Below are 72,089 nucleotides of genomic sequence, written 5' to 3'. Positions count from 1 at the left end.
TGAACAGCACCCTTAGGTAAAGTGTTGGTAAAAATTTAACCCTAAGAAATGTATTACAAAAAGCAATACATACACAGTATATTAGAAATTCCACCAACTGTGTATTTTGGAATGGGCAATTTAAAAGAAATCTATGTGTATTGTGTATTCAATACATGGGAAAGGTTGCCAGTTCTTATCATTTTATCAATACATAGCTGACATTCCCTCAAGGCATTTATTAATTGAGCTGCATTATCCATTGTAGTTCAAAACAAACAAATTTTAAAAAATCTCATTTTTAAAGCAACTTAAGACTTAAAAACAATCCTCCAAAGTCATCCTCCAGAGACGTCTGTAAAAATATAAATCCATAAATCTGTAAAAATCCTAACACGTTCCCTTACAAAATCATTTCATTCTTGCACTCACACTCCTGCTGTAAGGTTAGAAGCAGATATGAGACAAACAAAAGCAGTTTCTTCTACTGCTTCATCCTGATTGCTAAGTTTTGTATTTGAGATGCAAAACAAGATACCCGGAGTGATTTGTTTATTATTTTGTCTTATCCTGTTCAGGGACGCAGTGGATTCAGAGTCTATCTCAGGAACACTGTGGATAAAAAAAAAAAAAAAAAAAAACAGCACCATGTACATACTAGGACAATTCTCTCAATTTGTTTTGCGGAGGTGGGATGAAATCGAAAATCTTTGAAGAAAACCCACACAGACATGAAGAGAACAGGTTCAGGATGGAAGTTGAGACCTTGTCGGAGGAGTGAGGTGACAGCGCTACATGCCGCGATGATGTCACTGTGCTTCCTGATATCAGGAGTGATGATTTACTGCTTTCACTTTATAGATTTAGTCTAGTTTACGGAAAAGGATTGCTGGATGACCCACAGCCCACACCTTTCAACTCACAAAGCTTGCTGCTGAGTGATTTATTTTGCTTGCTGTTACTGTCATATTTATTGCTAGCATTTACTTCCGAGAAACTAAAGCAGCAAGAAAGTGACAACTTCTGTATGAAACTTCTCCTGTACTGACCAGGCTGACCCAGCAGACCTGCGAGATGTGAAAGACCCAGAGATGCAGCACATACTGCCCTTTAACTGCAGAAGCAGCCTCATAGTGGGTGACTGGTTGTTTTGTTTGGAGTTTTTTTTGCATCATTAGGCATCCCTAATGTGATTAATAATGTACAGCACGAGTGCAAACACAAAGATTGATGCGCTATTATGTGCAAATCAGAAAAAAAAAAATCTGCAAAGCCCCTAAAGCATACATTTGCTCTCTCTCTCTCTCTCTCTCTCTCTCACTCGTTCTCAGGCTTCCTCTTTCTGTCTCACTCTCTATTTGACAGTGATGGAGAGTCAGATATTAATTCACTAACTCTCCCCTCCACTGGCTCTTTTAAGGCCAGTCACTAAACTTGACTGATTGATAATAAATTGGTATGCTGTTGAATGCGCTACTGAATCCTACCCAGCCCTTTCTCTGAGATTACATCTCTGATTGTGCTTCAATTTTTTAACAGAAGCCTCCAAAATAACAGAAGAACTCCGCCGGGTCGATGTGCCATGTTTCATGCCATTAGCTGTGTTCAGGAAGACAAATTGGATGCATTGCCAACAGCCTAATGTTCATATATTATTCCTGTAATGAAACGGTTTGCAATCTGTGTGTCCCACAATTGATTAGGATCCAGGGATTGTTGGGTTTTTTTTGTTTTTTTCAGAGCCTCTTATTTTATTTCATACCACTTTTATGAAGTGTGGTTGAAACAAATGCAACTGTCATCTTCTATTACATCCCATTCATGTGCTTAACAGCTTTGGATGTCTTTGTCTGCTCACTTGAGGTTATTTTCCAGTTCTATTTCCACCAGGCTACTGAGTGCATCGGCAGACTTCATTGTCAGCTGTTAGCATTTTTGTTACTTCATTTATGTAGGCTATATGAGACGAGAAGACATTTTAGTGCATTTTCAGAGCAGTGGTGCCTAGGATCTAGGAAATGAAACCATGTCTAATTTTGGGCTCTAACGTGCCAAAAAGCATTCGTCATGGCCCGACAATACTGACAACACCTTCACACTGCTTGCCACCCGGTGCAAATGTGAGGAACGTACCAATGCACAGTTCATTTGCTCCATGACATGCAAATGCTTTACCGCTGATGAGTCTCTCAGCTTAGGTCGCTGAGAAATTACCACAGATTTCCAAGTCAAACAGCAGCTTTAGCCTCGGTGGCACACCACTAGTTTGTCAAAATGAAAAATCAGCTTTTTTTTTTATAAATCTCATGGGCTGTTAATTATTCAGCATGAAGAACTGTAGCCCTTGAAAATATACATGTGAAAGGCCTCACTTCCAGACAGTGTAGCAGCCTAGTGCTAAGAATAGAACTTGTCAAGGTGTGCCAGGACTAAAGTCTGGTCCATCACCCAGATCCCATGACTTATTCACGCTCCATCTTCTCATCTGGCTGAGGAATGTTCTATATACATATAGATAGTCCAGTGTCAGTGTAATGAAGAGGTACAAGAGAAGTGAGCATCACTGCTAATTCAAAACAGAATGCTGGTTAGAGAGCTTAAAGCTCATAATTATTCAGAGCACAGCGACATCAGGATTATAGCTTGTAAAGTGGCGACAAATCTGTCATGCTATTTAAAGTGCTTTGAACATATCCAGTATTCATCATCTCTGTGCTCGGAAAAACTGCATACACAAACAATACAGAAAGGAAAAGATAGTTGGCGTTGCCGATAATCCAGGAAAAAAATACTTACAAAATTACAGTACATAAGAACCGATTATTACATGGAATGCTGAGACAACATGTTTAATATATTTTAACCCACAGTGCGGCTGAATTCTCAAATCAGATGTTGATTAATTTTCAGTAAAAGTATTTCTGTGATCATATTAATATGCTCTTTATTACATCACTTTTTTAAGTAAGAACCCATTCTTAAGGAACATATGGCAGACTCTCTACATCATGGAAGCCTCAAAATAAACTTTTTTCCCATAAATGTGAGTTTAGATAAAGAAGAACCAACAGAATTTCTTATATGCTGAAAGCTTTTGTTAGGAGACATTAATATAACATTTATAGGAGTATCTGGTGTCAGAGTTTTGTAACAGTTTTCTAACATAGGAATGTTTTTAGCACAGAGGAGTTTGTAACCTCTGGAAAAATGACAAGCTCAGTTCCTTAATTCGTCTTATTAACCTTTAAGAGAGAAAATAAAATAAAACCTGAAGAGGGAATGACTGTTTACTGTTTACTGGGAATGACAACTTCTGTAATGTAAATGATAACAGGAACTAACTTGTAGAGTTCCATAATTGTATATTATCTTAAAACAGTCAAAAATTGTGATGCTTCATTCATTAATACATTTTTAGAAATTTATTTGTATGAATAACACACTTATGCAAATATATTCAACATTCTGCTTGACATTGGGATTATTCTGGAAAATATTTGTATACCAGTGCAGCCTGTCATGTGCTATTCCTCAGGCATTTGTCAACAATCAATAATGTCTGCTTTTAAATTTCTACAGTCGTTAATTCCGCTTCCAAAAGTGCTGACCACACTGATCTCCCCAAACCACACTGTCATCACTTGCTAAGTATGATGGAGACCCAGTCGAGCGGCAAATTTTTACTTCTGCAACGCTTATCATATTTCTTCACGTACCATCCGATATCAGCCAATACACAGTTCAGAGACATTAGCTTGGGCGACTGCCTTAAGATCTAATGGTGGTGAGATACAAGCTTATGATCATTTAATAATGGTCATCTGTAGTGTGTACAATCACCTTCCCAAGGGCAAAGGAGCTGGTGAGTGCTTATTAATCCTTAAACAGTGGTGCAAAGACTGCAGCATAGTGTGTGCCAGGATTCATAAGATTGGCAGTAAGCAGTGGATGGAAAGTACGAGCCCTGACTGAGTCTTTTTACCAGATCTGCTCATAGATTGGGCCCCAGGGACAGCTATTACTCATTGGATTTTCTCATTGACTCAGGAATTTACTTACCGTATACAAACTGCTGATGGAGAGACAGCAACCTGCCCTTGCTCAGTTCACTTTGATTCAATTATTCCATGCAAATCAACACCCCAGATTAACCAAGTAGCACGGCAGAAATCCTAGCAGAAAGTATGTTTCTTTAATCTCATTGATTAATCTTATTGCTCACTTGTCTACATGCCCCAGTGCTCAAGAAGCCCACTAAGATGGAAAGCTATGCTTATGCATTAAGTGTCGTACATTCTTTTTGATAACTAGTAATTTAGCATAATTTAGACACAAAGTCTAGTGTTGTGACACTCATTAACATTGGAGCAGCTGGGAGCTTCTTAGACTGTGACCTGGTCCTTCAGCTTAAGACTCAAGCACTGGAGTCACTCATGCATAGGCTGGTCCTTGATCCATAGGAGATGGAACTATTCCCCTTGACAGTGTGCTTATATACCTGAATTCCACCGCCCACCACAGTGATACCGTCTTTCCGTTTGTCACATAATCATCCAATTACCACAATGTCCTGAGACTCCCCTGGCTTCAGACATACAAATCCCCAAATCTCCTGGATCAAGCAAATCCTCACATTGCTATAGACTGTATATCTCTCCTACATCTCTGTAATTACCATAGCATGCTCTCACAATGAAAGTCCTGGGGATGGAACAGCTACCAGAAATCCTCAGATTATTGTACAATTTTTTGTTTAGTAGAGTCAAAGCTTATATACCTCCATAGCATAAACCCTACAACCTTGTGATTGACTATCAGATGCTACTCCATCTGAGGTTATGCCTTACTACCTGCAGAATACATGATTGCGGCAGAGTACATACCAGTAGCCCTTAAATTGAGCCATATCAGACCCTCCATGTCACCAGCAGCCACCCAAAAGACTTCAATGTATTGACTGTAAATGGCTGATTCAAATCCCAGTTAAATATTGTCCTGGGTACCATCAACTCTGGAACATTTGAAACTGGCTCATATATTCACAAAATTCGTCCTAAGAAGAGCCTATAATTTTATCTGAAAGTCAACGAATGGAAGATTGCATTTATTACCACGTTGAGACACTATGAATATTTGGTCATGCCATATGGCTTGGTCAACACCCTCTCTCTATTCCAAGCCTTTCCAAGTTAATTACACTCTCAAGGACATGATTGGAAATGTCCCCCTTTTGCTGCCAAAACTGCCCTGACTCATCTTGACATGGACTCCACTAGATCCCTCAAGGTGTGCTGTGATATCTGGCATCAAAATGTTAGCAGCAGATCCTTTAAATCCAGTAAGATGCGAGGTGGGGTCTCCATGGATCGGACTTGTTTGTCCAGCACATCCCACAGATGCTCGATTGGATTGAGATCTGGGGAATTTGGAGGCTGAGTCAACACCTCAAACTCATTGTTGTGCTCATCAAACCATTCTTGAACCATTTTTGGTTTGTGGCATGGCACATTATCTTGCTGAAAGAGGCCACAGCCATCAGGGAATACAATTTCCATGAAAGGGTGTGGTTTGCAACAATGCTTAGGTAGGTGGTACATGTAAAAATAAAATCCACATGGATGGCAGGACCCAGGGTTTCCCAGCAGAATTTTGCCCAAAGCATGACACTGCCTCCACCGGCTTGCCATAGTGCATCGGGGCGCCACATGTTCCCCGGGTAAGAGTTGCACATGCACCCGATTATCCACATGATATGAAAGAAAATGTGATTCCTCAGACCAGGCCACCTTCGTCCATTGCTCCATTAACTTCTTCAGCAATTTGAGCAACAGTAGCTCGTCCATTAGATCAGATCAAACGGGCCAGCCTTCACTCCCCATGTGGATCACCGAGCCTTGGCCACCCATGACCCTGTAGCCGGGTCACCATTGTTCCTTCCTTGGACCATTTGTGACAGATACTGACCACTGCAGACCAGGAACACCCCACAAGAGCTGCAGTTTTAGAGATGCTCTGATCCAGTCGTCTAGCCATCACAATTTGGCCCTTGTCAAACTCAGTCAAATCCTTACTTTTGCCCATTTTTCCTGATTCTAACACATCAACTTTCAGGAGAAAATGTTCACTTGCTGCCTAATACATCCCACCCACTAACAGGTGCCATGATGAGGAGATCATCAGTGTTATTCACTTCACCTGTCAGTGCTGATCGGTGTATGTCCTTGGAATGATGTCCATATAGCATATCTCAGTGTTGTCAAGGATGAATCCAAAGTGTGTACCATCTGAAAAATTTTTGCAAACATCTTTAAAGTAGATAGGGTGAGAGCCATGCTTTTCCATCATAAAGACTTTTATACTTTAAACCAATGAAACCAAGTATAATTTAGGCAATTAGAGATGTTAGATGTTAAAACAAAAGCTTTTTTGGCTTGAGGAAGCTGAACACCCAATTTTCTAAATTTATTGTTCACAGAAACCTAGAATTTTGAGTTCTATTTCACTCTGTAGTCATTATACCAGTACATCACAATAACAAGATTTCTCACCATTCTCTCAAGTGCAACATACTTATGTATATACAAGAGTGCACAGTGCAAGCATACTGCACTTTGGAGACAGGAGGGTGCAGTTGCAAATGCAAAGCAAGACAGTAACAAACAGTGCAAGACAATACAATACACACTGCAATATCGGATAAAAGTAGTACACACACACACACACACACACACACACACATACATATGTGTATATAGTTTCATATAATTTGTTAACCTAAAAATATTGTCAGATGATTTTTCAAAAATAAAGTTTACCAGCCTGTCTCAGTTTATCCCATTCTCACACTAAACTATGTTGTTACCGCAAAAACACAACACAGACTCTTCCAAAACTCTGACTTTATGACATTCATCAAGAGTGAAGATGACACCCAGCTAACAGAATATTGAAGAAATCTGATTAAAAGCATTATGCACTAACAGATCGAGAGGAAAATAATGCTACGCTTCTTGTCATCCATCTCTTGTTTTAGGTGGTTGTGAAGAGTAGGTCTTGATGTTTTTGCTGAATAGCACTTCATAGTTTCCTTCTGAAACCTGAGCAGTCAGCACTTCAGGACTTGCAGAATCCCATTGCTTACTACAACACACACAGTCATCTCCCAGTCATCCTTTGCATTACTTTTGTGAGGTTGGGTGAATGGGGTTGTTAGATGATGTACTTTCATCTACTGATGCTGCTACAAGGTTAACGAACCCTCAGATAGAATTTGATTTTGTCGGGAAGCATATTGACCCCGTTCTCATATCTTTGCCCATAAACCCAGCTGCAAGAATAGTTTGCCTGCTAATTGGACTCAGATCAAGGATCAACATTCAGCTCCAGCTGAACATGTTTACACATCCCCATCCATTAAAGTCTACGGAACATGTATGGGTGAAACGAAAATAGAATGTTAATTACAATATTCAAAGCACAGCAACATCCCATTGATTTCTACAGGCATGTTATCACCCACCTATGGCTTAGTTAGGCTTAGCTTATTCAGATAGGAAGCATAGATAATATAGCGAGCAATTGTATAAGCACCATAATGCCTATTTTACACCAAAACCTGATCTTTCAACATCCATCCAATTATTTTCTATACCTCTGATCCTGCACAGGATTGCAGGGAGCCTAGAGCCTATCCCAAGGGACCCAATACACAAAGCAGGGGACTCCCTGGACAGGGTGCTAGTCATTTGCAGGGTAGAAATACACACTATGGGCAATTTAGAGGTGCCAATCAGCCTACTGTGGGGGAGGAAACCGGAGTACCCAGTGGAAACCTCTGCAGGGGAATATGCAAACTCCAAACACATAGGGTATAGGAAGGAATCAAACCCACAACCTTGTAGGCTTGCTAACCAAGAAGCCATCATGCCACCCAGCTTCCAATATAAAAGTTTAAATTTTACTGTAGAAACAAATTTACTGCATACAAAAGTGCTTCATGTAGAACTGGGAGATTAAACTGAGCCTTTAACAGCAGTCTAAATTTTATCCACCCCACAGACCTGACATCAGTATCTTTCTCTACCTAAAAACTATCACTAGGCCCAGCTAGAAAAAAGAGCAAACTAAGTGGTGCTTTAACCTCTGCTCACAGTACGCCATGTACCGTTGCCATTTTTCCTGGATCATACTATTACCGATACATTTAACCCAGTATGTGATAATGCTACATTTTATTATGCAGTGAGCTTATTCAGGCATTTGGAATACCAGTCCCAAATGTCAAGTGCCATCTTCAATGGCGTCCATTCTGAGTGTATCTTCCAGCCTTCACTGGTTCTGTTACTTGCTTGATCTCTCTCAGGCTATAAAGATGCACACAGATACTCCTTTGGGATTCTGCTGTTCATTTGAGGCCTTTATCAAGAGGAATGCTCTTTCACACATTGCTGCATCTATCTTTTTTTAATCGTTAGGAGTGGTGATCTGATTCAGTGATTTTGAGAAACTGGGCCTCCTGCTGTTTAAATGACCATGCTCATCCTTAAGCAGTCTCCTTCAGTAGCCCTTTGGGATGTCGAATTAGGCACAGTGCTTTGTCTTTCCTTGATACATGCATGGCTTGACAAGAAGGAATATTTTGCATAGCAGACTAGTGCTGAATAAACATCATGGGTTAGTCTTAAACAAATACACAGTGTCATGATCTCTACACAGGGTGTCTACAGTATATGACATGGCATGTGCATGCCGGCATTTCCTAACAGATGCCATGTCTAATCCTGTTACGCCTACAAAGATCACAGTCTGTTTTTTTTAGCTGCTTTATGATGTGTTTCAGAGTGATAAAGAGAAAAGAACCTGTTACATCCTTGCTAAGGTTGAGCTCTGGCCTAGAGGGGTAGCACAGTGTTAGTAACATGAACTGGAAATATGTAGGTGTCTGGCTGTATGGGTGAAAGAAAAGGCCAAAGAATATTTATTGATAGATACAGCTACTGTATTATTTTCAACACATTACAGTATAAACGCATGCAAAGGGCAGTGAGTTTAACCGAGTGGAATAGGGAGGTAACTGTATTATATGTAATACAGCACAGGGAGGGAACTGAATAGATTGGGGTAAGAGACATGGGGTCATGAGGTGACTTTGTTTGGTTGACAGACAAACTACAAAGGAAACTAGCCTTATTGATAACAGAATGGAAAGCAGGTTCATGGCAAAAAACAGCCACAAACTAGAGGAATCCTTTGTCTAGAAGCTTATAACCAGTTTAGGCATCCTAAGAAAATACAAGGGCACTGAACAGCAAGGGTGGATCTCGACTGTCTTCATCTTGGATATTCAATTTAATTCAATTCAATACAATTCATTTTCGTATAGCGCTTTTAACAAAGAGCATTGTCTCAAAGCAGCTTTACATGAGAAACGACATAAGAAAACCACAAACATATAAACAGACAAACAGTCCTAGATGTTATCCCAAGCGAGCAAGCCTGAGGCGACTGTGCCAAGGAAAAACTCCCTTAGATGGTAAGAGGAAGAAACCTTGAGAGGAACCAGACTCAAAGGGGAACCCATCCTCATTTGGGTGGCAATTGTGTGATGCAGATACAGCATGTGTATAATGTTATGTAAATCAATAAGGTGGTTGTTGTCCACAGCGCTGCTTGAATATCCCAATCCTTACAAGCAGAACCCAGCTGGAGCTGGTCCATCTCCGAATGCCACTGGAGCCGGCACAGTCTCTGTATGCCTCGGGATGGGTAGAAGAAGGGAAACAATGGAACAGCATTAGCGTAGCTGCTGTTCATAATATTAGCAGTACTAGATGATAATGTGCATTTAATCAGATGTACTTGAGCACAAGGTTATGGGAAGTGTTAGATGTATGCCAGGCTAAAGAGATAAGTCTTTAGTCTACATTTAAACTGGGAGACTGTGTCTGAGCCCCGAACACTGTCAGGAAGACTATTCCAAAGTTTTGGAGCTAAATACGAAAACGCTCTACTCCCTTTTGTGGACTTTGATATTCTGGGAACTACTAGAAGTCCAAAGTTTTGTGATCTTAAAGAGCGTGGCGGATTGTAACGTGTTAGAAGACTGGAGAGATAGGCGGGAGCTAAACCGATTAGAGCCTTGTACATAAGTAGAGCTAATTTATAGTCAATTCTAAACTTAACAGGTAGCCAGTGCAGGGATGATAATATTGGGGTTATATGATCAAATTTTCTTGATCTGGTAAGAACTCTGGCGGCTGCATTCTGGACTAACTGTAGCTTGTTTATTGAAGATGCAGGACAACCACCTATCAATGCAATACAATAGTCCAGTCTGGAGGTCATGAATGCATGAACTAGTTTTTCTGCATCAGATACAGATAAAATGTTCCTAAGCTTGGCAATATTTCTAAGATGGAAGAAGTCTGTTTTTGTGATATTGGAAATATGATTTTCAAAGGATAAGTTGCTGTCTAATATTACACCCAGGTCTTTCACTGTTGAGCTAGAAGTAACAGTGCATCCTTCTAGATGCACGCTGAATTACGAGAGCTTCTGTGTACTGGTTTTTGGGCCAATAAGTAATATCTCTGTCTTATCAGAATTTAATAATAGAAAATTATCGGTCATCCAATCTCTATCTTTAACACACTCAGTTAGTCTAGACAAATTACATATTTCATCTGGTTTTGATGAAATATATAGCTGGGTATCATCGGCATAACAATGGAAACTAATCCCATGCCTTCTAATGATGTTACTCAATGGAAGCACGTATACCGAAAAAAGCAGAGGTCCTAAAACTGACCCTTGTGGGACCCCATATTTCACTGGCACTACACTGGACAGTTCTCCATCTAAGTCTACAAAGTGGTATCGATCAGACAGATAGGATCTAAACCATTTTAATGCCTGTCCCTGCATACCTGTGATTTTGTAAGCGATCTATGAGAATATTATGATCTATAGTGTCGAATGCAGCACGAAGATCAAGCAGGACTAAAATCGAGATGCAGCCTTGGTCTGAAGCTAAAAGCAAGTCATTTGTGATTTTAACTAGTGCAGTTTCTGTACTATGATGGGGCCTAAAACCTGACTGACATTCTTCAAGGATATTGTGAAGGAGCATAATTGGGCTGACACCACCTTTTCTAATATTTTAGATATAAACGGAAGGTTTGAAATCGGTCTGTAATTTGATATTTCATCAGGGTCTAGTATCAGTTTCTTAAGAAGAGGCTTAATAACTGCTAACTTAAGAGATTTTGGGACATGACCTAGCTATAACGAGGAGTTAATAATATTGAGAAGAGGCTCTCCAGCTGCATGTATCACTTCTTTCAGCAATCTAGTTGGAATTGGATCTAGCAAACACATTGTTGATTTAGCTGTGGTGATAAGTTTAACTAGCTCTTCCTGCCCTACGCTGGTAAAGCATTGTAGCTTTAAGTGTGGAGCTATAGGCTGGTCTGGATGCCGTCAAAGGTTGAACATCCAATATTTTGTTCCTGATACTATCAATTTTTTTAGTGAAGAAATTCATAAAGTCCTCACTACTAAACTGCTGAAATACTCTCTCCAGAAATCTGATGCTTTGTTAGTTTAGCCACTCTACTAAATAAGAATGTAGGATTGTTCTAGTTTATTTCTATCAGATTGCACAGATGCTAGCAACTTTTAGAGCCTGTCTATAGTTAGACAGACTGTCTTTATACGCAATTCTAAAAAACTTCTAATTTGTTTTTTCTCCACTTTCGCTCGAGGTTACGGGTTGCTCTCTTGAGGGCGTGAGTATGACTATGAGTCATATTCAACCGAGGTAGCTTGTCCCACAGACCAGCACTGAGCCGAGAACCTTGCTCAGCTCCTCACCGATATGAAAAATCTACAAACCACTGATAAAATGTTGTCATGTGTCTGTTGGCAGCCTCCCTGGTAAGTTTTTCCTTATTATTTTATCAATTTTGGAGTGACGTCATGTTTGGTGATGTCACTGGGTGCGCTGTTTTCTCCATTAGTTGATGGTGGTTTTTATGGTGTATAATGTACATCAAATGTTTTGCAAAATCTTTTGCTCCCTCCTCCGTTGAACCATGGCTTCAGCAGTTAGATAAAACTAAGAAGATATCAAGAAAATCACCAAAACAGCTAATCAGTATTATTTAGGGGATGATCAGAAACACTTGATTACTTTTTGACATGAATGTGATTGGTTTAATTCCAAGCACAGTCATATGCCCCATTATGAAAAGGTGCATACATTTATGTAACCAGGTTATTGAATGTTTTTTTGTTAGTTTCTATATCACATGATCTATTATTTATCCTGGTTTATTTCTGTCTGTCAAAAAAAAATGCATTTTTAATAGAGTTGTGTTGTTTTTATATCCACTGTAGATGGTTAAACATATTGGCTGTGGCATTTTGATGTTTAGAAGATATTTTATTTAGGTACTCATTCTCTGTAGGCATCTGAATTGATTACCCAGCCTTGATTTGGGATGCAGATGCTGAAGCCAGCAAAAGCTTGGTAAGTAATTCACTTTTTGAGCCTAAAAAACAAATGCACACAAAACAACAACAAAAAAAATTCAAATGAGCAGTGAGTTTGTAGCATTGCCATTGTTCTCTTTCAGCAGAGCGAGCGAGGCAGCAAGTCAGCCTCATTTCAAACACTACAGTGATGTTCCCTTGACAAGACCACGTACTGTGCAACAGATTGAATTGTTTCTTTATGGGTGACAGTGAGTGTGATCATAAAAATTCAATTTAACTACAAAGTAAAGCTATATAGTGAGAGTGTGGTGAACATAATGCACAAAGGGCTTTATTAGACATGAGAAAAAATAAAACAACGTTGCTTTAGATCTCACAAATGGAGGTTGAGTTTATATGGAAGGAACACTTTGATGACAAAATGTGTAATGTGAGAATAAAGGGCAATAAACACAGCAGGAAACCAATACAGCACAAGTTAACTATATTATCACGTCTGTTAGTGTGCACACAGAAAGAGACTGTCAGGTAAACAGTTGCCATCAGCTGGTTAATTTCCTCTGCAACGGTGATGCATAATATGCGAATTGGTTTTCTTGAATTGTTAGACAGCCCAGGGGGTCTTGTTTTGAATTTTACCCAAGCTCATAATAGTAGCTATGGTGCAGTAGGCCATAAATTTGATCTTGCCAATAATCTCTATTCCCTGCTTCTGAGTGCAAATTAAAACTGAGCTGTGTGAACAATCTGCAGCAGAACGCAATAGAGATGTACTGTACTGCGTATTGACAGGAAATATCATTTGTTGACTGTTACATAAGCATTTGTTTGATTTTAGCTGACTGTGAGGTGATGAGTGAAAGAACTCAAAGATTAATCTCCAATAAAATATAAACAACCATAACACCACACACCTCTTGTGCCACCAAAACAATTCTGAACCATTGAGACATGGACTGGACAAGGTGTGCTGTGGTATCTGGCATCAAGATGTTAGCAGCAGATCCTTTAAGTCCTGTAAGTTGTGAGGTGGAGCCTCTATGGATCGAACTTGTTTGTTCCGATGCTCAATCGAATTGAAGTGAAATGGGAATGCAGAGGCCAAGTTTTATGATGTTCCTCAAACCATTCCTGAACAATATCTGCAGTGTGGCAGGGCGCATTATCCCGCTGAAATGCTGCCATTAGGGAATACCATTGCTATAAAGGCATGTACAGAGATAATCAATTTTGTTCACTTCATCTGTCTGTGGTTATAATGTTATGACTGAGCTTGTCTGTGCTACTGAAATAAAATAACACTCCAGCATTTATGAAGTATGACACCCATCAGTCAGACATGACGCATCAAATGTGACACACATGAATCACTTCTTCAGAAAATAGTTTTGTAATGAAATATTGCATAAGACTGATATTAATTCATAGTCAAGGCTCCATAATCTAATTAAAAAGCCTTATTTTATTTTATTTGGTATTGTTTTAACATATAACATACAGCTCAATGGTTTAAGTGTATACTATGGATGCATTTTAGACACACTTCAGCAGGCTTATAATCATTAATATTATTTTGAGACTTGCTCAACCTCTTACTACTTGTTCCCAGCTATATCCCAGTGATAAATGAGCAGAGGTATAAAATCACAATTATATATATATATATATATATATATATATATATATATATATATATATATATATAAACAGAGAACCTGGAGTAGAATAGAACAGCCAGACACCCAATTTTCAGAAGGGAGTAAATCTCAGATAATGAAAAATAGTTGGAAACCAAGCTGAGTTTTTACTTCATCATCTCAAGACGATATTGCTGACCCCATATCCAATAGGTATGCGCTACCCAAAAGACCTTAAAAACAGCATGATTTTGTTCAGACAAAAAGTTGGATACTGCTATAATATAAAAGCAAACTAAACCTTAAAGTTTTAGTAATCTCACCATGAACACTCCACTTTACTTTGTATATCAGCTAACAGAATGAAGGTTGTCTTACTTAATGACAAGATTTCTTTTTTTCTTTTTTTAAAGAAAATCATCAGACCAAAAAGTTTTTAATTAGAAAACTTTCTGGAAATTGGGGTGGGTGGGGTGGGGGAGAGGTGTATTGTCAAAACAGACACGTTCACATCATCCTCATTTCACAGTGCTGGAAAATTCCCCACCCATATTTTAGTTAGTCAGAGAGGTTCTGTGTGTCTGTTGCTCCAGAATTCATCAGTGATGTTTTTTGCATTTCATAAATAATGCAGATTCAGACAACTGTTAGGCCACATTCCCGTTATTCCCTGAGTGCAGCACAGAGCACAAGGCCTTGCTATTATCAATTCTGTAAATATTCACTACTTCTCAGTAACTCACTTGGCAGGAAAACACATTAATCCAGGGTTAGGTTTCTCAGCCTCCACATGTTCCTCACTGCGGCTGCCATTTCTGGTGCACTTTAGAGTTTTCAGTGAGTAATGTTATACTCATACACACGCACACGCACACACACACACACACGCACACAAAAACCTTTGTGAGATTTAGGTGTATTTTTGGTGAGTACCTTTCCACCATCTCAGGTTCTTTTCAATTAAAGAAAAACTGATGTGCTTGAAGTAAACAAGAAACCACGGAAGTAGGTTATAAGGGATAAAAAAAAGTAGGATGGAAATTCCACATGCATGCATTAGATTAACCTTCACCACAGATGCCATTTTTAGAGTAAGGTTATCACAATTTTGTATGCCAAGTGCCTGAAAGCCTGCCATTCAGAAATGCCCATGATATGCTCCCTTGAAGCAGAAAACACTGAATATTTCTTTTACACTTTTTGGATTGGAGATTATTTATTTAACTATTGAAGAGACACCCAAAGGACATTCTAACCTCTAAAAGGACAGTATTTGTGGTGATGATTGATTGCAGCCGCCAAAACCGAAAGCGGAAGACTTTTTGCTTTTCTCGAAAGATTTTAAAATCCTCAGACCCCCATCTGGAGAACCGAGTAAATCCTAGATACTGACAAATTGTTGTAAACTGAGCTCAGTTTCCACTGAAAGGTCAGAGCCAGCCAATAAATCCAGCACTTCCCTGGTGTTTCCTTTCATCCCAGCAACGTCTCGGAGGACAGCATCGTTATAAAGACAAGTGTCTGCCAAAAGACTTTCCCCAAGCACATGAGTTGTATCAGCTAATTTATGTGTTAGTGTTTATTTCCCTTTTTTTTCTTCTTCTTCTTTGCTTCACTATGTATATGGTGTGTGCCACATATAGATGCTAGTAGGTGAGAACTCAGTGGAGGCATCTCAACGGCGGATTTTAATAGCCGAGTCTTTGTGTTGGTTGTAAACACAACAGAAATATACCATGGTGAAAAACAAATAAAGATCCACAAGCATTGAAAAGGGAGAAAAGCCATAATGCGGGAACATGCTGAAAGAAATACTGCCTCTCGCTTCCCAGTGTCACTCACTATAAACTATATGTAGCTCATGAAAAAAGATGGAGATATATAAATTGCACATTTCAAGAAGAGGATGAGGGTTTTTTTTTTTTTTATAATCTACTGTATCGCAGATGAACACAGATCATTTTTATATCCTACTATTTTTCACCAGATGCTGTAAAACTTCTATATGAATGGATTCCCTTGAGTATATTATCAAATGTAAAGCATTACTTTGACTGTGACTGTTTTTTAATCCTGATCAAGGTCACTGTGGGTGTGAGGTGAGAATACACAGTCCACCATGCATACCCTCATTCACATCTAGGGGCAATTTAGAGTTGCTGTTCCACCTAGTGACATGTTTTGTTCCTGAGGTGGAAAGAAAACCCTCAAAGGAAGCACACATGGACATGGAGAAAACGTGTGAAACAGTAACCCGAGCTCAGGATCAAACCAGGGACTCTGAAGCTGTAAGGCAACAACGATACCTGCTATACTACCCTATATAAATAATTCTAGTGGCTTATTCCAATAAATCCTGACAGAATTTTTGTTGTTATGTTTATGTTGTATGACAGGAATGGCTTATGTAGATGTCATGTGGATCTATGCATCCAAAACCTTTAGTTACTCTATACAAGGCTTAAACTGTATCCTGTGTGATTTGCCATTTTAATGCACAATGAAACCGAAGCCCTTCATTTAATAAGAATAACTTTCAACACCACAAGCACTTATTTGACCTTGATCAAACAGGAAACCCACACTCCTTTGTGCAGAGTGATATAGACTACATAACGTTTTATAGGAAGCCCATATCACACTTATTTAAAAATTTTCCACTAAGCTAGGGAAGTGTTACATTATTGAAGCACAGCTGGAGAACTGTCACTAAATGGAACCCATTTCAAATATATAATAGCCTGCATGCTTCAAAGATACATTAATCTTGTTATTAACATCTAAATGTAATATATCAAATGGGGGAAAAAAGCGCTTCGTTTAAGCACGCTAAACTCTCATCCACTTTCACTGTTACATACGCAGACACCAATTAACATGCCCTCGCACCTCATTTGAAAGTATTTCCCAAGAGTCTTGGTGTTAATTGAGGAAGACAGAGTCAGAAAAAAAAGTGGAAAGAAAGGCGCTTTCGCACTCTCACTTCATCTTATGATCGTTATGATGCCTTCCTTCAGCTCAACACATAGGTAAGTCGAACTTAAAATACTTATCATAAACCTGACTGCATAAACATTTCGTAATATGCCAAGGGTAGATAGATTTGCCACTAAATAGATAGATAGATAGATAGATACTTAGATAGATTTTTTTTTAATTATGTTCTTTAATTAGACTTTAATCCTCCACTTTGCCACTGGAAACTCTAGAAAACCACCCAGAAGTAGAAATACCAACACTGTCAGCATTGTCTGTGAGGCTCTGACAGTTCCTCAAACTCAGCTAGATCACTTGATTTCAACAAGTCCTCTAGAAATGCCTTTCAAAATTCTTTTCACACAGTTATTATTTGTGTTTTTTCCAATAAATTTAGTTGGTTCTATTTCCCAACTATATGAACAAACTAATAGCATCATATAAGTTACCACATCCCTAGACACGCTGTTACTAAGGATGAAAGAATGAGTATACACCGATCAGGCATATCATTATGATATTGTGTTGGTCCCCCTTTTGCTGCGAAAACAGGGTCACGTCATGCACTGTGTATTCTGACACCTTTCTATCAGAACCAGCATTAACTTCTTCAGCAGTTTGAGTAACAGTAGCTTGTCTGTTAGATCAGATCACACGGACCAGCCTTCACTCCCCACGTGCATCAATGAGCCTTGGCCGCCCATGACCCTGTCGCCGGTTCACCACTATTCCTTCCTTGGACCACTTTTGATAGATACTGACCACTGCAGACCGGGAACACCCCACAAGAGCTGCAGTTTTGGAGATGCTCTGATCCAGTCGTCTAGCCATCACAATTTGGCCCTTTGTCAAACTCGCACATTTTATTTTATTATTTTTTGTTAGCCTTTCTGGCAATGGCAAGGTTCAAAGTCTTCATAGCGCACCTCCTGTTCATGTTCCTATAGATGTACAGTATTTGTACCTGTTAAGAACAAGAATCTTTTTGTTTCAAATTAATTTATTCATATTTGTTTACATCTGTAGAGTATACATAACTGAGAGTGACAGGTTCATCACAGCATCACATCATAAACCTACATCAGAGTGCTGAGATATTTAATCTAGATTAGAATAAATGTAAATTTTGTATAGATCGCTTTAAAATACAGATTTCGCAGGGAAGTTTCTCTTGGATGGAACAAGAAGGTGGAACTTAATTACTATTATTATTATTATTATTATTATTATTATTTTAAATTTAATGCCAAGCCTCAGGAGGTGTGTGTGAGGCACCTGATATGATATTAGACTCATGTCATTCTAAGAATTTTCTGTTTATGTGGAATGTAATTTTTAATAATATGGATACAAATATACCAGTCACCGTTAGAGTTATTAAGGGGACAGGTTGGTCATAGTGAGTAGAAGGAAGAGAGGGGCTTAGGAGCTTGGTGGGTTAGCAGGAGTTGAATCTAAATAAGTCAGGAGCTTGTAGGAGCTTGAAGCAGAATATTGTGGATCTCAGAATACAATGGGAGGACCTGGATCATACAAGGGAGACAGGCGTAGGATCTGAATGGGACTAAAGCTTACAGGCCTCATGTTGGCAGGAGCAGGAACTGGATTGAATCAGAAACTGCAGGACCTCAGGGTGAGAACATGAGCTTATGGGCTTTGTGAGGAGCGAGCGCTTATTTGCCTCAGGATAGGTGTCCTATGACGGGTGTAGGAAAGAAGTAGAATAAAAAGAGACTATAAAAAGAGACTTTCTAGTGTAGTGGAGCGACACATGCATAATGTTGCCTAGTGCAAAATAAAAGCTTGTTTTTCTTTTTTACTGTTGGCAATGATAAAAGACCAACATTTGCAGACTACAGATAATGGGATCTGGGGACACCAGTGGTTTCTGACACATACAGTATAAACATTATTATTATTTTAATGATGTAAGGGCAGAATCAACTAATATTAACTAATATTATTGTAGTTTTTATTTTGTTTATTTACTAGCAGAATAAATCGTGGCACGATGGCTTAGAAGTGTGCCTCAAACATCTGGGGTTGGGGGTTTGATTTTTGCCTCCACACTGTGTGTGTGTATGTGTATGTGTGTGTGTGTGTGTATGTGCGTGTGTGAGATTTGCATGTTCTCCATGTGCTTCAGGAGTTTCCCTCCCAAGTAAAAATATATGTTTTGTAGATTAACTGGCATCTGTATTTGGATGGGATGGACTAATATTATTTATTTATTTATTTATTTATTTATTTTTTACATAGAAAATTATTCATTTACTAATCCAATGCTTTATAACTTACTATAACTATAAATTATATTAACAAGAACTGCAATTTATATAAAGCTAGGGAATTTTCATATATGTTTTTGACTATCCTACTCAGACATTACCCATGCACATCTACTGTAGACTTGTGTATTTTCCAGTCTTATAAATATGCAAATAAAGCACCATGGTCCCTGGTTCAATCCTGAGCTAAGGTTACTCTAACACATGTGTTCATGTGGTTTTTCCTCCAAGTTTCTCTGGTTTTGTCTCAAATTTCAAAAAAGATAATGGTAGATGGATGGGCTATTCTAACTTGGCTCTAGTTGTGAAAGTGTGTGTTCATCGTGAAAAGCAACTGACTAGCATCTTATCCAAGGTATTTAGGTGGATAGGTTCAGATCCACATAGATACAAGATACAAGAGGTTACCTAAGATACCTGCATGTGTAAAGCCATAATCAGGTTGAAAACTGAACCATTTTCCAGCCTCACCAAGTATACTAGAGTTTATTTATTGCTATAGTAGTTTTCTCCAATATTCATCATTCTTCTTGATTGTAAAGAAAATACACCATTTGCAATTGTTTTGTACTTTAGAGCCCAGAATCAAAATATTGAACAGACTATTTGCAATACTGAATATTTAACATAAAGGGCAAAGACGCTTCCTACATCTTAGCTGAATAATATCTGATGAACCTGCTATGCCTTTCTTCAAAGAGTCACACCGGGCGCTCTGCCTGTGGTGAACGTACTTAAATTGGTTTATATCTCAAACTCAGGACGAGTTTTATTCCTGAGATGAATACGCCACACAGGACAAGTCTTTCTTTAAGATCACTGATAGATGAGAGCAATCACATTGCAAACTCCCCTGTGGTTGATACAGTTATTCTCCTGATCAGTGGATTTCCTTGTGTGCAAGTCTTAGGAACCACAAATCTTTTATATAGATTTCTGCATTACTTTATCAGTGGTATGCTGTTCAAGATAAAGGGAACATATTGGAGGCTGTCTGGTATGAACGGCTTAAGCAGAAGCGAGACAAGAAGCAAGACAAGTATCCAAAAGCACTCTGGCAGATGCCTGAAGAAAATAAAAAACCCCAATGCTTACATTTATTAGAAAACTGAACATCAGTGTGCCTTTACTAGTAAGCACCAAAAGTAACAGATGATCATAAATTCTCCATACATTTGAACGTATTTCAGATTTAAACCATTAAAATGGAACAAAAACATATATAACTCTCATTATATGTGTATAGAGACATTACGAAGGAAAATAAAGCTTGGAAGGAAGTGGCAGAGAACTCTGCCTCAGGTGAGTGTATATAGCTATGACAGGTAGCTCGCCTCAAGAATCTGCCGGCGAAGCTAGATGGAAAATCCGTCAAACAGTTCTCACTATTGTTAGTGCAATATTTAATGTTTTTTAAAGCTATATCCAGCTAATCTGAACTAAAAAAAAAATCCTGAACCCTCTCAAATCAAGTCCCAGGACACACCATAAGGAACAAACTACAAGCCAGTAGTGTTGGTGTAAGGTTTAAGGCCGATATTGACTTTTCCTTCTTATTTATAGTCACATTTAGTGTGTAGAAGTGTTTCATTTAATTCTTTTTAAAGGCATCCTTGCTTGACATCCTTGTAGAATTTTTTTTTTTTTTTTTACAGGACTTTCACACAGTACTTTATATAGCTGAGATTTTCAGATTCATGGCTAGGTTTTAGGACCACTGTGTTCATCTGTTTCTCAAGTTTATTGATCAGATTGAAGATTTACATGCCTTTTTTTTGCAAGTATACTAGGTTCACTGAGCTGGAAAGCAATTTGTACTGTAGGTTCTTCACATTGATCTGTCACTAGTATACAGTTATTTTAAGCTATTGGTATTTATCTTGAATACCGAGCCCAGTGCAATATTATAGAAGGACTTTGCTTATGCAGATCGTTCTTAGAGAACGATAGTATGGACTTGTGGTGTGCATGAACTATAACCTCTGTCTGAGAAATGGGTTTAGATAAACTTTCACAGCTTAAAAAAGCTTGTCAAAAGGCCTGACAATGCCCTGATGCAGGTCCTGCACAGACTGCCGGAGACAGATGGTCACAACAGTACAGGTGAGGAGAGAATAAAAAAGGGCATCTTTTCTTATTTTCTGCAACAAAGTAAACTACAAGCAGCACAGACCTTGAGAGTTTTTTTAAATTATGATATTTATGGATGGTACTGGGATGTTTTGAGGCGAGGACTTGGCAGTTGAGGAAACTATTAAGAAGTACGTTGTGACAAATTAGGTTAGTCACTGGCCACTATTCCTTTAGGCATTTATTCCAAACATTATTTTTTTATGTTTTTTTCTTCAGTACTTATCATTTAGCACGAAACTGTCGAGCTCATTGTCATCTAAAAACAGGACAAGGTGAGGCTTTGAAGAGCAAAAAATAAAAAATTAAAATATATCATACAGCTTAATAGATAGATAGATAGATAGATAGATAGATAGATAGATAGATAGATAGATAGATAGATAGATAGATAGATACTTTATTCATCCCAAAGGGAAATTCCTTTTACACATACAGTATATAGTCATTCAAATTATTACCACAGTTGGATAACTTCAGTAATCGAATAATTTCAATACTGTCTATGACTTAAAGGATGAGTAATAACAAACAAAACCTAAGGTCAGTGCAGTTTCAAATGCTGTCTGGTCAGTCTAAACAATAAAACTGACACTTATGCCTTATATCTTCAACCAATCTTGAGAGGAAAACAGTACTGCTGTATATTTCCTGATAAGATAAGATAAGATAAGATAAGATAAGATAAGATAAGATAAGATAAGATAAGATAAGATAAGATAAGATAAGATAAGATAAGATAAGAGACTTGTCCAGAGTGTACCCCTGCCTTTCACCCAGTGTGTGCTGGGATAGGCTCCAGCAGATCCCCGTGACCCTAATTAGGAATAAAGCGGGTATAGGAAATGGATGGATCGAAGGTAAAGTAAGGTAAGATAAGATAAGATAAGATAAGATAAGATAAGACACATAGTTACAACAGCAAAGGGATAACAGCAAAAGAAAAAGTTAATATCTAGGCGAGGTGACTTAAAAGAGATATAATAATTAGAAATTAGAAGGGGCATAATAATTTATGATGAGATATTAAGAATTATCAGTATATATGTGGCTTAGCCTTACACTATAACACCATTATTTCAAATCTCACCGTTTTATCTTTTCACCTTAAAGTGTTTTTAAGCACTTCGCTTTTAGGGAATCATGTCACCGGTTTCATCACACTTCCTGATCTAAAATACGGTGTTGTGTAATTAACTAAGAGTGGAAGCAGATGGGTGGATGTTGCTATGGGTCTGATTTGCACAACCTTAGATGATCTTGATGATCATGATCTTAGATGATTTTTTTTTTTTTAAAGACCAAAGGAAAGGCTTTTCTCGAGGCCTTCCAGATGAACTACCTCCATGATTAAGGGCAGGACAGACATTTCAGCTGGCTAATCAGCCACTTGTTTGCCATTTAACAGCAAGCCACTAATCATTTCTCTTCCAGCCTGCAAGTCAGCCATCTTTATCACACTTACCAGTATGTCCCCCAATAGAATTACACATTTTCCCCAGATCATCCTACAGCAGTGCTCAGAGTCTGATAATTGGCAACAAACAGATTTATATTTTGCTCGAAAAAGGGCTGTAATTGTTACTGCTGTTCATTATGAATGTTAGGCTCAGCTTCACCCCACTTATAATTATTAATTAGGTGAATTACTGACTACTGAAGTCTAGCTTTTAGTGTATTCTTTATTTCTGGCAAAACTCACACATCAAAAACGAATTCTATTTCGTAATGGAGTCTTGGATCTTAGAACTTTTATACTGATGGCTTCACTGTCAGCCACTGCAACCCCAGGCAAACTTCTGAAGTGTCTGAAATGACAGAATAATATCAGTGTGTCCATTGCTATGACACTCACTTAAAAGCGAGAACTGTATTGGGTGATTCAATACTTACAGACAAATACAGAAGTGGTGAAGGTGAAACAGAAATGAAACATGCTAATGGGCAGAAAAGATATTCTTATTACCTCTAGTATCTCACTTTGAAGAATTAATGCGACCATGTTTCCAGTCTGATAAACGACACAATATTCTCTAACTACTCATTTTTCTATCATTAGAGCATCTTCCTTAGATGATCTGCCATGGAGAAGACTCAAGACTTTATTAGGATCATCTTGCAAGTAAAAGACTGCTGAAATCACAGAGTGTTGGGGACTCAGGGACTGAATTACTAATAAATAATATAATCAGCTTTCTGGTTACATCCAGAGGAATGATGTCTTAAGCTTTCAGATTAAAACTGAAGAAAACTTTAACAAAACTGTTTCTAGAGTAGACCAACAAAATATCTAAAGTATTCAGCAGCTATCTCATTCTTATTGGCCCTGAAGGCCGTAATGGAGGCATGTTCAAGCCCCACATCTCTGACACTGACTCTCTCCAGTGCCTGCAGGCAGAACTGGAGGCCAACCATTGAATACACACCCAAATCCTAACTCACTCATCACACCATGTCCACTTCTGAAGTATTGTCATGCCAGTGTGGATTCTGACACAATATGACAGTGATATCTTTATAAATGAACAAAGTTCTATTCAGTATAGAGATGCTATAATGGCTGTAGTCTTAAAAAACCAGAATTTCGTATATTGGTTTTGTTATGCACAGGAAGATGAAGATGGACTTGAAGATGATCCTATAATTGCACTTTGGAGTTTAAATAGCAAATACAGAATTTCCCTTGTACTTTGTATGAACTGGATGATCAGCAGCATGTTCAGTCATCCTGTGATATACAATACACTGAAATTCAAGTATTTTTTTTTATTTAAGACTGGATTTGAACCAGCCTAAGTCTACCTGTGCTTGACTGTAGAGTTTGTTCTATGCGACGCAGCAGCACTAGAAAGAGTTAAAGTGAGTGATGTGTCTAGCATGTGGCTATAAAAGAAGTTGATGGTAAGAACAGTTTATCATTCATTAGATTGAATCTGGTTTTACAGCCTCAGTGACAGGTTTATGTTCATATCAGACAAGCATGTGAAGATCCAGTACCTGCTTAAATTTATTTCTGTATCACATATTGTCAAGGTTCCTTGGCTTACTAGAGATTATTTATGATTTAATTACAATTAATAATGAATTTGTCATAAGTAACAATGAATAAATTTATAATCTCTTTACATCATACACATATACTATAATATAACATAAGATAGAACAATCTGTGTGATTTTTGTAACCCAGAATCCAGATGAATCTCTCTACACTACATTGGCAAAAGTTTTAGGACACCCTATTCAGGTGATGTTTTTCAGGGCTTGGGCTCGGCCACTTAGTTCCAGTGAAAGGAACTCTTAATGCTTCAGCATACCAAGACATTTTGGACAATTTCATGCCCCCAACTTTGTGGGAACAGTTTGGTGATGACCCCTTTCTGTTCCAACATGACTGTACACCAGTGCACAAAGCAAGGTCATGGATGAGGTAATTTGGTGTGGAGGAACTTGACTGGCCTGCATAGATGCCTGACCTCAACCTGATCTTTGAACATCTTTGGGATGAATTAGAGCGGAGACTGCAAGCCAGGCCTTCTCGTCCAACATCAGTACCTGACCTCACAAATGCACTTCTAGAGGAATGGTCAAAAATTCCATAAAACACTCCTAATCCTTGTGGAATGCCTTCCCAGAAGAGTTGAAGCTGTTATAGCTGTAAAGGGAGGGCAAACTCCATATTAAATTTATGTGCATGTAAAAGCAGACATCCCAGGAATGACCTGGCTCACAGTTTCTGCTCTAATTCATCTCAAAGGTGTTGGCCAAGCCCAAACCCTGAAAAACAACACCTGAATTCAATAATTTTGGAGGGGTGTCCCACTTTTGGCAATATAATCTATCTATCTATCGATCGATCGATTGTTAGTTGATAGTATCATTTTGTGAATACAGCTAGTCCAAAATCATCTGTCCCCATCACCTGCTAGACTGTGTACACAAAGTGACTGCAATATGGATTGGATGGAGGGTCTATATGTGATTATGTCTGGTGAGAATTCGAAGTTATATGGTTCTAGTGTGGAAATGTTGGCTAGTACCTGTTTTTTTTTATTTTTTGCTGACTGGAATAAGAGAGAAGGCTGTATTTGGCCCACAGGCCTTGATTTTGACACCTGACATTAATCGGCCAAGCCCGTTTATTATTGCATTTGCTTCCATGGCTTAAGGAGAATTTGATGGTACATTAACTCTGTGGAGCTGCATCAGAGGTCAAAATCATTAAAAACTCATATGTAATTATGATAGCGGTTTTGAATGGGTGTACTTTATTTTGAAACAGTGCCAACATGCACAAGTAGTGTGTCTGGCAGACGTTAGACTTTGGAGTGGTTCGTTTTAATCAGCGAGGCTTATTGTGAGTGTAATGTTCGATGGCTATGAGACAGTCTTCTTTTTCAAGGACAAGGCAGTGTTATAGACATTCATGAGTGCAGGCTAATCTAAGCCAACACCAGGACTTGGAGGTTGCTTGAAAGTCATGCTGGGACTGTTGGAGAAAAGATAATATCCTGCCGGAATAAAGCCAATTTATAATGTAGGACCTATGGCAAGAAGGTCAGGTATATCAGAAACTTTCTATATATATCAACTTCTGATGAAACGGTTTACGTATTCTGACCGCTTTAAAATGATGCAATCCCATAAAATACACGAGCAACTTTCCCCCTTGCTGTTTTACTATTCTAACATATGACGACATAAATCAATAAAACATTTATTTTCTCCATTGCCTTCTAGGACTTGTTGGAGATTCACAGAACTGCCGTGTCAGTGTCTCGGACATGTGTCTTCATAATACATACAAACGTCTGCACAGCAGACATCCCAAAAAAATAAGGCCCAGCTCATGTACTTTTTATAAGTCGTCGTGCTGCATTGCAGCTTGGGTGCCTGCCAGAGGAAAGGTTTTGAGTGTACTTGGTCTTTACAGGAGACATTAGGGCAAAGTTGAGGACTGGGATGATTGTGTCCCTTTTGAAAAAATCACTTTTTAAACTTTTCTTTAAACTTCAAGCTTTGTACCATATTGCTTAGATTTGTGTGTGCACATCAGGTTCCACTCCAAAAACAGTAATCTGAGCTGATCATGACTGGACAAATCACCTGGTCTTTCTCCAGTCTTGGAGTCTTTCCAGTTGCAGTGATACACAGACTCCCATATACTGAAAGGTGAAAGAGGGATAGAAGAGAGTCTGGGCATTTGTGCTTTTATGTATTTTGTATGATGTACTGTGGGATTTCACCCGGGATTCAGCACAGGGTATCTCTCTTTCACACACACACACACTTTCATGTATAAGAATTACAGAAACTTTTTTTTTTTTGTTATTGAATTTCACATTTTCTTGTCACTCATCATGGAAGCTGCAAGCAGATAAGACCTAAGGGAACAATATGCTTCATTGAGATGAAACAAAAGATTTTTGTGAATAAATGTGGCTGAGGATAAGCTTTTCCATACTCTTTTCATGAGCTGCCTTTATTTATTCTCAACATTTGCTCTCATGGCTGTGATCCCTAGTTCCTTATCCTCTACTCATGTGCTATTAAACCTTTATCTAGTGTCATAGACTTATCTATACTGAACCTGAAACAGAGAATAAACATCGCCAGTTACTTTATAAGCAGATAATTTATACACTTGACTTGCATGTGATTGGCCATGGAGGATCTGCTATCAAATCTGCACTGGTTCATGCTTAACCAAAATCTCTATAGCTGATCAGTTCAACAGTACTTTTTCAAGCATTCACTGCAATCACTTTGCACGGTCTTTTTTCCCTTCTGCTCAGTACGAACCCACCATAAGTGTTGTTCAAGCACTAAATTGTGCTGGACTCCAGCACTTCAAGACCGCTCAATTCGTCCCCTTTTATAACTCTTGATTTCACTCTCCACCCAGACATTTTCATCAGCTTGTTTCTTTTAATCCCAACCTGTCATTCAGGCACAATTCCCTGGCTTTGTAATCTCCACTTCTCTTCTTACCAACATTTCTATTTGGACCAATGTTCTTTCCTGATAACGCAATGCCATTTGTGGTCTCCTTGCTCCGATGACTTCAGATATGAAGGACATAACTGAATTCCACTATAACACACTTGCTACACTGTAATGCCACATACACACACAGATAACACCAAATCTTCCCACCTGCACTTTATTGCTGCGCTTTATCTTTTAAAGTCAGCACCAAGTCAAGAGTGTAAAATCCGACCTCTAACAACTGAACTGGGAAGTTTTTCTATACGGAAAACCTGCAAATAAAAAGCACAGATCTACTCGGGTGTGTTGTCTTAACTTCTAAACACAGCTCCGCTGCATGTAGTGTTCCTGTCAGCTATTTTTGTATTTATAACCCACACCAGTAGCAGGTTAATTGACCTGAAATGGTTCATCTGGTGAAATTCAGTGGTGAAGTCAAAACATGCAGCGAAGGAACAATACCCATGAACAAAGCTTTTCAGACTCACAACTAGACTTTTCAGAATCCACTTCAACGGGCATATATAAACTCCCCATGTACTAATCTTGTTCGGTTTAGGAACGTCTTGTTTCAAGCTTGGCTGGAAACGTCTGAAGTGTGTGCCTTTTAAATGACGGGGGGGAAAAAATTACTTTGGTACAAGCACAATGCTAAAACCAGTCCCTAAAAATACAAACCTATTACACTGTCAGTGTAAAATTGACTTAAAACCCTTTTTTGTTTGTATGCATGTTAAATCAAGGTTATATCTACAGCTGGGGATTCCAACAACGGTCCTTATAATCTTTGCACGACGCTCCTAAATTAACAAAATAAATAGCAAAAAAAAAAAAAAAGAAAGAGTAAACCATACAACATTATATCATTTTATTTACAAATCAGCATTAAGGGAACCCCGTCTGAAGAATGAAGAGAGCCGCTGTGGAGACATTCACAATGACCTGTAACACAAAACACACAATTATAAAGGGTGATGAAACAGTGCAAGGAGTCTGTACATTACAACAATAGGTTAAATGAGTAAAGTGTCTGAACTATAGATTATAGTCTCAAACACAGGGAACTGCAGACTTTCTACAGAGCCAGTGTTTAATCAACCATACATATAGTGAGTAAATCTACTATTTGGACGGACACTGCTCTGTTTCTTTGTGTCAGAACAAATCCAGCATGGGCACTTATTTGTTAATTTACCATTCAGTCATTTTCTGTGAAAGCATACTGTATAGTTTCCATTGCTATGCATGTACACAATATAAAGTTTACAATATGGATATTATTTGAGGTAAAGATATACTGTATGTAATTTATAAAATATAAATATCAACATAATGGTCCTTTTACGATGAGACATAAAACAAGTCCAAGCTGCTAGCAAAATAATATTCAAGTCTGTTTCCCTGCCTAACAGATTTATATGTGGGCTATTTACCCATCACACATTTCTACAGTCACTCGGTAACCTTATTTATATTAATAGGAGAGCTAAATCACTAACTAGCCAGGTCGCTTTTATTACAATATTTCATGACTGAATTCATTCCAACACTTAATCTGTGCAATAACTATTTACTAAAAGGTCAGAATAAACTTCTGTCACTGTAACCAGGGCAGCACATGTACTATGAAAAAAGCCTGACACTGTTCTATTTAGGTACAGCTGTTACATGTAATATTTTCTTAGGGTTTTAAGAACACTTCAAATGTAATTTAGGAGCAAAATTTGCAGTAATGACAGACCAAATATAGCAACTAATTTCTACATGAGAACAGCAACAAAAAACAAAACAAAACAAAAAAAACAGATTAAAACAATCACACCTATAATGGAAGTGTTATCAGCTGCTGGTCAGAGTGCTGCAGGGTCGAGCACAACACCTTTTTAGAACAGTAAGCACAGCGAGTCAGTGAGAAGATGTACAGCTTTTTTGGTTTTTTTTTTAATAGATGCCCTGTTTCTGTTCTGCTGCACGGAAAAAAATAAAGAGAAACTCATCCACAAAATGTGTACTCGCAAATAAAAAAATAAAAAATACCCAAACAAAAACAATAAAAAAAAGTCTGTAATATTGTGCACGAATCATGTAGTCTGCATGGTTGAGTAGCTAGATATTCTAATTTTTATGCTCTTATTATTTAGTTAAATTGAAAATAAAATGCTGCTTCAAGAGAAATTGGTCATTGAGTCAAAGATTTACATTTTGATGAATTTAGGGTATCAAATTGCACCCCAGTGTGACAGCTGTCTGTGTACAAATATTTATATCTGTCTAAACAACTTTTATGCTGTATTATGGAATTTAAACCCATCATCTCACCTACAGGCTCTTAGCTTTAGTAATGGAGACCTCGTCACTGCAGACACACTGGATCTAACTAGCACATGATTATTAAGCACAGTGGGTTGGGTCAGGACGTTTATGGTAGGTTTGGAATGCCTGATCTAAACAACTCATGGTTATCACTACAATTTGACTTCTGTGAAGGTTCTAGCTACACACTAGGTAACTGAATCCTAGGATTAATAAACATATTATAATCTTCAATGTCGAATCATGTTCAAAATAATCTGACAGCTATTTGGATGTTTTGTATACTAGACCGGGGCAAAAAGAAAAGTTCCAGACTTAAAACTAACACACACCAAGAGTGCACCATGCAGCTTTTGTGTGAAATGAGTCATATTGTTTAACAGGTTATTGTTTTGGCTCACATGATCGATACTTCATCAGCTTTAGAAGAGAGGGTAGAACTCCTACTTCTCACACCGTGCCTCGCTCTCTCTGATCTACTAGCACTGCTCGACTGGTCCCACCATCTCTCAGGGTAAGAGGTAGTGGAATGAACTTCCCTTAGATGGCTGTACAGCCGAGTCACTGGCTCCAGACCTAACTCTTCTTGAAGTGCTTAAACTAGCTCTTATTTTTCCGTTTGTTGTAACAGTTTTTAGGCTGACAGTATCCCAAGTCTGTGACCTATTGAACCAGTGTTGACATTCATTCAAGACATTCATAGAGACTTCAAAGCACTCTTGTACATATCCATGGATACAATGTCTGCTAAACACCAGAAATGTAAATGTAGAAAGCAACTGTAACTGCTACAAGAAGCAGATCTCTCTTTTCATTAACCTTATACACTATGTTGCCAAAAGTTTTGGGACACACCTAGAAATCATTGAATTCAGGTGTTGGGCTTTACCTCTTAGTTCCAGTGAAGGGAACTCTCAATGCTTCAGCATACCAAGACATGAGGTAGAGCAGAGACTGTGAGCCAGATCAAAACTGGGATCCCTTTACATGCACATGAATGCAATATGGAGTAGGCCCACCCTTTGCAGCTGTAACAGCTTTAACTCTTCTGGGAAGGCTTTTCACAAGGATTAGGAGTGTGTTTATGGAGATTTTTTACCATTCCTCTAGAAGTGCATTTGTGAGGTTAGGCACTGATGTTGGACGAGAAGGTCTGGCTAACAGTCTCCGCTCTAATTCATCCCAAAGGTGTTCCATCGGGTTGAGGTCAGGTATCTGTACAGGCCAGTCAAATTACTCCACACCGAACTTGCTCATGTCTTTATAGGCATTGCTTTGTGCAGTGGTGTGTGCAGTCATGTTGGAACAGGAAGGGATCATCCCCAAACTGTTCCCACAAAGTTGGGAGCATGAAATTATCCAAAATGTCTTGGTATGCTGAAGCATTATGAGTTCCTTTCACTGGAACTAAGGGGCCAAGCCCTTAATTCAGTGATTTGGAGGGGTGTCCCAAAACTTCTGGCAATATAGTGTACACCCTCAGTTATCTAAAATTCGGTTGCTAAATGAAAACTGTCAGAAAATAAGTATACCATATTAGACAAGCGCTTCACTTCTTCAGGATCTGGTGCCTGACTACAATGAAGGGGAAAGTAAAGCCACTGCCGAAGAACAGCACCATCATCCCCAGCAACTTCCACTTGTTCTCTACGGAGAACGGCAGGTTCTGCAAAAGATCACCACATTACTTAAAAATAAACCTCTGTACAATGAAAAATCCATTAAGTCACCCCCTGTACATATGTAAATGATCTTATTAGTATGATGCTCAACAAAATGCCTTGAACAAAACAGCAGTCAGACACATTAACCTTTAACTCGAGTAACCTTGGGAACCTAAACATGTCATAATGACGTTTTCTGACTTCCGTCTACACCTTAACACATTACTAATTTTAACTATAACTGAATATTAATATTATTTTTTACCCTGCATACTACCTTAGTTTGTTCCTTTAAGGCTTGTTAGCGAATTAGCATGCTAGCAATGACAGCTTCTTAAGACTGCTTAAAGTTCGCTCAATACATCAAGCAAACATTTCTTTTACAAGTTATTTTGAAAGCAAATCGACGTTCTCACATTGAACGGTAATAAAAAAAAATAAAACATAAAAGGTATATGGATTTAATTAGAGTCATTAGCCTGATAAACTAGCCGCGATAATAAAGGCGCCTAGCTAGATTTACATGAGGAAGTGAGCAGCCTGAGATATTTCTAACGAAATTTCGATTAAATAAATATTATTGCTGCATTTACTTACAACTTTAAGTAGTTATTAAATAAAACGTTACGTCGTTAAGTAATCAACCGACGGTTAAAGCTAATTAACACTCATTCAGAAACATGACCTCCAAAACAGGCTTCAGGTCCAAGACCAGGCCTCGCTAGCTAAAGCTAACTCGCTATCTATGAACGGAGTTATATTCCAGTAAAGCAGGTGAAGGTTTATTACCTGTCCTGGTCCCTCAGCGTAGTGAGAAGCACGGACAGCAGAGGTGGTGAATCTGCGCACGGCTTGACCAAGCATGTTGCACCGGTAACTGCGAGCTTTTAGAGCTAATGTAACCACGTCTCTTGTCTGAGCTTCTCTCACCAACCTTGAACCGAACAGCCTCGTGGGTAATTGAGTGTCATCGCACGTGCTGATGGGAAATGGAGTTCTCTGACAGAGACACTATGGCGTAAGGTCCAAAAATGTATTAATGAAAATATTCAGTGTTTAAAACCTTGTTCACTATTATGGGAAAATGTACTCTTTGGCTTTACTGACTATCCTGACCAAGAAGAACAGTACTTTTACTTAATTAATTTACTTATTAATTCAATTATTTACTTATTTTTTTTATGTTTATTTCTATCTACTACCTCAACCGCTCCTATTGTATTTTATTTTGCACAATACATGTTGTCAGGTCGATATGTGTATATATATATATATATATATATATATATATATATATATATATATATATATATATATATATATATATATATATATACTACCAGTCAAAAGTTTGGACACACCTTCTAATTCAATGTTTTTTGTTTAGAGATTTATTTTCTACATTCTAGAACAATACTGGAGATTTCAAAACTATGAAATAACACATAATCCATATGTAATGACAACAAACAACAGTCAGTTGTTATTTTAAGACACGATGGTCAGGTGTTCTGGAATAGTTCTTGCAAGAACAGTATTGTCAAGTGCATTTGCAAAACCCATCAAGCACCATGATGAAACTGGCTCACAGGAAGACCATCCCAGGAAAGGGATGCAGAGGAGGCAGAGGAGAAGTTCGTTTAGAGTTACCAGCCTCAGAAATCACCAATTAACAGCACCTCAGATTAGAGCCGTTATGAAGGCTTTACAGAGCATCAGTAGCACACATATCTCAATATCAATGTTCAGACGACATTATTGTGTATTTCGGCCGCCTTCAGCATTGTACACAGTAGTGTATATATAGGTATATATATATATATATATATATATATAGGCCATAGGTGGTTGAAATGACAATAAAGCTTCTTGAATCTTGAATCTATTCTACTGACCAAATTTTACATTCATAAGTGTAAACTTACTAATAAAAAAACCCAATTTTATGGTATTGTTGACTGTAATATGTATTTATTATTTACTTATTTATTATTTATTTACAGTATTTGAGACTCTGTGAATAAGAAAGCTGTAAAAACTTTGGAAGTTTGTGAATTTTACAATATATTTATTTGATTGTATATATGCATACATGTGTATATATGTATATCTTGTATTTATGTTTTGGAGTTTTATACTTCCCTCCCCAACTGTTTTTGTTTGTTGTAATTTGTTTTTCTTAACAGATGTATTTAACAAAGAAAATATGATTAATCTACACCGATCAGGCATAACATTATGAGCACTGAGAGGTGAAGTGAATAAGACTGATTATCTCCTCATCATGGCACCTGTTAGTGGGTGGGATATATTAGGCAGCAAGTGAACATTTTTTCCTCAAAGTTGATGTGTTAGAAGCAGGAAAATGGGCAAGTGTAAGGATTAGAGTGAGTTTGACAAGGGCCAAACTGTGATGGCTAGACAACTGGATCAGAGCATCTCCAAAACTGCAGCTCTTCTGGGGTGTTCCCGGTCTGCAGTGGTCAGTATCTATCAAAAGTGGTCAAAGGAAAGAACAATGGTTAGCCGGTGACAGGGTCATGGGTGGCCAAGGCTCATTGATACACAGTGCTTTACGGGTCAGGGCTGTTTTGGTAGACAAAGGGGGACCAACACAATATTAGGCAGGTGGTTATAATGTTATGCCTGATCAGTGTATATAGAGTCTCATATTAGTCCTTTGTGACAGTAAGCTTTTCCATTATGGTAAAGTCTTCCTGAGAATCCTGACACGCTGCACATTAATTTATTTATTATTATTATTATTATTATTATTATTAATTAGTAGTGACAAAAAAGAAGAAAGTTTCATGAGAAATGACTGTTTAGAACTGTTACAAGTGATAACAGGAAATATCTTGTCTGTGGAAGGTCTATGTGTCAGGGTGTGCAGAGGGAAGAGCCAGGAGAATCAGGTTAGTGCATACAACAGGCTTTACTTTATTAAATGACAGGCACAAACGTGAACGAACTGAAAGCATTCAGACTCAGGAAACTGCCACTGCGGGGAAAATGGAGGAGAGCCTGTAAAAAGAGCACACAGGGAGGTGACGAGACATGCAACCTCAAAACAGTGTTCAATACTCGCCGCTGACTCTGACAAGTGTAGCACTTAAATAGTCTTAGGCTAATTGTCAGCAGGTCTACCGGCGGCACTCAGGTGACTGGGGCGTGATGACGTCACTGAGTCCTGCAGGTCCGTGACACTATGACATTAAATGTAAATATAAATGTTTTTTTTTATTTTTTATCATTCATTAATAAAAAAACACTATAATTGTTGGCAAACTGCTGTGGTATAAGAGGAATAAAACACATTGGGGCATGTTATAGGAAGATGTCAGCTTCAGGGTGGTAACAGTGTATCACACCAACTCGGCATGGATGTTTTTATACCCAAGTGCAGTTGAATTCTTGACTCTGATTGGTCAGAAGCTGTGTATTATTTCTGTGAAGCAGCAAAACTTGGACTGAAGACCAGCACAGCTCCAGCTGCAACATGAACAACAGGTTCATGTTAAAGTGCTCATTTTATTTCCTTATTGTTTCTATAGTAACCACAGGGACTTGTGAAGCAGACACGCCACATAATCTAAGATTAATAACTCCGCTTCATGTCAGGCTGCAGCACACCATATAATCACACGTGTGGAGTGGCTTATTCCTTACATAACTAATGATCTGTTTAGGGATATTAATGCTGTTTATTATTCACATTTAATATTATAATTCATATTAATGTTGGATTAATGAAAGATTTAATTCCTGCAGGTTCCTCCGCATCTTCAAACTGGAGAAAAAGTGAAAGGACCTTAAATACAGGGTGTGACTCAATGACCTCTCTAGTGCAGTAGTCAGGGCATCTTGGTTTGGCTCTTAAATGATTAATAACAATAGCGATATTTAACATTATTTGATGTTCTAGATACAGTTTCTTTGATTCTAATAATAGAAAACAACAACAACAACAAAAATACATTCTCTATACTGATCAGCTATAACATTATGAGCAGTGAGAGGTGAAGTGAATAAGACTGATGATCTCCTCATCATGGCACCTGTTAGTGGGTGGGATATATTAGGCAGCAAGTGAACATTTTGTCCTCAAAGCTGATGTGTTAGAAGCAGGAAAAATGGACAAGCGTAAGGATTTAAACAAGTTTGACAAGGGCCAAATTGTGATGGCTAGATGACTGGATCAGAGCATCTCCAAAACTGCAGCTCTTGTGGGGTGTTCCTGGTCTGCAGTGGTCACTATCTATCAAAAGTGGTCCAAGGAAGGATTAGTGGTGAACCGGTGACAGGTTCTCACTGATGCATGTGGGGAGTGAAGGCTGGCCCGTGTGATCTGATACTACAGATGAGTTCATGTTGGTTGTGATAGAAAGGTGTCAGACTACACAGTGTATGACGGGTCAGGGCTGTTTTGGCAGCAAAAGGGGGACCAACACAATACTAGGCAGGTGGTCAGGCCATGTTATGCCTGATGGTGTATCCTACGATCCTGGTTAAAGTACCATGACACAAACATGTGTGATTAAGCTAACACATTTATATGACATAAAACTTTTACATATTTAGATTTTTTAATTTAGATTTTAGATATTTGGATTTTTACAGTGACTGATTAGAGGAAATTAGAAAGTCACAGAAAATTGTATCATCAGCGTCCCACAACTAGCGAGACAAGGTTCTTAGCAGTGTCCCAACTCTTGTACACAATATGCTAATTCACCACCTAGTGAGCTTATTGAGACACACACTCATTGCCAAATTTGTATAGAATTTCCTAACCTAAAAATATACAATACTAGATCTATTTCCAGATACCTTTATTATTTCCAAGTTTAATTTCGTTTGACTTCTACTAGCATTGGCATCTATTCCATTTTATGCTATTGCTTAAAAGAGTTCACTTAGAAAAAGAGCAAGCTTAAAATCAGTTACAAAATTGCTAGAAATGGATTTAGAAATCTTAAATCTAAACCTGCAGAAATCAACTGTGCAGCTCTGAATCTGTGCTGTCTGGTCTTGTTTTTGCTTCCTTTTTACATCCTCTTAGTGGAGATTCTCCAGCTGTACCAGACTTTTTTTTTTTTCTGAATAAATTTTCAAATTAATGGTGCTATTTGTGCTTGATGGGTAATTTTTCAGTCCATTACTAGACTTATTCATGTGGAAAACTCATCGGTGTTCCAAATGTTCATGGATGACAGAGAGGTTTTGTTTGTTTGATACACTAGAGTATATTTATACTAACTACAGGGGGAAAAAAAGACGTTTGGTGGATTTTGAGGATCGTGGATTAATATTTTTACTTCAGATAAGTTGATAAAAGAAATGCAATACTTTTCTCCAGTTATTTGACCTTTTTAATTTGACAAAATATATATATTTTGTATTTCTAGTAATTTTAGGAGCTTTGCATTTGCTCTCTTTCTGCGCTATGGGTTGCCAAGAAGTGATAAAGGGTTAGGTTCTCTTTCCAAACAATAACAATAAAAATAAGGGGTTTTGATGCAACAGTTGAGCACAATGTTATCACCAAGCTACAATTTACAAGCCACCGACAAGCTAAAGTGGTGCAAATTGGCCGTTTACCATGCTTCCATGTTTGATGTTGAAACCAGTAGTTGAGGTGCAATGGTCCGTGTACGTCGTGTCAATGAGTTTAGAATTAAAACCAGCACAGTGCACAGGTTGTAAACATGTCTGGCTGAGCTCTGAGTGCTTGCTGATGAATTCTCAGAATAGTGAAGTACACACACACACACACACACACAAACACATACACATACACACTGGTGCCAGGTTTCTTTCCCTGCAAAGCTGGTTTCATGGCCATTATGAAGATGAAGACATGTCGCATTTCCCCCAGGTTTCAGCACATGTTACAGTAACGCCACTTAAAACTCGCTCAAAGTTAATCCCCACTTTATGCCACGGAAAATAAGCATTTGCATGAAAAACGATGCAAGAATATATTCCAAAATACATCATTTGGATTCGACCGCTTCAGCACTTCAAAGAGAGGTTTCAGAATAGTGAAGCCTTGATAAAATGGTTAAGCTTATTTCCTGTAACCAATGCTGGTTTATATTTGCAGGCTATGAATCAAAATTACAGCAGAGTTTATAATTAATGAGTGGAAAACTTTACAAAGCTTGGACTGGGTAATGTTTTATTAATCTCAAATTCATAGTCAATGGGATTAGTTTATCAAACTCCATGCCCTGAAACAGCACTCATACAACACTGGTAAACTCATCATGCGGTATTATAAGCTGTGAATATTTATGTGCCAGAGCAAAAAAAATAAAAAATCTTTCAGCTAAACCCCTACAGCCAAGATTATTTGCCTTAAGCACCCCTTGAGATGTTAAGTAGGCTAACGTTAAGTGAAATATACTAACATTGATTTTTAGAATTAATGGTTAGCATGTTTGCCTCACACCTCCAGGGTTGTGGGTTCAGTTCATATTCTTGTTGTTTTCTACTCCGGTTTCCTCCCTAAGTTCTAAGACATGCGCTGCAGCAACTCTAAATTGTCTGTAGTGTGTGCATGCTTGTGTGATTGTGCCCTGTGAGACAGGGTCTCCGCCACCTCGTGACCCGAGACCCCTGGGATAGACTCCAGGTTCTCCATAACCCTGTGTAGGATAAGCTCAGTAGAAAATGGGCTGATGGTGGGCACTCACTCTCTATGTCAAAAGGAACATCGGCTTACCTGTACACTGCACATGTAGTTATCTAATCAATCATGTGGCAGCAGCACAGTACATAAACTCAGGCAAATATACAGGTATAGATATACAAGATACAGGTCAAGAGTTTCAGTTAATGCATTCAAGAGCCTTCTCATCAGAATGAGGGAAAATGTGATTGCAGTGATTTTGACCGAGGTGTGTGGTGCCAAACTAGTTTAAGTATTTCAGAAACTGCTGACCTCCTGGGACTTTGTGAAAAACAAAAAACATCCAGTGAGCAGCAATTATGTGAGCAGAAATACCTAGCCAGACTGGCTCTAGCTGACAAGAAGGCTAATTTAAATAACCACTCTTTACAAATGTGGTGAGCAGAAAATCATGTTAGAATGCTTAACCTTGAGGCGGATGAGTTTCAACAGCAGAAGGCCATGTCAGGTTCCATTTAGATAGATAGATAGATAGATAGATAGATAGATAGATAGATAGATAGATAGATAGATAGATAGATAGATAGATAGATAGATAGATAGATAGATAGATAGATAGATAGATAGATAGATAGATAGATAGATAGATAGATAGATAGATAGATACTTTATTCATCCCAAAAGGAAATTCACAAATTTATGTCAGTCAAGAACAGGAATCTGAAGCTACAATGGGCTACAGGCTCATTGTTGAGGCTGGAAAAATGTCATCTTATCTGATGAATCTTGATTTTTGCTGTGACATGCAGATATTAGGGTCAAAATTTAGCATGAATCCATGGACTCAACCTGCCTCAACAGTTCAGCCTCAACATGGTGGTATTATTGTTTGGAGAATGTTTTCTTGCCACACATTTGGCCCTTTATTAAAGACTGGAATCATTTAAATGCCACAGCCTGAGTATTGGTGCTGACCATGTGCATACCTTGTAATGCCTTAAATCTTATATGTCTACTATCAGCATGATAATTTATTACACCACAAACCAGAAGTCATCTCAAACTGGTTAAATCACCTAGTGGAATTGAAGCCATTAACAACTGAGGGTATTCTGAGAGCAAGGAAGTGTGGGCAATCAGGGAGGAGTCCAACCCAGCAATAAACCGGCTGGTAAGTGTATATTTTAAATGACATTTTAATGTGACATTGACACTGTGGTTGGAAATCCCTGTGTTAGAAAGACTTATAGATTATAACTGTTAAATAAAAGAAAAGAAAAAGACGAACAAAAACAGATTGCTCTTCTCTTTCATTCCTTTACATTTACATTTATAGGTTACAGATATAAGTGCCCAACAATGATACTCGAGATACCCCACAGCAGTCACTGCCTTTATTACTCTTCATCCTGGTAATATTAGATTACTTATGAAGAATTTAATAGAACATGTTGTAAAATGAACTGGGAACAGAGGGGTATAATTTAGCTCTTATTCAATATATCTCTTCGACTAAGATGGAGAAGACGATTAATAATTGATGTTTCATTTCTTTTATGTGAGCCCGCACTATTTTCAGACTTCTCCAATTAGACTGGAGAACTATAACAGATTCAGATCTGTATTTTTCTAAACTCCATACAACTCAGTTAATTGATCCACTTAACATCGGTTGTGGCCCAGGTTTGTCAGAATTACATAGGAGTGCATTGTTTTCTATTATTTTAGTGTATATTATTAATATAGTGTCATTTTCTTCTAAAGATCGTTCAAAAGTACAATATCTGAATTTACCCAGGGCTACTTTTTATGTTTGATTAGAACCAAATTACTTTCTATGCTAAATCACACTTTCCAGTCTTATTTATGTCTTTGTCCCTCCCTCTCAGAAAAGTCAAATGATCTTTAGCTCACATGAGATTTTCCACATATTTAAAAAACTTTTTTTAAGCCCAGCTCATATGACTCTGCTTCCACTGTCCTTATAAAAGGTGAATTATTATTTATATTACAGACTAACTCATACAATGTTGACAATTCTACTATTTCTTTTGTCGGGTAATTGTTAAATAGCCTTCTTTTCTGCATTTAAAATGGAGGATTTTATTGCTAAAACAATCATATACACCAGAGTCTCACATGCAGATTTCCCCATAGGCTTAATTAACAGAACTGTGTGTGTTAAATTACACCTCCTAAGCTTTGTGCATTTTATTGCACCTTCAGTTAGCCTTGATTATAAATCTGTGCACCGTTTTATGCTTTTATTATGCATGTGGTGCAGTATACCTATATTATGCAGTATATCTATTTATATCTATCTATTTATCAATTTGTAAATACAGTCTCTATACATTTGTATATAAATATACACACAAATCTTATATATGATATTTAGAATTAACACCAAGTTAATGGCTGTGTACTTTCTCAATGATTTTTTTCAATACCTGTGCTAAAACTATCCATAGTTCAGCCCAGGGCATTGCACTGCAGGCGTTTCAGTGTGTATGTGTGTTTGTGTGTGACAGGTAGCTGCGCTTGGTGCTTAGATTCTTTGCTGCCGACACATCCATCATCCTGAGGGAGGTCATGACCTGGCCAGCTGCCACCTGCCTGTGCTGTCGCTCAGCAGCTGATTAGGGAAATAAACGGCTCAGGACCAAATTCCTTCAGTACTTCCTGTCAACATGCACAGACAAATCATGTGGCAAAGCAGAACACATTGTTCCAAGCTTTCTATTGTAACTGTAATCAGTTTATTCCATATGGAAAAGACCTTCTTCCAGGTCACAAATTAGAGTAATGCAAATGCACAAAAAAGACAGATAAATTGAGTGATAAATATCAATTAAAAACATGCAGTAGGTATAAAGAGAATATTCCTAAATCAATTAACAGGCTAATTAACGACAAAGACCAAGGCTTGGTATTGTTTTAGTGGAAAAGGTTTGTTTTGGCAGCCTAGCATTTCTGCCGGAAACGAAAGATTCCAAAGGGAAGAGTGAATAGGGATAAAATGATCTTGATCTTCTCTGGGTTTTCATTTCTGGATGCCAGCTTTATCTGCTTCCAGCGTTAGGAAGGAGGAGGAGGAAGAGGAGGAGGAGGAGAATGATGGAGCAGGGGGGTAAGGCATCTTTTTACTACCACCAAGATAATCATTACACAGCTGTGAACCCATTCAACCTCAGTAACACACATATATTTATTCATTCATTCATCCAATCATCCATCTTCACTTTATCCTGGCCAGGACCTGAGTAAATTATTCCAGGAATATTCCAGGATGTAAGGCATGAATACACCCCGAGTGGGCTGCCAGCACATTGCGGGGCTTCATACACACATGTTTGCATACAATACAGTGCAAATGGACTGCTAAACACATACCAGACAAGTGTAATGAAAGCCAAACATACAGAAATGGCACATTTTGTGCTTCCTATTCTCTTCCTATATCATGTTGGCACATTCATTTAATCTGTTTACAATGCAGCGACAACTTACACACCCCCACACACACCCCAACACCCACACACACATGAATCATAAATCAAAAGGGCAAACCACCTACACACATCTAACAGGTAGAATCTTAACAAGTTCATGGTGTCTTTTTTGTCATCAGTCTTTAAACTAAAAGAAGTTCAAATGCTTTGTGGTGTCTTATTGCCTTGAAAATTCTATTGTGGATTTATTTATATTCACTGGCTAAACAGCATAGGAAAAAATTCTCCCTAGGGAAAATTTCCTCGTAGAAATTCACTGATGTGTAATAAACTACTGGGACTGGCTCTGATCCACAGCGACCCAGACTACAATAAAACAGTTACTAAAGATGAATGAATGATACTTAAATGATAGTTTGGAAGTTAAACCGCACATCTCACAAGTTTACTGTGAGAAGTATTTGTGTAAAGGAAAAACTTTTCTTCTGAACTCTGTTTAATTGGCTGCCACCGAGGCACAGTGTGTGTTGCCTCCTCACAGCTCCAGGGTTCCAGGTTCACACGTTCTTATTGTGTCCATTTGGGTTTTCTTCTCATACTCCAGTTTCCTCTCACCTCCCAAAACATGCCAGTAGGTGGACTGGCAAGTCTAAGTGGCTGATAGCTGTAAAGATCATGAGATTATGGTCTTCTGTTATGCACTGGTGTCCAATCCAGGGTGCATTCCCACCTCACCTGCAGTATTCCTGGGATATACTCCAGATCAACAGCGACCTTGACCATAATGAAGCATGTTCAAACTCTACTCATTTAGTAATATGGTCTTTTACAATTTTAAAACCCTCTATGCTGTTAGCTACCATATTTCTCCCATTTTCTATCTTTTATTTTACTGTCCTATTATACGAGGACAGACAAACATCAACGCGTGCACACAAAAGCAAAGGACAGATACAATCCGAGTTCTTACAGCGCTAATCAATCAGTCTGTGTGAGCAACAACAAAAGCAAACACATTAATTTGTATTCCATCACTGTCATTTCAGCACCAAAAATCACACAACAGCCTGCAAACATTTGTCTCGCATGACCGATCAAGTCATCTGTTGGCATGTTGACTCGAGAGCATTTTTCTGTGCTAATGAATGCTGCCAAGCAGCTACTGGCATCAAAAGATTCTGACAATAACATCTGATTATGTGCTTTAAACCGAGATGCCAAACTGAGATGAGTGACATACTAGCCTAAAATGGACTAGGCAAATATAACATCACACATTCATATGAGAACATTATTTATATATATATATATATATATATATAAATATAGAAATGAATTAAGTTCGCATTTAACTTCATTGCTTGATTTGGGTTTTGATGTTGATTCTTACTCATTGATTCTACAGGGATGATGTGCTTCTGAAGAAAAGCTATGATCATATATTTTACATATTTGTATTCAGGGGTTTGATGCATCTACTTGATGTGAGCAGAGGATTCATGAGGACAAACAGCCTGCACGTTAACTCTTATAATATTTCATACTGGACCGATCTGGACCAATTACTCAGTTTTGAACATCTGGCCTGCAGGGGGCAGCATTGCACACTGTCCATTGTCAAGTACACTGAACCACCTGTGGAAGTGAATCAATGATTTGTTTCATCCATAATCAAGAACGGGAATACAGAAATGGTCTTAAAGGCTACTTTTTCAATTTTGCAGTAATGTACATGCACCGTTTCATTTTTTCTGGACAAAAAGCAATCTTTTTTATGATGAAGAAACAAAATCCATGTGTAAGGTAGACTATTGGAGACAAAATCATACGATCTATTTACTCTCCAGTTTACAATTCAGTTCAAATCTATAGGCATATCATTTATTATATCATTTTTTTAAAGCATGTACTAAGCATTTAATCCATTATCATATCATTTACAATCTACAACACAGTCAAACCATAACCTTGATTCATTCTTTATTCTTTCTTGTGACCTCTTTAAAAAGAGTCATCCAAAAAGAACCAGTTCATTTAAATATGTAAGAATTTGCCATAGTTATTGATCCTAATTTTGACAAAATAGAATAGAAAGAAAGGAGGAACTAGACAGATAATTTTTTAAAAGTTTGTATTAGAGTCAGTTTGGCCTTCAGCACTTTAATGATCCGGTCAGTTGGCTCTCATGCTGTTTGGACATATGTTATTTACTCTGAAAATAGTGACTTTGAATTAAATAGTATTACCCAATGTACTGCCGAGGAGCGCATCAATTCAAACCTATCGGTCCAGCACCATTTTCCATTAGTGATGCAGCATGGTCATGTTCTGACAACACGAAGAAGCTTTGCTTATTAAATTGTGAATTCTTGAAGCATGAATAAAACTAAATAACCACAAACGTCCTTAGATTTGCCCTCTTATTGTAGCTTGTCTAGCTTGTCATCATGTCATCATCTTTTTTTTTTTTTAAATAATAACAAATAAACGTTAAATAAACTAAAAAGTGGTACCTGACCTGGGCAACGAATTACAGAAAGCATTTTGCACAAGTAAATATGATGAGCACTGATATGTCAGTGGCTCAGTTTAGTTGAAATTCCCCTGCTCAGTAAAAAGAACTGGACCTAAAAATAGAGAACTGTCACTACATGGGGAAAAGAGAAAGGTAGGGGATAACACAAGAACAATAGGCAATCAGTGCAGCGGAGATGAGCTGTGGCCTATTCATTGTGGGGATTTTGTGACACCGATTGCATGCTTTTAGCTGACAGGAATTATTCATATATACTTGTTTTTTCACTCACCATCACTGACCACCACATCCCACTGTGTAAGTGGCCCAAACCCTTTGCATAAAAGAAACCATGGCAACTCTGTGGGTTTTAGAGAGCAAGAAGAAGCAAATGGAAACCGTTTCTCAGTTTTACTGTGAATTTCTTCATTTACTTGCAATTTGAAGACAGCAGTGGTTCTCACTTGAAAGCCTGGTAACAATTCCCTGTGTTCCCTAATTCAACCGAGGAGGTAATGAACAAGATTCTTATAAGATAGGTCAATTGGATTAGAGAGAAAATGTGAAAATAGGCTTTGCATGGGGTCCACGAACAGGAACTGAAAAATGGTTGGCTTACTGTGTTGAGATAAAATTCTTTTCTATGCTGCTAATTACGATAGTTGTGGGCAGCACAGTGGCATGATTCAAGATTCAAGATCTTATTTGTCACATACACACTGATCTACACAGTAGATGCCAGTTGGCTATGCTACATTGCCCCTAGCTGTGATTTAGTGTGTAATTGTGTGTATGTCTCTTGGACTGGCATCACCATCCAGGGTATATTCCCACCTCATGCACAGTGTTTCTGGGATAGGATGCGAGTAGAATCTTCACTTTATGTATCATATAGATTTCATGCTGATTTTATATTAACCACCTTTTGCACTTTTCTCAGTGTATGAAGGCCCCTGTGTGGTCAGGACAAGATTCCCATTCCATTCCCACTGCTTAATTTTTAAAATAATGCATGAGTTCGTAAAAGGTGTGTATTTATTTATTTATATGCAGGGGTATACATGTTTCATATATCTCTCCAAGGAAGGGGGGTGCCCATCTGATGACCTGCTGTAACTACCAACCCCTGTACAGTTGAGAGAAGTAGCCAAACCTTGACCTGGTGCTTGAAAGGAGGAGAGAAGGAGAGGAGAAACAATGCCACTGGCTCACAGCTGGTGCAGGTCCAAGTACCTGTGAAGGTGGGCCAGTTTGCGTTGGTCCCATCGTATTTTGCATATCTCCTCAGAACACATTAGCTTTGTTTGATAAATGTAAAATAACTCTTCCAACTTTAGGGTCCTTACAGGTTATTAAATCAAATATTGCCTCCTAACCAGAAGCCAGAACCACGTCAACTTGCTCCTTTCGATGCAGAGGAACAGCAACTCTACTTTGAGCTCTCCCAAAATATGTGATCACCCTCATCTCTAAAGCAGAGCTTAGACACCCTGCGAAAAAAAACCCCTCATTACCACTCTAATAGTAATCTGTGGAATATTAAGTCAGTATTAAATAGAATTCGGTTGATAATGGTGAGTTGAGGTTTCCAGCACTGTTACAAAATCACAGAATGCTGGCAGGATGCCTAACAGACCCCACTTTGAGAATGACTTGTTTAAAATACCAAGATTTATACCTTTATAGTTAAAGATTACTCAAGTCAAAAAGCAAGGTGGGTACTTGGGTATCAAAACAGACAAAAAGCCATAGGATCTTTGTTGTTATAAATACATGTTTAATTGCAAATCTTTCGTAAACTTTCTTTAAAAAGTAGAGTCTGCCAGCTTGCTTTTCAGTATGCCTATGAGAAGCAAAAAGCAAGTTTTTCTTCATTTTTGACACTGGTAAGAGTTCCTTTTTCATATGATAGAGAGCTATAACTACCAGACCTATTACAGTCAAATAACCCTGTCAGATAGGATGGAAATGACTTGGGCTTTATATACCATCCATGCAGTGCGAGCTTTTCATAACCATGCTAACATTAGCTAATTCAATGGGAAAGTGAATAAGAGCTAGTAGTTACCATTTAACAGCTTTCTGTTATTAACACAGTCATCTACTTACTGTAAAAAGGTAAAAAGGAGTAATAAACGAGTTCACCTTAAAGATCTGACACTTTTTGACTTGCAGTGCCTAAAGATCCATTTTAGAAAGTGCTAGAACAAAACACAAACTATTTTGTACGATCAAAATATTTATAATAATATAAACCTAATATGTAATAATAAAATATTTAGGTTTTGTTTCTATATGTACCCAGATTCTTAAGATTTTTGCAGCAGAGATTTGTTTTTAATGTAATCTCGATATTATATTTAAATATTATACTCATTATTTAAATGGGTATAATCATATCCTGGCTAATTATTAGCGCAATTAGTTTTCTTTGTTAAATGGATAAAAAAAAAATCAATAGTAATTAAGGTTCTAGTTATTATAAGACATTATTTATAGGCCTTATTATTTCTAGTGCTCCTGAGGCTAAATTAAAACGCATTCAATTGAAGTCACTTGTCAATAATATTATAATTATAATAAATATTATAACTTTGATAATGCATGAAAATATTATAACTTTGAGAATAAACCATAGTGTGATTTTTTTTAAAAGAACAAAAACAAAACAAAAAACCCTGCCTTGAAATAATAAATACACTTGTCTATTATTGTATGCTATTAAAAAGTTATTTTAAATTGTCAGTAAGAATACAGCTAGAAGGAAAAAGACATTTGGACACTTTCAACAATTTTCCTTGCAGGATCACTATCCATCTGTTTATCTGTCTGTCTATCTGCAGTTGGGTAAGGAATGAAAAAAACATTTTGCTGAATATCCTGCACAGTTTCTGTCCTGGTCATTCTGTTGCCACACCAAATGTCACTCAGTCTAGCTTAAAGTCCACTAATTGTGCCTTTCCTGACAACATGAGCTCAAATTAAATTTGCTCAGGTCCTAGATCGGTGCCATTCTGCAGACTCGATACTTTTTACTTGCAGTGAATTAGAAAATTGGTCACACACACACACTCACACAGACACACACACACACACACACACACACTCACACACACTGAGAAATGATTTCATTAGATGCAGGGCGGAAAAAAAAAAAAAAAACCTTTACTTCTCCTAAAAGTAACCTTGGTAAAAGTCATAAGGAAAAGGAGTGCCATGGAAATAAAATATGCTCCTGCAGCTTGTACACATTTGCTAAACTCATTTGCTAAGAGTTTGTACTGCATGCCAAGCAAATCACACACAGTTTAGAGATGCAGGCTGCTTTGGAATTTGCATGAAGTTAAGAGCCATGGACATCTCAAAGTTAATTAAATTCCCCAGGGACACACATATGGCAAGTTTTTATTACTTCATATGGCACTTATAACATTAAATGGAGTAAAACAATATTTAGCGAATAAACAGCTTTAATAATTAAAGAGTTGAATTGCTAGACTAGATCATATTGAAATATTTATTATTTGAATACTCTAGGCATGAATGTGACTTTTGCTATCTTATATAGTCATATAGACATAAACCTGGGCATACAGAGTGTTTTTCTGCTCTGGACTCATCTACACAGGTTTCCATAAAGAAGCTATGAACTGAATGGGGAGAAAAAACCCACCACATTCACTATCTGAGTGGAAACATGACCTTCAGTCAAGTCCCTGGTTCATTTAGCCAGGCTGTCACATTGTCAGTGTGTCCTTGGTTTCTGTAAAGGCATGGGGAGAGAGGAGAATAAGAGAACAGGGCCTTTAGAGTCCTATAGCAGGCCACCTTACCATTGCATTCTGGAATATTTCATAATAGTGACACAGCAGTGAAGGAGAAATGTGACCTTTGAAGTTCTATCTCAGACAGCAGTTTAGGATTTAGGTTTAGGATGGATTAGAAAGATGCACACACAGTTAGGGCCTAATCTACATTCATAAATTAGATGAGAATTACTGTGTAATTACTATGGAGTGTTTAGATAAGAAATGTACACTAAAACTAATACATTATTCAAACTATACAGTTACAAATACAGATAAGAATTATTTATTTATTTATTTATTTTTGTTTGCCAGAAATCTGGTTGAGTGAACAGACGTGACTTGATGCAGACTTGCAGTTTCATACGAGTGAGCGGTCAGAAAAGACAGTGGTGAGACCGGCCATGCTGTATGGTTTAGAAGCAGTGTCACTGAGGAAGAGACAGGAGTCAGCGCTGGAGGTAGCAGAGCTGAAGGTGCTGAGGTTCTCTTTGGGAGTGACAAGGTTGGACAGGTTAGGAACGAGTACATCAGAGGGACAGCTCATGTTGGACGTTTGGGGGACAAAGTTAGGGAGGCCAGATTAAAATGGTTTGGACATGTTCAGAGGAGGGAGAGTGAGTATATTGGTAGGTATATTGGTAGGAGCTGCAAAGAGGAAGGCCAAAGAGGAGGTATAATGGAGGTAATAAATGAGGATATGAAGATAGTGGGTGCAAGTGTTGAGGATGCAGAAGATAGGGATAGGTGGAGAGAGATGATTTGCTGTGGTGACCCCTGAAGGGAAAAGCCGAAAGAAGAAGAAGAAGAGCGGTCAGATATGAGGCTTGTGGAGCTAAGAAAAAGCACATTCATCAAGGTTATATAGTATATAGAAAATATAAAAATATATTAATTCATCCATGCATCCATCCATTCATTCTTTAGCTTAGTTTGGGTCAGGGTGGTTTAAATGTACCTAGTAATAAAACTAAATTTGCCAGGTCCAAACTAGAATAATAACAGCACAAACCTGAAACAATCTCATGCACATCCTTAGTTTAGACCCCTTTGAGTTTGAGGAGAGGTCACAACCAAATGTCTTACCATGCTGACAGTACTGGCATTTCTACCTCTCTGCTTTAGGCCACACCCACCTTAGGTTTAAAACTGAATACAGATAAAGAAACCAGAATTTGGAGCACTAAACATTCACAGATAGTGCCATTTCATTACACCCCAAGTTGCACCATGCAAAGTACTATAAGCCACATAATGTTTTTTTCCTCAGTAAATTCTCAGTAATTTGTGCAAATGTAGCTCCCAGTAGCTGTAACTGGTGTGATATAGCTTGAGAAATAAGGTTAGTTAGAAAAATATACAAAAGATAGTCCCATAGTGTCTCCAGAATTCGGAACCTGTTGGAAAACCCTCTGATATAACACTTCAACATGCTGGACACTTTTTTTCCCCTACCCTCCTCATTTTTCTTCCCCAATTTAGTCAACTGCTGATGGTGTACTTGTACTCAGGGCAATGACACATTTCTGTTGTGAAATAGCAGGACTCTTGCTCCTCTAGTAGCTCTGTTTGCTGTCAGTAGCACAGCAAGACAGCAATGTCCAACTCTTGTTTTATTTCAGTCTTACACTAAATTCATGGTGTTGGGCTAACCTTAGTCTCAGCCTCAGACATCACACACACAAACCGCTGATGCATATGACACAGAAAACTGTAAACACTTCAGGAGTTGTCATCTGATTGATTGAGTTCTACAGGAGACGTGTTTCATGTTTCTTAACGGTCCGCTTGGAAACTGTACTGTACTGTTTCTGTCCTGGTCATTCTATTGCCACATCAAATGTCACTCAGTCTAGCTTAAAGTCAACTAATTGCGCCTTTCCTGACAACATGAGCTTAAATTAAATTTGCTCAGGTCCTAGGTCGGTGCCATTCTGCAGACTCGATACTTTTTTACTTGCAGTGAATTAGAAAATTGGTTACACACACATCCCTTATGGATGAAGGAAGCCGCTGTGTTTAGAAACTGTGACAATGAGCAGTTATGAGGATCAGATAAACACTGGAGTTTCCAAATAATGTGAAGCTTATGGTATAGACTCATTCATTTTCATGACTTTCTTAAATCAATGCTCTGTGGTTGCATGCTGGTTGATTTTTGTTTACATTTTCACACACCTGAACAAAATGAACTGTGATTGGTTGTCAGTCAGACATCCTTTTAGACAATTCTTGGCCAAAAAATGCTGAAGATTTCAGACCTTCTGTTGTCAGTCTGAAAGTCTGGCTACATGAAACTATGCTAAGCTTAACTGTTTTTTTTCTGTTCATATGAAAGTTTTACCGTCATAGTAATTTATACATGATGACACCTACAGTCTATACCTGGAGTCACAGAAGGCTAACACGTGCTTCCTCCAAACTATGAAAAGCTAGCCAACAACAACTTTTCTAACTGCTGCTCCTGTTGCATCACATGGCAGCGTTACACACTTCTGTATACATGAGTTCACTGTTTCCTTGTATTGCTGTGATTGACAGAGGAGAGAGTCACGTCATTCCTCCCATCCGGAGAGCAGAACCAATTTTTCTCTTTTGGCTCATAACCAAGGATGACTGAGAAATGATTGTGATTTGAACTTGATCTCTTGCTAATAGGGTGATTTTCTGTTTCACCATTCGAGAGCAAATAAAAAGAAAGAAAGAAAAATCGAGTATGGCTATTTTTAGCCCTGAGTTTAGATCAATTTTCTGTTAATATTAACATATAATATACATTTATTATTACACTGAAATAATAAAGGTATGTATCATTATTGTATGTATATAGTAAAATCTGTTTTATACCTGCCTTGGATGTTACTTTAATTTGTCATAAAACCATTCACAGCTGACAAAAGCAGTCTTTATGACAGTTAAGGCCCAGAATAATTCTTATAAATATTAATGAGTATATATGTCAGATGTCATGAAATGCTTATGTAGGGGTCATGTGAATGGTAGCCTTAATTAAATTGTCATACTGATATTACTGAAAGTCCTTCAAAATAGTGACCTAAGAATATTGTTTTACCAGGATAAATGGAGCCTTACTGCACTTCTAGTTTAATTTGCTGCAGATTTGGTGTTACAGCTCTTTAACTACCCTGCCAAGACCATGACAAGCTCCCTTATAGAATATTGATGACAGACACATTACAAGTGAGCTTTATACAACCCTGAAAAACAGTTGGGTTTTAGTGAACAGCAGAGAGCCTCACAAAGCCATTATAGGGCTTTAAATCTGTACCAGTTTATGTTCCTTAAAAAAAAATACATTTACTACATGTAGGCCGACCACAAACTGACAGGTGGCCATGTTTACCATGCTCATGCCTGACGTAGGCTTTGTGCAGTCACTGAGTAATTCTCCTTGCTTGATGATAAAAGCTTTAGTCTCGGCCAAGATATTCCCTTGCATGTCCTTGCCTAAAGATCCCACACTTTCTCTGTAAATCCATATGTCATGACACAAACAAAAGTGTGGGAAATCTTCGAGTGCAATCCCGTGCCACTATTTCAAAAAGGCCTCTTTCGCAGAATTACAGCTCACCGATTCTTCACGGTTATATCCCCTGAAAATCCATCGCTGCATGAATGGAATCATAATGATTCCCATTGCATGAATCCTGCACAGCACCTAATGTAATGGAATGGATTTGGGTCGCCTCCTGGCTTAGCGTGCAGAGAAGGCTGATGTCTTTTTTCCTTTCTCTGACTAAGCAGCGTAGAATTTGTACTCTTTTCTGGAGCGGGTTTGAAAATATGATAGCCATATCTGTAGTCGATTCACAAATGTATATGTTAAACGATTCGAGTGTGAGAAGCGTAATTCATGTCATTAGGGGGTAAAACAAACTAAAAAGAGAAAATATTCCAGCATACAAATGCACCTTAATCTCTTCCCTGTCACGATTTAGATTTCTTACACGAAATTTCAATTCTTGCCAGGAGTTGCCAGGTATGCGTTTTTGTACACCTGAATTTCTTCCAAGTTTGACTGGAACAAAATGAAAGAAAGCAAAAAAAAAAACAAAACGAGAAGAAAAAAAAAAAAGCTGCATTGTTTATAGTCTGGAGTTTATTTGTATTCAGTCTTGCACTCCTCCTACAGGACAGTGTTTATGAGATCACTCAAGCAAAACATTAAAGAAATTCATTCTTTATTACTGTATTAATCCGAATGCTGATCATTCAAACCTTTCAATCCAGCCTCCTCAAAGCTCTGTGGTGCTTTGTGAACATATTCAGGCTACATTTTCTTTTCTTTTCTTTTCTTTCCTTTTTTTTCTGTTCTTTTTAAGTCACCCTTTGGTGTTCCTGCATTTGAAATAACATATTGTAAATGGGACAAATAAGTGGAATAATTTTCACGGCTCACTTTCACTCTTGCATTTTATTCATCCTTTGGGAAAAGAAACTGCTCCATCAACTACTTTGACCTTTAGAGCCATGCTTAGACAGCTGTTTACTTGATTCACGTTAATGTCAAACTAGGCTTGTTAATTCCAAAAAAAAGAAAGAAAGGGAAGTCTGGACCGGTCTTCTTAAAGACTTGAAGGCAAGCCAGGATCTTTTTTTTTTTTGTCTAGTTTTTATGGGCCACCTAAGGTCCTCAGTACCTGAAGAAATACTCTTGTAATGGTCGGGAGACACCACCTGAAACGGGACTCAACCCCATTCTCTGTGGTAATTGCGATCACCTATGTGTAGTGCATCAGACCCACAATCAGTATAAACTAGAACATGTCCACATGATTAACAAAACGTAATGATAACATGAGAACCTGTTAATATAATGATCTCTGCCTGAACAGCAAACAAAAAACAATGACTGACAAAGACAGATACAAAAGAGCTGGTATATATATAGGACAAAACATTAGGGTTAATGGGGAACAGGTGACACAGCAGGAAAGCAGAACAATAGGAAGAGTGTGGCACAACACATGTGGGGACTACAGAAACAAAAAGCAGGCTATGGTGAATCGCCTGCCAGCATCCCCTCTAGTGGTCTGGCAGGAAACTGTTCCAATAGCTCCTGACATCTCCATTGCACCAAGGCTGGCTGGATCAATGCTGAGGAATGCTACGTCATCTCTGCTTGCTAGCATATAGGACTTAAAACCCTAGTTTGTAGACATTTGCTTTTTGCAACCACAATGCATCACTCCAATAATGATCAGGTTTCACCAGCTTTTGATGACCAGTGATAAGATTCTGATTAACTGTTATTCTGATCTGTTGTTGGATCTTGTATGATTTAGACCACCCTCAGATACAGTGCTTACATTCTGCTCTGATTTTAAGTGATTCATAGTGATTTATTCTAGGCAAATTTATGGAATATCAAATGAGGCATGCTGTTTTAATAAAATACTCAGCAGTGCAGGGATGCATTACCACCATGCTCTAATGTACTTCTATTCCACCGAAGTTTTATTCTTCCTATACACATTATTACACATATTCTCGTTTATTAATTATTTACCTCATGCATGCATCATGCAATTTGTTTCAACATCCATCAAGTCTTTGTGAATTAGTCATTACCAGAGAAACGAAGAATGAATGCATTATTATAAACCCTACAGCTAGAACTACTGCCTGTGCTCCTGTTACAGATAATAAATGCACATCTTCTGAACAATGCAAACTGAAAATTCAACAAAGAAAATTGTTTTCGACCTCATACGATCTATATAAGCCTATATAGAATATAAATACAGTGTACACACTGATTCATTTCATATGAAAAAAATAGTATGTGTAATATTATGCAATTAAGTAGAAGATTTGTGAAATGCAATTTCTCTCAACAAAGCACAGATATTTGCTAGAATCATTCAGATACTGTCATCTTTGGAAAACAAATGTTGCTTTTGAATATTCAGATCAAAATGAAAATGTGGGAACTAGATACAAAATCTGCTGTCATTCTCTTGATTTGTGCATGCACTAAATCAATAGGAACTAAATTAGCAGGACAAAAAGCCTCTTCTTGGTCAGTTGCTATGGTGATTTGGAAAAAAAAAATCAACTGGTTGTTAAACAAAATTATAGAATAATTTAGTTTACTAAATAATAATTTAGTAAACTTTGACCTTGTGTATTAGTTTCTTAAGTATATGCTGTAGGCTTCTGTTACTCACCTTTATTCTACCCAGGACTGAATCATTGTATTATAATTACAGTAAATTTGAGTCTGATCTTGAATGATTGTGGTGTTCCACTGGACTACAGAGAAATCCAGTATGACAGCTGGGGATAGTGGGATAGTGAATGTCCAGGATACATAATATATGTAATTGATTTGTCAGTTTTAGTTAGTTTAGTTTAGTTGTCAATTTGTCCTAGATGTAAAATATATTCTTTTATTATCTAGTTCTTTGGTATCTTCCATTTTAAAGATTCATTGACATTTATTATATTCGTTCCATAGATCCATAATCCCACAGCTAAATAAGTATAATCATGAAAAATATGAAACAAAAATGCTTTAATTTAATAACTAAAAAAATCGATTCATCTGTCTAATTCTTCTAAAATATACGAGCCAGGTTTTTCATTAGTGACTATCACAATTTTTAAAACCCATTTAGAAATCAAACCCTTTTGGTTATAAGTCAGGGTTTGAATGATGGATGTGATAATTGCTTTCTTTTTCATGAGCGCTGCTTGCCAACCTGTCTTGCCAACTTTTGACGCGTGTGACTGGGTCTTTTGTCAATATGTCATGAGAGATCTAGCAGACCCTGACTTATGAAATGGGGATACGTTTAAAATGCTAACCTTGCTAACAATGAATCACAGCTATTGAGGCTGGGTAGAATTATGTAACCTAATTATATTATGTGAACTTGGACACACTTTTGCCAGAGCTTGGTGAAACCATTTTCCCCAATATAATGTGCAAGTAACATCAGCATGCTTTCTATGTGTTCTGCATGAATCAACTGAATCATGGATGGCACATGGAACTACCTAATTTTAAAAAGATTAACACTTAAAGATTGATCAGATAGAGTTCACTGCTGTCGATCTTATATTTACTGCCTTTCATATAAGATTAATTAATGTATTAATGTGCAAGTATGACATGGTTAATGACATACAGTCTTGTCAGAAGCTAACATGATCAGCAATTCATGTTTAAGAACAAAACATTATTGTCTATCTTCCTAGAAATACCCTCCTTAGGAGTTGCTCATATTACAAGCAAAATCTGATCTAAGCTTTATGAATATATACTCAGCAAAAAAGAAACATCCTCTCACTTACAACTGCTTTCATTTCCAGCAACCCTAATGTGTAAATATGTGTATGAATATAAAGACTGAGACATAATCTGAACAAGATTCACAAACTTGTGATACAGAAATGGAATAATGAGTCACTGAACAAAGAGTAGGTCAATATAAAAAGTAATAGTCAGTATCTGGGTTGGGCACCAGCTGTGAGCAAGTCCTGCAGTGCATCTCCTATTCATGGATATGTTATTCCAATTTTCCCACCAAGGCATTCGCAAGTTCCCAGTCTTTTCCTGAGGGAATGGCTCTAGCCCTCACCCTCCGATCTCAGACATGCTCAATAAGATTGAGATTCGGGGTCTTTGCCGTCCATGGCAGGAACTCAGACATCCCCGTCTTGCAGGAAGTCATGCACATGCCCATTCTGTATGGCTGGTAGCATTGTCATGCTGGAGGAATTTGTCAGCTACCACATGAGGGAGAAGGACGTATTCCCTGTAACACACAGCTTGGTCAGTTTGATAATACTGTGACACACCGCTTCAGACCATGACAGACCCTCCACCTCCATATCGATCCCGCTTCAGAGTACAGGCCTCTGTGTAATGTTCATTCCCTGAATGATAAACACGAGTCTGATCTGGTGAGACAAAACCTTGGGTCGCACAGTCTGTCAGGTCCAGCGAAGGTGGGTTCGTGCCCCTAAGCAACACTGTTACCAGTAATGTTAGACAAGGATCTGCCTTACAATAGCCATACGAACCCACAGTCCAGCCTTTCTCATCCAACTGTGACAGCCAGAGCACTGACTGAGGGATTGTGTGTTACTGGTGTAATTCTAGCAGTTGATTTTTCCATCCTGAATCTATCACACAGATATGACGTTTGGATGTGCAGGTACTGTTATGTGTGGTCTGCCTCTGCAAGGGCGATCAGCTCTACTTCCTTTCTCCCTGTAGTGCTGTCGTAGGCGTTTCATATTACGGACATTGCAGTTTATTGCCCTGGCCACATCTGTAGCCCTCATGCCTCCCTGCAGCATGCCTATGGCACGTTCACACAGGTGGGCACCCTCTGCATCTTTCTTCTGGTGTTTTTCAGAGTCAGTAGAAAGGTCTCTTTAGTGTCCTTATAGTAACTGTGACCTTAATTGCATTAACTTCTGTAAACTGTTTTAAGTGTAAAAAAAACATTGTTTAAACCCTTTTCAGTAAAGATCTGTAAAGTTTCATTTGGATGTTACAAAAAGATCTTTCAAATACAGAATCTAGGAAATAGGGATGTTTCTTATTTTGCTCAGTATATTTGGGCATGCTTATGCTCCATACCCTGATGAAGGCTACAGCCTTAGAGGCAGGACTTGGTTATATAGCAGTGGGGTATTTTAACGATTCCAACTGATATACATAGCACAAGTCGCTGTGAAACTTTGGTCTTATGGACGAGGCATAATTGCAAATTTACCTTTGTATAGCTAGAGGGCAAGCTGTGGGAAAATAGACCAAAGTTGAGACAAGTCTCTGTATACGTGTTAACAGAATCCAGCTTACTTCAGGGGTTCAGCGCTGGAAAGTACAGTGGCAAGGGAGAATCACTCAACCATGATAGCGGCACCTATTCACAGGCCCACAGATTACACACAGCAGGTGATGGGAAAAGCTAAGTGGTAAGTGCTAAAACAAAGCAGCAGAACAGTTTGTAGCTAATTCACAAAAAGCGCAGGAGTGATAGATAATACAGCTAGCAAGCTAATGAAGCAGCAAGTAGCAACAAAGATACAAAAAGTATAACATACACTACCATGAAGATTTAAGAGGCTGACAGGATAATAGGTCATGCTTTGGAGTCATCTCTGTCTGTAATCACAAACTGTTACTCAGATGGCTCCAGGGTGTTCAAGGCGAGAAGAAGAAATAATTGATGGCTGTATGACAACAATATTTATATGAAAGAAGATGTCATGTGGTCACTTTGTGACTTTGGTGAAGGTCTCAACATGCAGACAGACAAGAAAAAAGAGGAGGCCAAGTGATTCTCACAGCCCTGGTGTTTATGATGGGTGAGATAGAACTTCATTTTATGCTGTGCGTTAATCACTCTCTAAAAGACTCATTAAAGTCTCAAAGGTGATTTTAGGCCTTGTGAATTTGGGGGGAAAAATGCACAAAGAAATGGTGACAGGAAGACAAGTGCTATTATTCACCATGGGCTGCTGTGTAAAACCTTAGAAGATTACTTGTGCTGTTTTTAAAACTTTGACTAAGTGTTCAGCAAGCAAAGCTGTTTCTTTGGAGAGGAAAGCAAACCAGTGCATTATTTAAGTGCATTATTTATTAGAGAATATTGAATTATTTACATTTCAGTATTCATTAAAAAATCATTATAGTTGTAAAACAAAGACTTCAGTAAAATCTGATAATGCATACAAGCCTGATTCCTGATGTAACTGGTTGACAGATTTCACAAGCCTTAATATTTGATTAGATCACAAAAAATTCAATTGGGAAACACACGTGTGTGTGTGTGTGTGTTTGTGTTTGTGTGTGTGTGCATATTTATATATGCATACTGTATATATACACACACATTTTAAAACGTGGGCCAGATTATCACATGCTCCATCACATCATCTTCACTTGAAGGAGTTTAAGTCCCACTGCATATTTCATGCTTGTTGATCTCTGGACTTCATAAGGGCTTACAAAAATTGCACACATCAACTAAAGATTGTTAAAAAATAGTCAAAGGTGGAGGATATTATTTTTGCATTCGTTATTGAACTTGGTGCACAGTTAGTTTAATAAGCATATATTCTAGCAGTGGTGTAAATTTTCTGCTAATGAGACAAAACTGGAAAAGTTGTTTTTTTTTCCCCATAGCTCTGCAACAGTCAAAACATTATTACAATTAGGAAAAGATCCCATTGAAGACATGAATTATTCAGAATGTGGATTGGTTTCAACTGCAACCAGTAGGCACAATCAATAAGGGTGCTGCTGCCTTCTCCCTGGCAAAGTCCATTATGCCTTCTAATGCAGCTAAGTGGATTTAGAGCAGAAAAGCAATTTTCTATTGATATCTCTGGGGACTTTAGTATAAAGTCGGGGCAAAACAAAACAGTCAGATAGCGGGGCACTTACAAATATGCTACATTAGTGCTACCTGGATACAGTGACAGGCTAATACATTGATGTGACTCATTTGTCATGCTTCATTGTGTTGATTCTGAATCAGACTTCATCAATTCTATTGCTATTTCTTTTCATGGTCCAAACCTTGAAAAATATCTAGTCTGAATGAAAGACATCCTTTTTAATATGAACTCCTTAAAATTTAGCATTTTATTTTAATGTACACTATATTGCCAAAAGTATTCGCTCACCTGCCTTGACTCGCATATGAACTTAAGTGACATCCCATTCCTAATCCATAGGGTTCAATATGAAGTCGGTCCACCCTTTGCAGCTATAACAGCTTCAACTCTTCTGGGAGGGCTGTCCACAAGGTTTAGGAGTGTGTTTATGGGAATTTTTGACCATTCTTCCAGAAGCGCATTTGTGAGGTCACACACTGATGTTAGACGAGAAGGCCTGGCTCTCAGTCTCCGCTCTAATTCATCCCAAAGGTGTTCTATCGGGTTGAGGTCAGGACTCTGTGCAGGCCAGTCAAGTTCATCCACACCAGACTCTGTCATCCATGTCTTTATGGACCTTGCTTTGGTCACTGGTGCACAGTCATGTTGGAAGAGGAAGGGGCCAGCTCCAAACTGTTCCCACAAAGTTGGGAGCATGGAATTGTCCAAAATGTCTTGGTATGCTGAAGCATTCAGAGTTCCTTTCACTGGAACTAAGGGGCCAAGACCAACCCCTGAAAAACAACCCCACACCATAATCCCCCCTCCACCAAACTTTACACTTGGCACAATGCAGTCAGACAAGTACCATTCTCCTGGCAACCGCCAAACCCAGACTCGTCCATCAGATTGCCAGATGGAGAAGCGCGATTCGTCACTCCAGAGAACACATCTCCACTGCTCTAGAGTCCAGTGGCGGCGTGCTTTACACCACTGCATCCGACGCTTTGCATTGCACTTGGTGATGTATGGCTTGGATGCAGCTGCTCGGCCATGGAAACCCATTCCATGAAGCTCTCTGCGCACTGTTCTTGAGCTAATCTGAAGGCCACATGAAGTTTGGAGGTCTGTAGCGATTGACTCTGCAGAAAGTCGGCGACCTCTTCGCACTATGCGCCTCAGCATCCGCTGACCCCGCTCCGTCAGTTTACGTGGCCTACCACTTCGTGGCTGAGTTGCTGTCGTTCCCAAACACTTCCATGTTCTTATAATACAGCTGACAGTTGACTGTGGAATATTTAGGAGCGAGGAAATTTCACGACTGGATTTGTTGCACAGGTGGCATCCTATCACAGTTCCACGCTGGAATTCACTGAGCTCCTGAGAGCGACCCATTCTTTCACAAATGTTTGTAAAAACAGTCTGCATGCCTAGGTGCTTGATTTTATACACCTGTGGCCATGGAAGTGATTGGAACACCTGATTCTGATTATTTGGATGGGTGAGTGAATACTTTTGGCAATATAGTGTATATGTACGCTGCAAATTGAAGACAGATGGCCTAGAAAAAGTTTGAAAAAAAATATACGTAAAACATAAAATACTTCTGCTCAGACTTAACTAAACCTTGTAGATTTTAGAAAGAAGGTTTTGTTTTCAGTATCATTAATGATTGGGTAGAGAAAACAGCTTAAAACATAATGCTCTTGAACTGCAGTGAGTCACCCTATCCCTGGAAAGCCTAAAATATTTTGTTGCCTAATCCATAGACATGACATACTGTTTATCACAGTGACAGTGACTTGATGCTAACATTAAACCAAGGACAATGTAATTAACGGTTAAATATGCCTTCAAACTTCATTCCATATAACTGGTGAAATCCTGATAGCTGGCAAGTGAGAAGTTAGAGTGACACAAATCCTGGCTTTTAAAAAGATTCATGAACGTTGTTGTGTTTCTTATCTGCCAAAATTATTTTCATCCAACTGAATTTTTATTTGTGGAATTTGTTGTGTGCTAATAGTACTTCTTTTTAGCTAGCTAGACAAACTGTTAAGCATTCATACCCTTTGCTAAAACACTAAAATGAACCATCCTTGAAATGTGTTTAAAAATACAAAGGCTAAGATGTTGCTATCCATGGTGCTAGCTTGTACCAGATAGTCGCTACTGATTGTTGAGGCAACACTGATGCAACTAGCTAGTAGGATGACAGGAATTCCCAAGTAGGCACCCTCCATCCTTGAGGTTTCATTGATAGGCCCACTATGCCTTCAGAAGGCTCAAGGGTGAACTCTGGCATCCCAGAACCACCCCACTCTGTATCCTCCTGTCCCTTAGGTTACCTTGAGGCTCAGCTGGGGTCCCATTTTTTTCATCCACAGCTATTCACTACTTCTCTTAGCTGCCTCTGACAAAGCTTTGATGGCAAGGTGCAGGCTCCACCCTCTAATCTCCAAATCTCTGAGGAGTCTGAGGGTAGATGTTACCACAAAGCCTCTGCATACCATCTCCACAGGGCAGACTTCAGTGCTCCAGCCACAATGCTGAGTCTCCACAGTTTATTCAGCATAGTGCAGATGTTTATGCTCGAAAAACTCATGTACACTCTCCTACCAAGGTACATTTATTTGGAAGATATAGACTTTCTTGAGTGAAGAGGTCCAGAGCAGCAGGTCATGACTTGATGGCAGCAATCTTTGAAAGAAATACCAGCTGTCAGGCTATATCTACCACCAACTTCCAGGTACAGGCTACGTACATTACCATCTTTGCAATGGTAAGGAGACACTCCTGGTTGCCTTGACCCTTTTCCAGACAAAGGCAGTTGCCTGTTGCTTGTGCTTGTATGGAATTAGCAGCAGCTGCTATGCTTTCGAGTATGGAATCATGAAGGAATGCTTGTATGTTTTTTTAGGATGGGAGGAAGGTTCTTAAGAACTTGATTGTGACACCATATGTACCCTCCCTGGGTGTGTCTGTCCTTATACACTATAAGTATGTGTTTGATGGAGGCTGAAAAGGAACAAAGGGTATATCTTGGGTCTTCAGCCAGCCTCTCTGGCTGATATTGGAAGGCTGTTGTATGTCGCTCTGATGATAAAGCTCAGTCAACTTGCTTCTATCTCCCACAAATGCTTCCAGTTAATCATACTTTTCTCCACACCTTCCTACTGTGCTTACCTTGCAACTTGCACCTATTACTCATGGCATATTTCCTCCACTGCCATCTTTCTCCACACTAAGACTGTGGCCTTATTCCATCATGTACAACTTGTTAGCCCAAAGCCTCGCCTTCATTGCTGGACATGTCCCACAATAAACTCTATTTAAGTACACCTGTGAGAAATTCAGCTGATAGGACATGATAGGGCATCGGAAAGACAGCATTGTCTATTTAAAGCCATAGCTGACTGTGCATGTCAGAGGAAAAAAAAAAAGACATGAGGTGAAAGGAATTGTCTGGAGACCTCTGAAGCAGGATTGTGTCGAGGCACATATCTAAGGGAAGATAACAGACAAATTGTTCTGCTTTGAATCTCCAGAAGACCATGGTGGCTTCCATTATTCTTAATGAAAAAAGTTTGAAACCACCTGATTTCCAAGCCACCCAGCCAAACGGAGCAAAAGGGCTCTTCACAACACAGACAAATCCGAAGGTCACTAGCAGAAATAAATAGGGCCGGTGTGTAGATATGAAAAATTGCCAGAAGAACAACCATTTCTGCAGCACTCCACCAATCTGCTTTTGATGTTAGATCAGCAAGACAGCAAGGGCATGATCACTCACTTTGCCAAAAAAAAAACATCCACAGAAGCCTCAGGCCTGAACTAAGCCTGGATCACAAGTGTTACACAGTTCCTGCTAATCACATGGCTAATTCCATCTCTACAGTGAAGCTTGGTGGTAGCTGCATCATTCTGTGGGAATGTTTTCCAGTAGCAGAAACTGAGAGGCTTGTCCTTATTAATGGAATGGTCGAATGATCAAAGTAGAGAGATATCTTTGAGGAAACCCTGCTCATTTCCCACATTATGGGAATTTTTTTTAAACCCATAACACATGCACACAAAATACCATTTAGAGTAGACAGTCAACCAAAAAGCATGTTTGGGAGAGACAGGAGGAAACTGGAGTACATGGAGAAACCACAGGTTGACACTGGAAGGACATATCTGACTTACTAACTGTTCTTTCACAAGCTAAAATAACACAAATATGTTATGCATTGCAGGCATAAAAAATCCTAATGAGTTTTTCAGCCTGAAAAAAAATATGTATGAAAGGAATGTATCTGCATTTCCCTAAAATGATGGTTTTTTTCCAGGGCAAAATGAAATATGTCTGTTCCACGTAAACAACAAAATTGAAGGAAAGCCCAAGTCATTAAACACAATGATTTGGATGGTGGATAATGACATTTTTGCAGCATCAGTCCCTTCTCATTTGTGAACTCTGCTGCATTTTAATACCTCCTCCTGGCACAATCACAATGTCCTGAGTTATATCCCAATTACTGCCCTATTAAGCCATTTGGTTCCAATTCGCTCAGAGAGAAGCATAACCATGTAACCTTAAACTCACACTGATGTCTGCTTAAGATCAATTATTAGCCTTTGTTAATAATTTGTTTTGTTTTATTTTATTTATTTATTCAACTCTCTGGTCATCTGGTAATATTATACAGTACTACAGGGTGAAATGGTAAGAAAAAAAAAAGACTTGCAATCTCTTCACAAAATTTTCATTGAAAATGCCATAGCTGCAGAGCTGGTATTAAAATATTAGTTTAGATATGCTACCCTCGTTGCTTTCAGTAGTTTATGCAGTAGTAAGTAATGTAGAAATATGGATTTGTGTGAATGATATCATAAAAAAATATCATAAAAAGTGCATCAGAAGATTATGTATGTTCTGGAAAAAGTAGGCTACTTAATTTTAAAAAATATGCAATATAGCAATACCGGTGAGATGGAACATTAACTGATAATGACATAATGTATCTACCGACAGGTGAGAAATGAAAGGAAAATCCAAAAGACTTGTGTGATTCTCTGTGATCACTGCAAATCAACTGATCACCTTCATCCTATGATGAAATACTGTATTTCTATCCTGATGGAAGTGGAGTACAGTTCCCGAGTCTTGAAAAATCTATTCCAAGGTGCACTGAAATTGCTCTGGCAGCTCATGCTAGACCAACACCTTCATGGTGTGCCTAAAACTACAACCAAGATGTGTTGTTCTTTCCAATAAAGTCAAATACATGTCAATTTTGACAATTCCTGCTGACTCCATATGCCCTCTGCCAGGCTTTCTGAAGACCACCTGCTATTTAATAATTACTGTTTGAAAACTCTTTTAGTGCAACCTCAGAGGTCACTAAAGCACACCTCACTAAGCTCACTCTTCACAAAGTTCATCAAATTCTCCTAGAAATTTGCCTATAAGTTGCATCTAAAAGAAAATGTGGCATGCAAACTCCAAGAAGGCGTCAAATATCTTGACCAAAACCACTGTTTAAAAAATGGATAAATAAATTCAGTGACTACTCACAACCCAGTAACATCGTCACCTGGGCCCAGGCTTCATCACAGTTCCAGGCTTCCTGGTTCAATCCTGAACATGTGTGAACATGAGGGATCTGTAGCCTGGTAGAGTCAAGCAATAACAAAAGAGAAAGACACCAGCTTTCTTAAACAAATATAATAATAATAAAAAATTGAATTGTAGGAAGCTATCCACCTATAACAAACAAAAACAAATGAAAATACAGCAACTTCGGTAAAATCCTTATCTAATAGAAACAGGACAAAAGAAAACATCCTCCCCCTTATATTATTTAAAATAATGAAAAGGATTATTTAGGTTGTTTTGGACTTTCACCTTTCACAAGACAATAGGATGAGTCAAGAGATTAGACAACATAGTACACCAGCTAAAATTTCAGGCATTCAGCTCACGCCTGGTTTATTCCATGCTTGGGAAGTCTGGGAACCTTGATAGGTGATGGAAGTGTAGGTGCCCTTCCTTCCCATCACAGTTTCTTATATAGACATATATCATCATCTTAGCCTGTTATTAATGAAACACACTCACGCACACTGCCAGAGGGTAGAGCAGTCATTCAGTCAGATTTTACACAAAAACGATCATGACCCCAAGAGTTGTAACATCATATGGCTCTTCTGTGTTCATCTTGGTTTCCTCTTAGCTCCCAAAACCATGCCAGTGTAAATGATTGTGTGTGTGTGTGTGTGTGTGTGCCTTGTGCCCGGTGACAGTCTGGCATCCCATCCCATGTGTATTCACATTCAGTGTTTCCAGGATAGGCTCCAGATTCCCTGTGACCCTGAAAAAGATAGAGCTTTAACTGAAAATAAATGAATGAATAAATGAACTGACAACCCAAGATTCAATTTATTTTTTTATGTCTGCTGAACTAAAGTGTTTTATCTACGACTAATCAGAAATTTACCCTTAACATATATATATATATATATATGTGTATAAAAAAAAACCATTTCACATCTGTCCAATCTTGCTAATAATGCTTAATTTACATCACTAATGTTTGACATTCATTTCCACTCCTGATATTAAAAAATATTTTTGAGTGGCAGGCAATTTTCAGTGATTTTCTGCCATTTTGATCTGCTACAGAAATTACAAGAGGACCAGGCATTAAGGTCTAAATTAAATCACACACATTTTCTGAATTATTTTTATTTGACTGGGAATGAGATATTGATTAAGAGCTGGCATGTGCAGTCCACGTGCTAAATATAGAAAAATATAAAACATTCACAGATGTAATATAGTTGGCACAAGGGTGTAATTTATATCACTGTATTCTATTCACGAACAAACAGCTCTGCACTGATTACAGACAATAACAGTAATTACTTGTTTTTGCCTTTTTTTGGTCATACAGTAATCAAAGCTGCTGTATTGTACTCCATCATTAACTATTTTTTCCCCCGCATAAGTATTACAGGTGTGTACTTTGTGCTGTGACACTGAGCTACAGCTCCTTAACTGTGGACAACTGATGAGCGAACAGCTTCTGAAACAGTTTAAGCAAGTTATAAATCTTTCCATCTCAAGAGTTTTTGATCATCAACCTGATTTAAATTTTCCAACCCCTAGGCTTGTACTCATCTCAGTCAGTCTCCAGGTGTCAACACATGCAATATTTCTGCAACTTCAATGTGATCTGCACTGGAATTCTCCACACATTCATCATGAGATTTTCTGCTTTGCGTTCTTAGGAATAGAAGCAGACAAGATTGATGGCCCAGGCAGGACTCTGGATCCTTGATGCGCCAAAACTCATTAACCAGAGCTTCTTTTATAGCCTTCAACAGTGTTTAAATAGTGAACCAGTGTTGCTTTATCAAGTGTATTTAATATTCCTTAACTGTATCTTGTCATAACTTCACATGTCTTGAAGTATAATCCTTATACTCATTGCTTGGTTATAGTATATTTAACCTGATCATGCTAAAAAAAATTGTATTTGAATCAATTCCCAATACTTGTACCAAGTAATGTAATGTAACAAGTTCTGATTGCTATTATACACCTCCATGCATCGTGTTCACCTGTTCTGTGTTCAATCTGGATTAACTTGATTGTTTCCTTTTGTGTTTATGTTTTCTTGCTGGTAATATTATGCAGTTCTAAGCACTTTACCTCTTTATTCTTTTCCATTTTTCCCAGATTATTACAATTTTTTAAATATGCACAAACATGTGGTGATGCCTGCATGATTCTTTGAATTTCCAAAATAAATACCATACTGAATTTACCCATGTCCTGCATCAGCAAAGCACTTGTTACAACCTCCAACAAGTTCTTGCCTTATGCCCAGTGTTTATGAGGAAGGCTCTGGACCCATCATGACTCCGAAGTCCCCAAAAAGTGGATATCAGGTTATTGACAATGTGTAAATGAAAACTACTGTGCTAACTTTTCAATAATGACCTTTAGACCTAATTAACTAGACTAACAAAATGAAATGAATATGATATTTTTTTTTTCACATTCTAAGCAATACCCATGTTGCAGTTCAATTTCTTGTTCTTTTACAATAATAAATAAAGAATTAGTTCAGACACTACTGATAAAAAAAAAAGGGCATTCGAAATTGAATGATCATGTTATGCATTAATAATAGTGCTGTTTTATTTAATAATCCAGCTTATTGCTTTGATTGATTGTTTTGCGCCGGTGGTATACTACCTCTGCATTTATTCATGTGGTTGATGATACTCTGCATCTAATAAAAATGTTTTTTCAAAGGTTAGTCTTGCCTCAAAGGATGCTGTTCGAGGGTAAACACTATTAAATACATTATTAATTAAATGCAATTCGTATTCAATTGCTGAGAAAGAAAATAGGATTATTGATTTAAAATAGCATTTCCATTGACCCTGAGGACTTGTCTTAAAATACTAATTAGTAAAAAATACTAATACATTTCTGTCTGGGCTGCATGTTACAGTGTACCGTAAATCTAACTGGTATTTATAACAAGAATTTTTGACATACTCTGAACATGATGGAGAACAAAACATCTGCAACACACTATAGAATATAAAGTAAACTTTATTTAGGTAATATCACAAAGCAGCTGTCATAGTAGCTTGGATCTACACTACCTATCAGCCCCTGAATATTGCAGGAGCTTGTCACATGCCTCTATATATAACCCTCACCTGTACCTTGTTCAGCAGCCTGTTTAAGTTCTGTTAGCGATAGCTGCAGTCCAACTATACATCATACACTTTCCCATTAGTGTATGAATATTAAAAGAGTAGTATCATCTCAAATAGAATGTTAATGGTTTTACTAGCCAGAAGCAGAAGCAGTATCCCACTCAATGGCGAATGATGTCACATGCATGTAATGCCATGCTGCTAGTTTTAGCAAAATACAGTGAAAAAATAATCAGACAGTCTAGTCCAATGTGTGGGCAAATCGGCCATCTTGAAATTTTTTTCTTATCTAACATCAGGACCTGGTAGCCCCGCCCACTCTTTAAACAAAACTGAGATTGCGTGAAGTATCCAACATTCCTCACTAGTGTTTTTTTTTTGTTTATGTATACATAGATATACTTTATTGATCCCAGGAGGGAAATTTTTGTGTTGCAGCAGCTTTGGGATTATGTTTCTTTGTCTAGCTTTTGTCAAACGTCACCCATGTTGTGGTTTCTTAATCTTCTGGAGTTCATGTCCAAGGTTATAGCTTTCTTTTGACTATTTGTTTACGTTTCATTTACATAAAAGACTGCACTTCTACATCAGTCTCCCACTACCAGTTGTTCACAGCAGCAGTATTAAAAAGAAGCTGGTTCATGAACCCAGCAGTATAATATAATGTAAATCCATATTCAAATTTAGAGAAAAAAAATAGGAAAAGTGGAAACATAGAAATAGGGAAAATATGGTGTAAAATATATTGAATATGCAAGATATTTTATTTATTTTTTTGAATATCCCCTGATTGTTGATCACTATTAGTTGATTACTCTATTGTGTTCACCTGTTTTATGTTTCACTACGATTAGTTTGTTCTTTTCTGGCTAATTATTGCTTTGCTGATTATATTGCGCAGCGTGTTATTTTACTGTTTATTGTTTCAGATTTTTCAACTCATACCTCGATTAGAGTTTTATGAATGTGTATTTTCGATGTAATTATACACATGGTGTAAAATCACAGAAAATGCATGCTTTTGCCAAAAAACAAAAGAAAACAAAATAGGATCCAAATACAGTTCCTGATTACAGCATGCACATTGACTGAAAAGTCTCGCTGTGGAAGAATTAGGCTCCTAGTGAGTTTCTAGTACCAGGCATGAATGGAATTTTGCCACATGCTTTATTTATTTATTTTTTTTAATTCTAACTTGTAAATTCTTTTGTGAGTTAGGCTGTTATTGTAAACAAGCTAGAAAATTACTTTCATAACACCCTCTGACAGCAAAGATTTTAAAGCTTATCATCAAGGCTTCATTTGCTCTCACCTGTTAATCAGCCTTGCTTTCACCACTGCAGAGACAGAGTGCTGAGAAGTATGAGCCTGGCATCATTATACAGCAATTACTCAGATCCCTGTGCTTCAGGCATTTGATATGCTCTGAAGAGTCGATAAATGAGAGATGTAGTCAATACGAGTTCAGTGCAAGCAGAGCCAGTGAATTCAGGCATGACTACTTGATGAAACTTTAAGATTAGCTGTAAAACAGCATAAAGAACTTCCATAACTTCCTTACACATGAGTATTCTGAATGAGCTTCTACAGCATTGAGGTGTTATGGTGTTGCTTTGACTGGTGCTTTGTTTTTTTTTGTTTTGTTTTTTTAAATCCCTCACATGTCAGGTTATAAAACTTACTGTACAGTATATTTCTCACTTTTTGAACTATTATCAGTGTATTTAATATAATTCATGGCAATTACCAAATAATATGCTTTAAGATGAACAGTAAGCTGGGAATTTAGGGGGTTAAAAATGTTTAATATTAGACATACTGACAGACTGAGAATTCTAGACATACCACCAGAGACAGTCCTGTGTTCACTCCTGACATTGTCTGGAAGCTGTTAGATTGATACCCAAGACTCCAACGAAACCTTTGCTCACTCCAGGTCTAGACAGGTGAAGTTCTGGTGAGTTGTGAACTACAGGATTTGATATAATCCCCAAAGTGTCAATCAAACTGACCTGATACCCATGGGAGGAATTGGCAGGTGACCAAATGGTGGAGAAAAATGCAGGAAAAAACAAAACAAAACAACTGACCCGAAAACCTAATATCAGCCTGGTGAACACTGGGTTTATTATGTGTCCTTTTCCCTAGAATGAGCAGGTATTACATTCCGTTGGTTATAATATTTAAAGTGAAATAGCTTGGCTGGTGGGTATACTGCTACTAAAGGGACACGCTAGGAATGTGATTTCCACTGAGGCATTCATTTATAATTGGCTGTTTTATTGACTACTTTATTGTCAGCTAACACAAGGAGCATCAAAACATGTGGGGGAATGGGCATGTTAATTCTGTTATGTGGTAACTGTGTAAAAGTCTCTTGGCTTTAACACTCCCAGTAGGAGTTTTATAAGAGACTGGAGATGATATGTTGACATAGATTAGTGTGATGTACAACAAAAATATTACATTTTATTCATATTTAACATTTGTTTTTACTTTACAATTTGTAGTTTCAACACATCACATGTTCACAGGGTGGGACTGAAATGCAAGCCAAGGTAAGTTACTTTTTTGATCATTCAGACATGCAATCCATGCAATACAACAACTAATCATTCACCACAAACAGAATTCTCCTGTTTCTCTACTTCAAGAAAGGTTCACCTTAATGAGCTTAAATATAAATAACAAGGAGTTGAAATGTGACAGTAATACTGTACAAAGTGAGCCACATCACTTTCCTTTTCTTTCCCGTTGGCATCAAACCCTTCCTCTGTGAGCAATAACGTCATCCTCCATAATACAGTATATGAACATCTTGTTTCTATTGTTTGCTCTATTACTTTTTCTACATTTCAACATTGAAGAACCACAGATCTCAAGCTGCAGATTTGGGCTTTAGAGCGATTAGAATAGATTTGTTTAGTTCAAAGTGTTCTGGGATTTTTAAAGTACTGGATTTTTGTGGTGGAAATAACACTTTGTTACATGGTTTTGTCTGTTATAGAACACTGACATAAAGGTGTACAGTATGTACCGGTTATCAGATTTGTACAGGAAATGCTATGCTCTAATGGTGGTGTAGGAATCTGTAGTTCACACTCTCATGAACTCTCATGAACTGGTTTGGTCCCTAGTATTATACTTCCTAGATGTAAATATTGTACTTTTTCACCAGGTTTCCATTGTTTTTTTTTTCACTTTTGCATACTTCAGATGAGATTTTAGCACTTTAATTTACATCAACACAATCTGGCACCAAAGTGCATCAGCTAGGATAAATCTTTTTTTTTCCCCTCATGAGGTCCACACTGCAGAAATGTGACCTGCTTCATATTTAATAAAAACAATCCTGAATGTGTACAAAACTAATTGCTCATTGCTAATCTGATTATTGAATTGTAATAAGTTATAGCTCTAGTTTACGTTCTTCACATAGGCACTTACTCGCTTGTGCTTCACTTTCTTACTCGCTCATCCTTGGGCTCATCCTCATCCACCACAGTGGCTACAGCTTCCTTTTAATCACATTCATGTCCACTTAATAACCTTTCGAGTCCCACATGACAAAGAACCCAAAGGGATTTTAAAGCCATGTGTTAATCCCTAGGTGTTAAATAAATTTTACTACATATAATGCAATATAAAACAATCATTTGATGGTTTGCACATTGAGCAGCCTTTGATAAGGTTTGTTTTCACAAGCCTTAACTGTCTTAAGAGCCGCCTTTATAAGTCATATTTATTTCTCAGTCGATAAACTGAGATCTTAAGCATATTGTTCAGCAACTGTATTCTATATACTATCTTCTTCATCTTCTTTCCTCCTCTTGTCCTACTTCTTTCACTCTCTTTTCCCATATATCTGCTTATTTCACATTATCTGCTTTTTTATTATTTCCACCTATTCTTCTGTGTGATTCTTATCACTTCATATATTGTACAGATCCTGATCTTGGTCCGCATCCTCAAAAGCATTTTTGGTATTAACATAGTCATAAGATTATTATTGTTCTTATCACTTACCCACTTCCTCTCACAGGTAAAACTAGGTAGAGTAATCTCTAAACTGACCCAACTCGAACATGTACCAAATGAAAAGGAAACAAATTCTGTTTAGTCCTACATGGATATTGTCATATAGGGTAAGAGAACTTGCTATTTTTCCTCTCCATGTCTTTTTCTAAGAGTGTACTATTCTTAGTGTTTGTTCAAACTCAGTGATCAAGGTCTGTATGCTCACAAACTTGTTACTGCTATCACTGGCCTGGGGAGCTTTTCAGATGATTTTGAAAGCTTTGGAAAACCCTTGAATTTGCTATTTAATTTAATTCATTATTACAAAGGCATGTTAATTTAAAAAAGAAATTCAGGAGATGGCAGAAGTGAGATATCGTGAATAAGTAATCATGGTCTTGAATTGATTGATCGCATTCTTGCTGTCATTTCCCCTTCACAGGCTTACAACCTTTTCATTATGTGTCAGGGCTTTATAAATAATTTTTTTAAATGAGGGCAAACAGTATGAAATTTAAAATGACAGCTCTCATTCTTTTGCCATATAACTGATTTATTGCTAAAGTAATAGATTAGCGAAGCTGCTGTATTCCATCGCACCAACTTATTTTATGCATCGAGAATCTTTAGGCACAGACACATCCAAGCTTCAAAAAAGCCAAAATTAAACTTTTTGATTTTTCATTTAGACATCTCTTGAACTTTTCCGGAATGTCCAATACAGTTGGATGTGAAAGGTTTACACAGCCCTGATAAAATGGCAGGTTTTTGTGATGTTCAAGATAAACCATGTGTACAAAAAATACTCAATAACATTTTAGTGAAAAATTACAATAACTTGGTTGCACAACTGCACACCCTTTTACAATTTCAGACGCGGCTGTGTTTCATGCTCAAAAATAATCATGATACAGCCGTCAGTGAAATTATTCTGATTGGTCATCGTCCTCAAAGAGCTTACAAAGCATGTGTGGTATCTCACTGGTTGAAGGTTATCGATCAAGAGAAGGATATAAATGAACTATGAACAATGGAAAACTGAAGGCCATCATCAACAAGTAGAGAAAATGGAGCACCACAGGTACATCGCCAACAACAGGGTGTCCATTC

At 37.9% G+C, this 72,089-nt stretch overlaps 1 protein-coding gene across 1 annotated transcript; it reads right to left on the bottom strand.

Moving 5' to 3' along the window:
* Positions 1-28,345: 28,345 nt before the first annotated feature.
* On the bottom strand, positions 28,346-32,428 carry LOC131342991 (cytochrome c oxidase subunit 7C, mitochondrial). Its single transcript, XM_058374317.1, has 3 exons — positions 32,259-32,428; positions 31,338-31,471; positions 28,346-28,434 (listed from the first exon to the last, which is right to left on the bottom strand). Exons 1-2 carry the CDS (start codon positions 32,331-32,333, stop codon positions 31,355-31,357), a joined length of 192 nt encoding a protein of 63 aa, XP_058230300.1. The 5' UTR covers positions 32,334-32,428; the 3' UTR covers positions 28,346-28,434; positions 31,338-31,354.
* Between the last annotated feature and the right edge of the window lie 39,661 nt (positions 32,429-72,089).

This window comes from Hemibagrus wyckioides, linkage group LG22, assembly GCF_019097595.1.
Source record: "Hemibagrus wyckioides isolate EC202008001 linkage group LG22, SWU_Hwy_1.0, whole genome shotgun sequence".
Taxonomy (NCBI): Eukaryota; Metazoa; Chordata; class Actinopteri; order Siluriformes; family Bagridae; genus Hemibagrus; species Hemibagrus wyckioides.
The sequence above is the reverse complement of the archived record's forward strand: the minus strand, read 5'-3'. Positions and strand labels throughout refer to the sequence as shown.

What these genes read in the sequence shown, in the direction of transcription:
- LOC131342991 (XM_058374317.1), bottom strand. Translation starts at nt 32,333, where the DNA reads ATGCTTGGTCAAGCCGTGCGCAGATTCACCACCTCTGCTGTCCGTGCT. An exon ending in ACGCTGAGGGACCAGGACAG is followed by an intron (nt 31,472 to 32,258) that starts GTAATAAACCTT and finishes GATCTTTTGCAG; the next exon opens with AACCTGCCGTTCTCCGTAGA.